Here is a 54,408-nt window from a genome sequence, read left to right on the forward strand (position 1 = left end):
TGAGATTTTTTTTACACAAACTGCAGTTGGAGAAGGGAGACTTTCAGAGCACTGTCTGAAAAGAATCTTGCATTTTATAAAGAGAAGACTATATATGAAATACCAACATGGTCAGCTGAAATTGGCTTCAGACATTGTTGACTGAGGTCAAATTGCATAAAACCAGCAGCTGTCTAGACGTTCCCTTAAGCATCACCCTGACCAGGAGCACACCACAATACTAACACATTCACTCTTCCACACCTTGAGACGGAGGCCCCACACCCTCTTTACGGAGCGGTACAGTGAGGAGATGACCTCCTCTGTGGCCTCCTGTGTCACAGCAGCTAGAGGGGAAGAGGCTCAGCCAACTGGTGGAGATACAGGTTCTCCATGAAAAGTGAGTAGGATAGACTTCAAACAGTGCTACCACTGATACAATGCACATTTCAAAAGATTACACAAGGTGTGACACGGCCTTTTTTTTCCTTCTTTCCTTTGTTACACTTGTGCACTCCTGCTGTAACTTCTTCTGGCGCCTAAGGAGACAGAGCTGCTGCAGGGTAGGGAGACTGGCAAGTGTTGGGGAACCATGGAGTGAGGCACCCTGGTAACTGGAAGAAGGGGCAGGGTATAGGCACCCTGACACGGGTCACAGCAGAGGTGGCTTGAGCATCATGTTATCCCAGAGAGCAGGATGTACCGCTACCACATGGGTCAAACATGCAAGAGCACAGCAAACTGGAGGTTCCCTGAGGGCTTGGACTTGCCAGTACTGCATAAGCCTACCATTAGTGCCATTAGCCCTGCATTTCGCTCATTTGCTCAGGCTCTTGCTATGCTTCCCTTTCCTGTTTGAAGAGGCTTGTTTAATTTTGCTAACGACTCTGAATGAAGATAAGGCCCGTGTGTGTAATAACAGACTAAAATTAAACTTCAAACAAATTATCTGTTAGGATTTAGGAAAATCTTATCTGGGGAGGAATTAATCCTTGCTGCTTGTTTTGGGGCTTTAGCAGGCCACTGGGGGTTTGAAAAAGAACACTTTTTCAGTCTGGTGCATACACGGTGACTGGAGCAATGTGCATAATTCTGTAGATACGCTAAAAAGAACCAAAAAAACCCACACAACCAAAAAGACACCTAAACATCTGAAGTGTAGCCTCAACTGACTGCAAACCAAATGCAGCAGCTGTACATCATCAGCTGTCACTGTCAGAGCCCTGGTCTCCTTGTGACTAATGTCCCTACTTCCTTTGTCATTGCTTATCAGGACAATTCTGTAAGCTGCCTCTTAAGCCCTGGTGCTCCACGCTGCGTGGTTTGGAAGGTAGCCATTGTGCCCTCCCAGTGACGTGAGGCTGCTCTGAGAAGAAGATGCTGCTCAATCCAGCCTATTAATCAAATTAACAGAGAGGGGGCAGGAAGAGCCTGTGGGGGTTACTTTGCCAAAAAATGATCGCGTGGCTCAGAGTGCTGTTGGGAATGGAACTAGAGGTGGGGTTGGGGGAGGCTGGGCAGAGTCAGGCCCATTCGAATGCTACCACCTCATGGCTGTCTGAGGGATTTAGTCCCCAGAACAATTTCAGACTACAGTTCTGCTTCACTAACCTGCAAGTAGTACCCATGATAAAGACAGAGACAGGAAGACCTCTAGAAACACTTTCTTACCCTCTCACCACAGAGATACCCCAGATTTCCATCAGTGAGAGATTCCTGGTGAAGGTCTTTCATCTTCATCTCTTCCATCCATTTTTTCTTTCTTTCAGCTTAGCCGTCACACCAGCCATAGGGTGAAGGAGCAGTAGGAACAAGAGAGAAAAGGAGCTTTAACAGCCAGGAGGAGATAAATAGGTACTCTCTGGAAGCATAAGCTAGACCAATATTCAGGAAAATCATGTGTTAAAGTCTCCAACGTTTTCTGTTTTGTGGTTTTCTTAAGCATATATTTCTTCAGGTCTGGAGGCATAAATTATGCAGGGTTCAGAGTCAAAAGCCCTCTCAGGACTGCACAGCAGTATAAGAGAAACTGGCCAAACACATTGTCTCCAGTTTCCATTATCCTCAACCACACAATAGGATAAGATGCAAGTCTTGACTGGAAATATTAGGTGCCTGAACTCTGCAGAGGTTTCTACTGCATCCATTGCGTATCCCACTGGTGTCTTGGGAATGTTTGACTGCATCGCTATGCTAGCAGATTATTGTGGTTCAGGGTACTCAGAGCAATCTAAGAAGTAATAGAATGGGCTAAACCTGCATCCTGAAACCCCAGAAGACTGAATGCACCCACTGTGGGTGTACAGAGCATCAAACTGCATTCCCTGAAGCTGTTTACAAATAAAGATATCTTGCCCGAGGGAAGAAAATGCAGTCAGAAGTTCAGAACACAGCAAGAGGGCACATTCAAGTAAAAAACCAAAACATCCTTTCCCTGTCTTTGATAGTTGGTTTAGGTTCCTTCCCACACAGGTAGATAATAGCTCTTTGGCCACCCTGCCTCTCCTTCCACTCTTCTCTCCTTGCAATTTGCAGCAGCAGTCCTTTGGTATTTGCAGGTCTGTTTCCCATCCCAAGGGTTCCAAGCCATTGCTCGGCCTACCATAACGATGCAATTTATCGGGAAGTTAAGCAGATGAGAACTCACTGCAGTCCAGCTCTGCTGCCTTCCCCAGCCAGCACCATCTCTCACTGCAGACGTACAGGTCTGCATCATTGCTCCATCCTGTCTCTGAGCATGGATTGCATCAAGGAGAGGAGCAGAGAAGGCTCAGTTCAGTGTGTGGTCTTCCTGGTCATACGCCACCTCTCTTTCCACTCCCTGAGTTGCTCATGACCCCAATTTGCTTATCATAAATCTCAGGTATCAACAGAGGAATTAAGGGTAGGTGGAATATGCAAGGAAAGATCTTTGAAATAACCTTTTCCCTTTCATCATGAAGAGTCAGAAGCAAAAAAGGAGGGCCCCTCTTCACCTCTGAAGCTTCTAGCAAGGACACCAAATTCACAGCCACTGAAGCACAGTGGCACACCTCTAGCAGTGCACAGTGCAATGATACCCAGCCCAACAGACCCATGCATGGTGAGGAGAAGTGAGGATCTACCAGCCCAGAAGCACTGTGTTGGTGCAGTACTCTGCCTCAGCCATGCGCCCCTGTTGGATGGGCAAACCTCCATCCCCTCCCATTCCTCCTGGTCCCCACTGTGCTGCAATCACATGGTTCAGACATTGTGCTCTTAGCGTTTCTCTTACCTACCTAGCCATCTGCTGATAAGTAAACCAAACACAACTCGCACACCGGCTGAAGTTGTTCCTTCATGCTGTTTCTTGAAAGGAATCTAGCAACCTGCTGGTAATCACTACCTGCACGGTCTTTCTCAGTATGCAGCCAAGCAGGACAAGGCAGAAATCCCTGGAGACACGCAGTCTTTTTTCAGTCCAGCCTTTAACTGGGCAGAGAGGTCACTACTGAGCAATCTCTAGTCCATGCAAAACGAGTATGTTATCTTGGCAATACTTCAAATGTCTGACTGACCTGAAGAGCGAAAGACTAGAGACAAGAGGTTAAGTAGTTTGGTGTGCTAAGCACATGGTGCAATAGCTCTTTTTCACCTTTCTTGAATTTCTGTCTCCCATACAGCTCTTGACAATAAATGTCAAATATTTTATTGTGGTAGATATTACTAGCAGAAGGCAAATGTATTTCCAGAGGATTTAATTTGTTGTCATGGGAGGCAATGCAAATCACTTGGGGTTAAACACAAAGAGACAAAAGAAAACTCTTGTTAAGGTGAATAGTCTCATTGCTTTACATTCAGTTTTAGAGGGTTCATGAATATCCTTGTTGTCCATAACCTTGCACATTATTGAAAAAGATCTTTCATTTGCTTCTACTCTTTGCAATTTCCTTCAATATTCTATTTCCTTGCATCTCCAGAAACTGAGCTGTTTTTCATGTGCTTGACAAACCATCAACATCTGCATGTGAAAGATTTCAGAGAGAAGAAACATTAAAAAAAAAAAAGAAGGTAGAAACCTTTCCTAATCATTTTTCCCTTGATTTTCATACACTTGTGTAATAGGATGTATCCAGTGGTGGATTTTCTGAAAATATATTTAAACTGAGCAAATTCATATTTGATTTGTTGACGCTAGAGAACAAACTCAGTGAAAGAAGTAGTCTGTCTTCCTGAGAAGCTGCCTCAGACTGAAGCTGTGTACTCCTCACAGGAGTTTATTTGTATCTTCATAGAGGAACCAGTTAGAAGACTGGTCTTCATTTGAGAACATGAAAGAAAAATACAGAACTATGCAGGTATGATACCTAATGGAGGTAGCACCCATAACTGGAAGCTCACCAGCCAGCACACCAAGGTGGCACATTCAAGTACCTACTCAAGGTGATGCTGCAAAAAAGAGGGGAGTGCTGAAAGGTGCTGTGAGCACCCAGGCACGCTTTCTGCTTTCCCACAGAAAAAGGTTTGTAACTCCATGCCACGCGTTAGTTTCTTGGGGGCAACAATTGCCATGTTTTACCAAAAAAGGGGATGCCCAAACCCCATCCTTACAAACTGGAGCAAACTTCCTCCAGTCTCTTTTGCTGAATTGCTCATGTAAATTAGGTGCTTCTGACTGAAATTTGCTTTGTACAAAACAAACTGCAGGAGCAGTTGCCATGCACCGTGCCCTCTCCAGGTGGGAGGAGCCGCTCCCTGAGGAGCTCCCATCCCATTTTCTGTTGCTCAGAGGGATTCAGATTCATTGCTTACAACACACTGTCTTTTGCCCAAAGACCCACACACCCTTGGATGCTGCCTGTGCCCAGCAATCACCTATCATTTCCAAGGAATGAAGAGGGTTGCTTATCTATCATTTCCAAGCGTAGGCTCTGGGGAGCACCAGGACTGGGATACCAGACCCTATCTCCCTGCAGGATAGGGGAGAGTTGAGCTTTCCTACCACCCAAGCTCTTACAATTAAAAAAGGGTCCAATAAGCATTCTCCTTAGCCCACCCACGGGGAGACCCTGGCAGCAACCTATTTCAGATCAGAGAGTTTGCAGAAGACTATTTTGCCATTGTTGTTATGACTCTAGATAGGTTTTCTGGTGTTTACCTCAATGTCACAGTATTCAGGGATAACTACAGACAGTTGATCTTCTTGGATTGAAAGGGAAGATCCCAAGCTAGCTGTCAGTGTAGACAAGCGAAGGTGAAGTACAGCAGGGAAGAAGCCCATGGATGAGCCTGAGATGTTTTTAGTGAAGACAAACTTAATGCCTTGGGCTGCAGTTGGGAGCAAGAGGAGTGACTCACACTCTTCCCTAAATGATACCACTGCGTGGGGCATGCATCAGGCATTAGCAAGCTCCCAGTTATTCCAGAAGTTAGTGTGCTGTGCCAACTCATTACTTCCTAAATAGCTTCACTGTCAGTGCTAAGTGGTGACTTAACTGACTGCTGACATTCACTACAAGGTCACTAAGCTAAGTCTATACTTAGGAACACTTTGGTGCTGCAAACGACACAGAAGTGATTTCATCTATACACATTTTGATGAGGATAAGAGGAACAGAGAATGGCTGGATTTTCTATGCAAGTGGTTATATGCAGTATGTTTCTTTGCCCTCCTTCCATAGGGAGGACTTAAATATGAGGGAAAGAAATTAACAAAAGGAAAAACTTTTTCATCGTGAGGGAGACAAAGCCCTGACACAGGTTGCCCAGAGAGGCTGGGGAGTCTCCATCCTTAGAGATCAAAAGCCTTCTGGACATGATCCTGAGTAACTGACTCTAGGTGATCCTGCTTGAGCAGCTGGGTTGGACCAGGTGACCTCTGGAGGTCCCCTCCCACCTCAGCTGTTCTGTGACTTTTTCTATTTTGGCTGAGGTCATGATCTAACAGCTTTCTGATACCTGAATGCCTTGCCTCTGCTGATCCTATCACAGGCATGACCAACATGGGCAAAGGTGGTAGAAAACACAATTAATATTCAACTCACTAAATAAAACCTGGAAGAGGAGTCTCAGGGAAGAAAACACCAAGGACAACACCAATAAGTAATTGAATAACCGCTGGAAAAGTGAACACTCCTGCATTATTTTCCTAAGGAATCTAGCATGCCTCCACTGATGACTGCAGCAGACATGCAGCATTCCTCACTATAAAGTGTTCTTCTTGACTTGCACAGCTTGCTACAGTCCACATACTGCAAATGGATTCTTCCATTCTGGTGCTCATGGAAAAGGACCTCCCCAAAAGGCCCAGTGCCTGTGGTAGATGACAAAGACATGCCTACAGCTCCACCTGGCAGCCTGGAGCTTTCAGCATCTTCAGGAACTCCCAGATTCTAAGAGTTAATTCTCAGCCCCCTACCCCTACAGCTGTCAGCACATCAGCAAGTAACCTATTCCCAAGTGCATTCCCCTCCTGCCCCTTGCTACTAAATCTCCAGGCATTTTAGAAATACTTCCTACAACCCCTGCATGCCAAGCAACATAGAGGCTACCAGTACCATGTTCAAAGTCCTGGTCACAAAATATCCCAGAGTGGAGCAGGACACCGAAGTTAATATCTTTTGTAAAAGAGGCTTTTTAGTTCATTACATTCATGGATAGGTAGTTTAGCATTTCTGTCTGCACCTGCTATGAGGAAGCTCTTCTCCTTACTGAGAAAAAGGGTCCTGGAGCTGCCTGATGCCAAGCTACAAGAACCTCTTTGCTCTCCTCTATCCACCAAACCAGAGGGCCAGGATTTGCACCAGTTAGCCCTCATTGATAGTCCCTCAAAAATATCAAAAGGAAAATTATCCTCAACTGCCCTGCACATGTTGACGTAAGTCTCCTGACAACAATAAAGATAAATATCTCAGCTGTCACTTAAGGGAAAATGGCATACAGTTCTTCAAGTCTGGCGAGTCAGACATCATAACCTCCCAGCGATTAGGACAGAGGCAAATAAATGGGGGGCAAAGGGGAAAGAAAAAAGCTGAAGGGAGATAAACTCTCTATTACCTTCCATGTTACCCCCAAACCTGTCTTGATCCATATCTGAGAAAAGCAAAGGAACCAATCGCTATTTGCTGCTAGCTGGGCAGCACAGGACTGGGAAGTGCATCTGCACACACGGAGACTCCATTTCAAGCCAAAGGTGGCGAGAAGACATTACAGTGCCAGTTCGCTTCCTATTTCATTTTACTCTCTTGGCTTAGGTCAGGTACATCCTTAACGCACGCTGGGGTAAACCACATGGGAGCTGTGGAGCTCTCACAGTGCTGGGGTGGGCTGGCTCAGGCACATCAGCTGCCTGCACCTCTGTACTTGCAGTGTCGCGTGGGGTGGGACTGGGATTCAGCATGGACATGAGCACAGCCCTCCCCACACAGTTGTCACCCATAATTCCCTTATCACATTTCAGCCCAAAAAGTAGTGATTTTTCCCCCCCCCCTTCCTACCTGCACCCATTTTCAGCCAGCAGCATACTCCAAGCTCATCCAGCCTGTGTTGTGATACGGAAGGAGAGCTGTGTGGGATTTTATAGGATGAGCTCCAAATACAAGGTTTCACTTTTTAAAAATAATAAAATCAGGTGGTAGCTATTCCTATGATAGAGGTAGATGCTATAAGTTGGTGGGGAGTAACTGCGGGACTCTGTAGTTACTCACTTCATTAAGTCTTAATTGTAACGATCTCAAGGTGCAACCCCAGCACTGTAATCAGATCCCGAGGTGACAGAGACACAGATAATGGTAATGAGCCTTCCTCAAAAATGAAAGGCCTGCAGTTTTCTCCCCAGATGCTAATGGTACAAAGCAGAGTCAGAAAACGCTGTCAGCAGGAACCAGGAGGAGTTGGGGATCCATCGAGACCCCTGGGCTACAGAGTTTGCAAACAAATAGTAGGCAGATGCCATTAACCAGAGTTGCAGATTTAACTTCTGTTTCCCCTTTCTATTTCTAGCTTGTTCTCAGAAGCTTCCCAAGTAAACCTGCACTATCCTGGCCTCACCGGTGCTTCACTTTCTGTAAAACTGGCAAAACCATTTACTATACCATTAAGACCAGAGAAGAAAGAACTGGAAGAGAGAAATTCATCAACATGCAGAGAGCAGTGCTGCTCCCTCCTTTCATGTGCCAGCCCAGGCTCCATCCCCACTGACCCCACCAGCAGCAGGTGGAGAGTATTTTCTTGACCCATCGGCCTTTCATTCATGGGAATAAAATGGAGAATTAATTGTCAGGACACACCTGCAGCTGGAGGATGAGTCAGCCCCAAAGGGCTGCTGAGTCAGAAGAACTGAAACAGCCATTGAACTTGGAAAATGAGCATTCTTGTACAATCCAGTGCTAATGTCCAAGCAGGAAATAGAAATGAACTTTGGAATAGAAGTCAACAATTGCAAATGAATAAAAATGGCAGCAATGCTACCAGAAGCCCTTCATTCTGGTGATGTCATGGTTCCCAAATGCCCTTCAGAAATGCAAATTGCCTACAATGTAATAAAAAGGGCATTTTCTAGAGTGTGCAGAGCTTGCATAGTTTAATTAAGCATAAACTAGGGTGACTCTGGAATGGAAAATGATGTGGATTGCGTTCTCTGAGTGACCTTGGAAAGCCACTTAGATACTTAACTCCACACAGCAATTAAGTAAACTCACACTTTACATACTGTCACTCCTATTCTTTTCCTTTATTTAGAAACTTATTTTTTTGGTTCTCCCCAATTCCCTGATCTCACATTGAATTATCTCTGTGCTTAGAAAATGCGATTTGTTTCCCTCGAGGTGACTAAAGCATTTGTCTACAGCCTCATCATCTCTAGTTTTCTAATCTCTACTTCAATGTTACTTTTATTAAACTTCTGTCACCTGCTTCCCTTGGTTTCTGCTAAACTTCATCCAGACCACCTCACTGACATGACAAAACTGGAATGATATAGCAAAACTGGAACAAAGAGATGCCTATGGAAATTTCTCATCCAATCTTCCCAAGACCAACGTAGTGGCCTCCTGTGACAAAGTGACTACAAAATGGGCAAGAGCAGCAATGGGTGTCACTTATCTGGACTTCTGTAAGGCCTTTGACACGGTCCCTCACAACATCCTTTTGTCTAAATTGAAGAGAGATTGATTTGATGGATGGACTGCCTATTGGATAAGGAATTGGTTGGATGGTTACATCCAGAGGGTAATGATCAACAGCTCAATGACTTGATGAAGATCAGTGGCAACTGGTGTCCCTCAGGGGTCTGTATTGAGACCAGTACTGTTTAATACCTTCAACAATGACATACAGTGAGATCAAGCGCATCCCCAGCAAGTTTGTAGATGACACCAAGCTGTGTGGTGTGGCTGACATGCCTGAGGGATAGGATGCCATCCAGAAGGACCTGGACAAGCTCAATAAGTGGGCCCATGTGAACCTCAGGAGGTTCAACAAGGCCAAGTGCAAGGTCCTGCACCTGTGTCAGGACAACCCCTGGTATCAATACAGGCTGGGGGATGAAGGGATTGAGAGCAGCCTTGAGGGGAAGTACTTGGGGGTACTGGTGGATGAAAAGCAGAACGTGAGCTGGCAATGTGTGCTTGCAGCCCCAAAAGTCAGTGATATCCTGGCTATGATATCTAGCTCAAACATGAGCTTCAAATTCACACCATTTCTCCACCTACCCTCCCACAGTTTCTCTATCCTTGCTAGATGAATGGTTTTTTCCACCTGTTAGCCACCTTCTTCAAATCTTCCACTGAAATTTTCTGTTTCTCCTTGAAAGTCACAGCAAGATACCAAGAGAAAAGCATTCCCAAAGAGCAATGCAGGGATGGTCACTCCTCTGCAGATTGCAAGGGGAATGCAGAGCAGGGTCTTTTTGAAAAGTCAAGCTGAAGGCAAAGGTGTAAGGAACAGCTGCAAGAGTCCCACTCACCCTCCCTAAGCCCCATTCACTCCTGGCCTACAGACCTGAGCTGCTACCACTACTCCCTCTTTGCAGCAATGCTCACAGCCAGGAATTACTGGGACTTTTTTTTCACACCCCAACCCAGAAGAAATGGAGCCAAGCTGCTAACACTGGGGTTTTTTTCCCCAGTATCTGGAAACTAGCCCCTTAAGCCCTTTTGCATTCCCCATACAGTCCAGCCTTCTTTTTGAGAAACTCTAAGTTAAATGATCTAACAGGCTTCAAAATCTGATAAAATCAGCTGGTCACCTGGTATGAGATCCTCCACAAAAAAAAAAGACACCGATACTGTGAAAGCATTTAAAATGAAGGCTACAAAGACATAATCTGTCACAGCACAAACAAACTAGCCAGCTGCAACAAGGCTTTTACCATCCCGTACCAGGGTAACTTCAGTAAGTAGTTCCCATGTCTTGCCCCAGCACAGCCACCATCCCCCCACAAGGTTTCAAAAGTTCATCTACTGTCCGTGCTGTTTCTTCATCCTCTTCAGGCCAGTCCACCCTGCTTCTTGCCTCTGCTGCATCTGGACTCTCTCTTCATCCAGGGCTCCTCTTCCAGGCAGCCTCTCCTCATCCAGGGCCCCTGCTTCTCCCAGGGCCTCTCCTACACCCAGGGCACTCACTCTCCTCCCTCTGCTTCTTCTGGGTCTCTCTTCATCCAGAGCTCCTCTTCCATACACCTCAGAGCTATTTAACTACTTAGCAGGAGCCAGCCACAGCTGCACCTTATCCACGTCAGCCAACCCACCGCCCCTGAAGCCAGCCCACAGCTGTATATTCAATGTTAATTAACCCAGCTTCATGCCTCTAATTCCTCTGCAATAATCCACCTGCCAGTACCACTCAGCCCATAAGCCGTTGCCATTCTAGCCACAGAGCTGCATGATGGTTTGCAGAGGTGTTTTGCAACACCTTGCATGGGAGGAAAGTTGCTGGAAGATTAGGTCCATGGAAGATTCTCCACGTTTGCACTAGGCAAATTCTGTTATTTTTGGGTCTGAGTGGATGGTTTGGAGCCATACGCGTACATTGTGGGTAGCTGCATACATTGCATGTTGGACATAGTTCCTTACAAAGCCACGCACAGCAAAATCAATCTGAACCTAACATCACGGCTCTGGGTGAGGAAAATATTGAAGGGAAGCATCAGGAGTTGCACAGTGCCCACCCTGGAATAATTCACAGAGAGGTGTGATGCACTTTGACAGGGAGGCAAGGGGTAGATACATTTTTTTACAGTCTGCGGGTGGGGTCGAAAGAGGTGATATGGGTCTTCGTAGAATGGTTTGGGTTGGAAGGGGCCTTTAAAGGTCATCTGGTCCAACTCCCCCCTGCCATAAGCAGGGACATCTTCAACTAGATCTGGTTGCTCAGAGCCCCGTCCAGCCTGGCCTTGAACGTTCCCAGGGATGGGGCATCTACCACCTCTCTGGGCAACCTGTTCCAGTGTTTCACCACCCTCATTGTAAAAACTTTCTTCCTTGCATCTAGTCTGTATCTTCCCTCTTTTAGCTTAAAACCATTACCCCTTGTCCTATCGCAACCGGCGCTACTATGTCCCCATCTTTCTGACAAGCCTTCTTGAGTATTTAAATGCTGCAATAAGGTCTCCCTGGACCCTTCTCTTCTCCAGGCTGAACAGCCCTAAGTCTCTCAGCTTTTCCTCACAGGAGAGGTGCTCCAGCCCTCTGATCATTTCTGTGGCCCTCTGGGGACCCGCCCCAACAAGTCCATGTCTTTCCTGTGCTGAGGGCTCAAGCTGAATGCAGCCACGATACCACGCCACAAGGGCTGCCGACTCATAAAAAGGTGGAATACCCAAAAGGAAAGCAATGGTCCCAGACCAACTGCACCCCGTTATGGTACAGCAGACATCTCTTTGATTGCACGAGCCTGTAATTAGTTACAGAGAATCGCACTGTTTCTGAAGAAAGAAAACAAGAGGAATTATCCCCAGCATTAGTGACTGGCAGGATCAGTGGATAATGCTCAAGGATTTCTTTAAGTAAAATGTATTCACTGTTGATAGATTTATATTTATTTTTGCAATCTCAGAGTAAATGCCAATGATTCAGTAAAATTTAACAAATCTTAAGAGACCTCACAGCAAAGATCTGAAAGTCTAGGGATTCATTTTTGGGCTTGATTCTTATCCACTCTGCATGTAATAAACCCACTTCAGTATCTTTTGAAAATTATTTATGAAGACCTCTTGGTTTTGTGGTAAGAAAGAAAGGAAGGAAACAACCGAGTTCCCCGTTAACCGGGAATCGTAGTAATAGCTGCATTACATCCTCGTAACACTAGATGGGGTGTAAGGAAAGAGTGAAGGGGAAAGCCAGGGAAGAGCAAAACCTTGGAGGTCCGAGCTACCTCAGGCACAGAAACTGAATTTAATGAGGCCGAGCACAGCTTCCTCCACGTTTTCAAAAGCCAAAACCGATCATGAACGGACAAGGACCCGTTTGCACACCTTGTACATCCCTCTGGCAGTGTGGATCTTCACAGCATGGATAATTTAACATGCACAACGCACCACTATTAATCTCATTAACTACATTTTATTCATACATTGAAAGAGTACACACGTGTCAGTAGCATAGACTGCATCAGCTCCTCTTTACTAAAAAAGCTCAATGTATATACAGCCTTAAAATGCTCCCACTGTAGCTATCACATTGTATTAAATCTATGCTTATATAAACTACTGTTCTTTACATAGTTGTATATATTTTAGAATACATTAAAAATTACCAGGTGGCATGTTCTGTTATCCTTTCTCGCTGTCCTGATGGTCTTAACAATTGCAATAAATTATGGCTATGCATGGTTTATTTAGTATTCAAAACAATTTCCATTACACAATATAGGCTACGGAGACAAAACCATTGTTGCATTTGGAAAGGCTTTTCCTTGGGAAAGAGCAGAACAAGGCTTTTTGAGACCCTGCCTTTGTTTAATCCTGTGAAATGTACGATAACCTTTTCTTCTTCAAGTGGTGCTCTTTGCCTGCCCTCTTAGCTGCTCTGACCTCCTGTGCACTAACTCAGCAGGACAGGCTGGCGTCCGACTCCAGGCGCCTCCTGAAGCCAGGAGGGATGCAAAGTTGGGCTTTCTGACCACCCAACACAGCTACTCGGCAGGAGCAGCAGCCTGCCTGCAGAATTCATTTCCCTCACTTTCTTCTTCTGGTCCTGTGTGAACGAGCTAGACTCCTGTGGATCACTTTATCCTCTTTATTAAGCCTGCCTCTGCAGAGACCATTTAAATTTAATTCAACTTGATAGCCAAGTCTCAAAATCCCCTTCGCTCTCGAAACAGTACAATCTCCTGGTATGCGATACACAAGCTCTTTCCCACCATCCTCTTGCTTCCCTTCAAGAAAAAAATGCCAAGATCCAATTTCTCTAAACCAGCTTTTAGCTCTGAGTGGTGCCCCTTGCTGAGGGAACAGTACTCACAGCCCTGAAAGAAAGTCCTGGTGCACTGAGAAATGCCCCTCCTCATCAGAAAATCTGCCTCTATTTAAACATGCACTCTTAGCAGAGAAATAATACAAAATGCCTTCCCACAACACAGGTTAAAGAAACATTGCTTGCCAGCCATACCTGCTTTAAAAAGTAAACTGGGAACGTGGCATGAAAGTGTGTTCACTGTCAGACACATGAGTAATCTCTTCATTTTGTCGGATTTGTTAGCTTAATCCTGGGAGAGGCAATGCTAAAACCTGCTGCAGAGGGTTGGTTTGCATCTACTGGTCTGATTGAAGCACCAGGACTGACACCACACTGGGATCTGGAGGGCAGCGCTCAATAGTTCAGGCAGCTGGATGGGCGAAGTTGCCAACGTGATTAAAAATAAAACCAGAATGAGCATGTCCATAGAAAAAAAAAAACCCTAACACATAATTTAAAAACTGAATAAAATTAGTTATGTCTCTGACAGACCAGTAATTTTATTTCATAGCAGTGAGGCAAAAGTTAGGGAAGGCTGTGATGTGTCAGGTCACTGGTAGGTTAGGGCTCCTCACAGGAGTCCTTGTGCGTAATCCTCCTGCAGCTTGGATGTTGGAAAGCCTATGTGAACATCTCTGTTTGTGATAATAGGCCATGTTTCACATGTCCAGGGCAAAAATGTGAAGCTCGCTCAGCACACAGAAGGTGAGATAGCCCTGAGTATGAACGAATAAAGGACAATTTCCTTTGCTCTGCCCGCTTTACGCAAAGCCTCCCTATTATGCAATGCAGCAGTGCAGCAGCAAGACATAATAAAACAACCCTCATATGCTAAGTGGTATGAAAATGTAAAGAAACATGTTGTGTAAGTGAACAATTGGGGGCTCTGATACACAATTTTGTTGAGTAAGGACGGTGGAGCGCCTTTACAGGAAAATGGCGCCTTGCTCTTATCCTGACAAGAGACTCTGTGTGCCAGGACTGCCCTGTTTAGGCTGACTGAATGCTTTAGCCTGTAGCCACCCAAAACACCAACACAGCACGGTCTGTTCACGTCATCCTGCTTACCCTTCAGTGGATTGGCAACCTGGCAAAAGTCCGGAGCCAGCAAGAGGAAATCCTTCCTGGAGGCAGGGTTAGCTCTAACCTGAAGCAGCTCCAGCTGCCTTCGTTTCAAAAGACTCAGCGATACTGGAGTCATATTTAGATCTCAGCCAGAAGCAGGATTTCCCAAAAACAGCTTGTGATGACCCAAACCTGAATTTATGGCTCGTGAGCTGTACTGAGAAAGGAACACTGGAGAATAGATCATCTCATTGCGTACAGAGGAGCTACAGCATGGAGGACATGAATATAGTGTTTGTTTCAGGCTAAGCTTAAGCTGTGCCTTCTAGAGTGAGAAATCACAACAGATTTACTTGTTTAAAGTAAAGACCCCAGAATCTACTGGGATCATCAGGAAAACAATGAACTAGGGCAAAATGGAGGGGATTTCTGGGACACCTATTAAACCAGAAAGTGGATGGAATTTGTAGTTGATTCATTCACGGCACCATGCAGACCTCTGTTATTTGCTCCAGAAGTGACATACTCTTCTTTTCCTGCCTACCCAGTTACTGTGGGATGGGCTACTTGTTATGCACAGTTTGTTGCTGAAATAGTGAATAATGGAAGAAAAATGGCAATAGGTTTTTACTTTCCCTTTAACCTACAATGAATTAAAATGATGCCCCAGACCTATTATAAACCACAAAGGCAGATTTTGAAGACAGACCTCAAGAAACAAAAATAAAGTGTATTCTGGAACATTACTGTTTACTTTCACAATTCATTGGCCACTGTGAAGAACTGGCTCTAGTCTTAAAATCATTACTAACACGTTAGTTTAAGAGTCAAGATCATTTCTATGCTTTGTATGGCTTACTCTTCACTTTATGAGATATTCAATTCAGGGTAGTTTTCTGCATAAAATTTAGGTTATTCTTTTAGATGTCAACATTTATCCTAATGCACTGCACTCTCCTCTGAATGACTGCAGATTGCAATGTATCTTTGAAAAAGGATAGAACGGACATGTCATGCAGTAACCAAGTAAATGCAATCCCTGATTAATATGCAAGTTTTAAAAGTTCAGAAAATGTCATCATACTCCATAGGTGCACCCTGTTTTTAGAAAGGTCTCTTTTTGTTTTGTTTGTGTATAAATGTCATTCTACACAAATTTCACTCCAGCAGCTTTTCATAAACTCAAGTCAATGATGATATGTTCAAATATTTGAGTGTTTCCTTTAAAACTAGAGGCAAAAAAAAAATCTCTTCGATCCGTTGACACAGCTGTGAAAGACCGTGGTGCTTGCACATAGATTTCTTTAAATAATCTGAAGATCTTCTTTTCACCATCCCACTGGTAAATCTGGGAGAAGGTATAGTCACTTCCCAAGGCTAGGTAGTAATTGTTCTTGAAGGAGAAAGGCTGCAGCGTCATGGCTCCTCGGGATGGAAGAGCCTGTATCTCCACAAACTGTTTGCTATTCCATTTCATAACTCTGGAGTCACCGATGAATCTCGTGAGTGTGATGTATAGGCTATCTTGCATCCTGAAACTCTTCACAGCCAAGACATCTTCCATGTTGGGGATTTCACTGTGTGGGACAAACTTTTTGGAAACTTTGTTCCACTGGAGTATAATGGGAACCTGGGAACGGCTAGAGAGGATTAAATGTGACTTCCCATCTATATCAAGAAACTCGGCATCGGTGTCCCTGAACCACTCATGAAGGGACTGGTATGAGTAAAATCCTTTGTTATTCCACTTGTACACTGTTGACAAACCTGCTTTAGAGCTATCTGCTATGACAAAAAACATTTCACTGTCTATCTCAAAAAGTTCTATATCATTTGGCTTGGAAATGCGAGATACTTCGATATCCTGGAATTTGACAAACTTCGTCCAGCTTTCATCATACTTGTAAATGTGTGAGCCACCAAAGAGCTGTGCCACCACCACAAAGACTTGGTCACCAACAAGAATGGCTTTACATCCCACTATGGACTGACCTATAGCCCAAAGGAAAAAAAAAAAAAGCAGCATATATATATATATTAGCACAGTACAAAGCACCCTTAGAGCTACAGAAAGATTACCAAAATCACCCCTCCCCTTTTTTAAAGTCACACCATCTCCTAATTTTGCCTTCTGCTACATGCCATCAGAGCTTCTTTTCATGATTTTTTCTCCCCAATAACTGGAAAGATGACTTCAAATGTTGGAAATGTCACAGCCCTCAAATTGTGCAAGTATGATGCACCCTAAAATGCTCATTCCTTTTCATCCACCCTAAAATGCTCATTCCTTTTTATCCAAAATAATTTTTCTTCCTTTCTTTGTTCAAACACATGCCCCCTAATATCCAAAACAATTATTTAAGCAAAATTTTATTATTGCAAAATATCAAGAGTTGTCATCTCATGACTCAGTAGGCAGCTGAAATTCTCTTATTCCTTGAATATCCATCTTTCCAGCTTAACTAGAAGAATGAAATATAGTCTATTTCTCTTGGTGCAAGAGGGCCAGAGTCAGCTTTTTCTGCTGTAAATAGAAATATCAATGCATCTTGTGGATATATCACCTGACAGCAGGATGAAAAAGATAAATCTAATTATGTTGTTTCTGTTAAGTATTCCTGAGATTATGTTAAACTAGAAATATTTAGGAATATTGCAGTTGTCAGATTAGAACAGATCAGGTTATGGCCCATTCTGAGAATGTCAAGTCACTATACACTACACGTCAGGAAAGTAACAATTAGACTGTTTGCAAAAGGTTTTGTTGGAAGAAGAGAAGAGAAGAATTCCTCTCTGAAGTGCACCGTTGAAGCAGAACCATAACCACACAGATTCCCCTGTGCGTGCTTGGTCACAGTCACTACAGGAGACTTGCTCCGGCACCTCTGCTCGTCCCCTACCCGTAGCTGTTTCACAGCCAGCCTGGGATGATCTACCACCCTCCCAGTGCAGGAGGTGGGGGATTCATCTCAAGTACCATAAGGTATCTGTCTGCAGCGTAGACATGAACGCTCGAGTTGATCATCCAGGCTCTTTCTGGACTAACTTAGTCAAGAAGCGCTCCAGAAAAGATTTCACCCAGCCTGGATGTCTCCTTTTGCAGAGGACAGCAATGCCTGTTCTCTGCGTGTTGACTGCAAAGGCAATCTCGACAACTAGCTCAGCTCTGTAAGCCCATGTTGTAAAGGGCTAAACTCAGATACCCGAATGCCAAGCACACAGTTAGCAATAAAACTCCCCACAGAGCACATAGCTAGCTCCTGAGCTCGACAAAACACTTTTTAGGCTCCACAAGAGGCTCTTTATGTGCCTGTGTCCCCTGGCAAAATCTCTCAGTTACATTCAAGAGTCCAGAGCTCAAGCTCAGGCCCACAGGAACATTGGGCAGTTGTTCGAGAAACGAGCCTGGGCACGTAGGCAGGGTGTGGAGCTAGCACACCAGTCCCCAGCAGAAGTGTCTCCTGATCACGTCATTCACAGGAAGGTGAAATACGTCCAGAAGACAGCTGCCTTTGGAAATGACCCAAACTCTACATTTCATTTCCAGAGCTTTTCTAGAGCTCTGTTAGCTCTCTTTGGGCCACTGACTTCTCAGTTTACATCCACTGGTACATATTCCCCCCTAATCAACCAAAATACAATGAAAGCTAAAAAAGCAAAACTTTTCATTTCCAGAATTTCCTGATGGAGGAGTAGCATCTTGTAAACTTCCATCAGTGACACACATAGCTGATCTGAGGAGGTAGGTGCCTGCTGCCTTTGCAGGCTTCAACACCAGATGACAACACAGCATATTCTTTGTTTCCCAAAATGCAAGGTGAAAAATAATCTTTATCACACGTAACAAGGAACAGGAGGGAAGGTTGCTCTGTGGATAAATTTAGCTCCTGAGTCTTCAGAACCAGTAGCTTGAAGTATCTGGGAAATTGGGCAGTGTATAGCAGCAATAAAGACTCTGTCCCTGCTGTAGTGGTATAACTGAGCACCACGAGTGTCAGTTTGGGACAGAACAGTCGTTAGCATTAGAAAATCACCTGGCATCCACATGGGCTTTTTGTTTGATGAGCAACCTGGCCAGGATGCTAATTCAGCATGTTTGCAAATGGAAAGCAAACATGAAAGCTTTACAGCACATGACTTTAGGTAACAACCACGGTTTAAGTATCTCTATGTCACCTTAAGCTGTGAAACACGCTTTCCTGGCCAGCCTACCCTAGAAGCATCCTCCAGACCTATTTCCTATTACATGCAGTAGAGTATTTTTGTATTCTATTTCGCAGGCACTTCGGCAAGAGTAAGGGCTCCTTCAACATATACTTCAACTCACAGTGTGATTCAGGCAGTGAGTGCTAAGCTGGGCCATGGCGTGACAATCACAGCAAGTGTTTGTGCCTTCAAAACAATTTTCAAGATCAGACAAAAAAAGCCTAGATTGTGTCCTACAGCCAGGTTAAATGTGTGTGCATTAACAAGATGCACCGCTCCATGAAGTTACTCATGTCCAAACATTACACACTTCGATCTACCAAATTCAACACAGATTCAGGACAGAAACCATCAGCTGGTCCCATCTATGAATATCATCTTTGTGAAACGCCAACACTTCATCAATGCCTGGAATCCCAGTGTTCATATACCTGTGATATTGTCATAACTCCTGAAATTCATTTCAATGTGATCCCACTCCAGCACCATGCAGTTCTCCATGCTGGGCTGAGCAATGGCAACGAACACATCATTCTTGGAGTTGAACGTATCCACTGAAACTGACTGGTAGGGCAAAATCTGGTGAACAACAAAATCTAGAAACATACATTTACAACAGTTAGGATACATCCTGGCTGGAAATGCAGAGTAAGTGGTCTGCGGCTCATTACAATGATTTACACTGAAAAATGAGTGAAACATCCTGGATTTTGTATATAACACTACCATGGAAGTGTAGGCGCTCACACTAGGCATGCAGCAACAGGGGAAAGCGTCTCCTGCTTTAGGCGTCATAAACCGTCCTCTGGAAATAGAGTTGCCAAGGAGATCAAATAGGTTAACAGTGGCAGAAATCAGGTTTTCCAGCTAGGCTGGCTGGTATCAATGAAATCAGGCTATTGAGAGAGAAGTCTCTTTCCCCACAGCTGGAAGTTGCTTTCCCGTCAAGTGAAATGGCCTTGCTAGAATCACTTTCAAGCTGAGAGACAGCAACTTCCAGCTGAAGTCCAATAGCTTCTTAAGTCATGCAAATTTAATCACTAGCAATTTGTGTTATGCTAAACCAGGCAGAAAGTGAAATGATATCTGAAGTTTGCCTGGGGATAACCCCATTTCAGCTAGACCATAGACAAAATGGTGTAATCAAAACCTCAGTTAACATAACGTTTTACGGGGCATTGTAAAGTAGTTTAGGCGTAAAATACAACCAACCTGCAAACTACTATCCAGTGGAAAACTTATCCTAGACACTAAGACTGAGGAGTTGAAGCAACCTGTAAAGACTAGGAGTGTAACTCCAAAATTCAAGATTTTGCCTTAAAATCTAAGTGGCTTTGTAGATTAAACTCTAAAATTCACCCTGGGTGAAGTCAGCAGTCAGCAAAGAGCCAATCTGGGGCAAAGCAAGGAGGCTTGGGTCTGAATTTGATCTGTGGCCTGGCAGCTGGGCAAGGTCATTATTATCAGGAAAAGAAACTGGTATAGCAGAGCTGACAAAGAAAAGCCAGTGCCTGGATCTAGAATGTGGCAGAAGGGCCTGCGCTGAAGTGATGTATGGATACAGACATATAGAAAAGGAAATGCATCTTCTGCCGTGATGGCGTTTCTCTGCAGAACCACACACCGCTCTGTTTCAAGCTCCATTTGCTACATGCCTTCATCACGCACTCCTACGTTGGAAGGGCCTGGGCATCCAGGGATTTTGATGAAATGGTAATTAAGTCCTCACTCGAGTCCCTCATTTTGGTGCATTATGAAATAATTGTTTTTTGAATGAAGAACTCTCTGTCTCTGCATGCTTGAAAGCCTTGCCCTTGAGGAGTTACACTTCCGGAGAATAAAGATAGATGACTACCATTAAACAAACAGAGCAGATTCTACAGCTGCGAAAGAAATGACAGTCTCCATTCTTTGAAGGACTATTACAAATAGAGTTTGGGCTTGATTCATAAATGCTGGTAGGAGAACAAGAAAGTTATCTTTATTCTCACTGGGAAAATAAAAGGACTGGAGAAAACTGACACCGAAGTATGCAGAAAGTAATAGTCAAGTCATAAATCATCAAAGGTAGCTAAGAATGGGAGAATAGCAGATACAGTCATAGAAAATCAAAGTATTTTTTAAATCTTGAGAAGAAAACCCGAAAAAACTAATCCTGAAAAAGACGTATCCTGAAATCTGAACAGTTGTAAAACACTTTGAGGGAATCTGTGAATTAAACCAAACCAGTCTGTGTGTTAATACCCACTGCTCATTCAGAAATGATTCAGTGTTAACACAGCTATTTTTACTGGTACCTGTCACTGGGCTCTTTATGTCACTGCATGAGTGAAATTGGGTAACAAAAGCAGTCATAATCAGTAAAAAGCAATAAACACTGGTTTTAGCACCAGTCAGAAATACCAGACTAATGCAGAAGAGGGTTACAAAGTAAGGAGGTGCTGCCACATCAGGCTTGCCAAAAATCTACATCTTAGGGACTCCATTTAGTTTTACAGGCAGGTCCACATGCCTTGCTTTAATGCTAGAAGGGCTTGTACAGTAAATACTGCGCTGGGGGGTGGGGGTTTCCCAACATCTTCCCAACAGGAGAAGGATGAGGATGTGGCCCTCGCTTTGCCCGTCAGCAGCACGGCTGTCCTGCTCTCCCTCTCGCCCTGATGCACAGCTTTGCTCTCCCAGCCCCAGGACACAGGGGTTTAACCTGCTTTCTGCCAGCCGAGGGCTGGGGTGGTCCTCCCAGCCTCCAGCCACCGCGCCGCCTCCACTCCCTCTGCAGCTGGATTGGCATCAGCCATGATGGGTGAGGGACCCAGCACCTTGGTGGTTGGGCTGATTTCCCTTCCAGCAGCCCCTGCTCTGGCTGATCCCAGCACACAGGAGCGCTGATGCTAGCACAGCAGAGGGGCATCACATGGGGAACACTGCAGGACACTAAAGGGAGCGATGATCTGCTTGGGCAGCAGCTCCTAAACTGCATCCTACGACTGGGTTCTCCTCTCCTCACATCCCGTCTTCCCTGCAGTGGAGATTTCTGCTCCAGGTGAGGCTACCCGGGAGCTGGAAGCGCTATGAGGGAGTGTTACCCATCCCTTCCCATCTCCCACCACAGCAGCACAGGTAATCTCCTGCACAGGAGCACCTTCCTTCCAGGCAGCAGGGAAAGAGAAGACCATCTCTTCAAGGCAGCCCCAGCTGGGTAAAGAAAGGGGAAACCAAGATTCCAGAGCTCGGTAGGATGATCCCTGCCAGCACGTCTGGGCAAAGCAAGGTCTAGGCATGCACACAGCCTGTTTCCAGCAACTGTGGGAGCACGATGCCCGTTTTCCAGTCTCCTGAAAGTAATGACAGGTTCCCCTGACGTGCTTACAGCCACAGCACAGCCCCCTCACACACTGTTGCGGGAGAAAGACAAGAAACGAAGTGAAACAGCTTAACGTGCTTCCATGATGCAAGCTGTGAGGAAATGGAAAAGAGAGAAGCTATCACAAAGAGTTAAAAGTGCAGATCACCAGCACTATGAATTGCTTTCTCTGTGAAGAAGCAATAGGACTACTTTGTTCTTTGGCTCTTTTTTTTTTTTAATTTGGCAGCACCCTCTTTCCATCTCTCCTCCTGTTACCATAGTAGCAGTTCGCTGGAGCCACTGAGATGCACATTTTACCCAACAAACTGCTTTGTTGCCACATTCTACATCCAAGTTATGCTCAACACAGAGTACCAGAGACCAGAAGTGACGGAAAGCCTGATCCTGCCTGGCAAAGGAGGGAAATATGATACTAAAGACTGACATGAATGAAAGAGGCTTGAGAGGCTGCCTGTCGCCGAGCAGGAAAGGGGAATACACCTACAGGGGATGTTGCTGTACTGCAGAGTATGGTACAAGCCCGAGTCTGTGACTAATCAGTCCTCAAGGAATGCATGTGGGCATATTTACACTCCCTTTGGATCTGGGGAGGCAATGGCAGAGAAGAAAAAATCAGCTGTGGCCTGACACCGCAGACCACCAAGGCCACCAGCAGGCTACAGCTTCAGCAAGGTAGCTTCCAGTTCAGTGCAGGGGACGTGAAGCTGTCTCAGAGGTGACACACTCCTGAAGATTTGCATTTCTGCTCTACTTATCCCTGTTTTTTCTTATGGCTCGTTTCTGCATGCAGTCTGTCCCTCTCGGACACTTTGTAAGGACGCCAGAGCTCCACGTATTCTGCATCCTCCACTTCCACCAAGCACTGGAGCTCTGAGAAGCCTGCTGCTCCTACCCCCAGGCCAGACGGGTTAGGCACACAGCCCTCCCTCACAGCAGCCAGAGAATAACTGCTTTGAAAACACCCTTTACAGTCTGAAGAATGTATTACAGCTATGTGCTGTGCTGGGAGAGCACTTCTCTGATGGCATCTGAGCAAATATTTAGCTGGGCAATCCTTGCACCACCTAACACCTTAGCATGTGGAATTAGATTTATGCTTGATGTAATTTTGCTTACAGCAGACAAAGGGACTAACATTACAGGTGAATTTTGCTTGTTGCAAATGTACAGATAGGTTTCTATTGAGATGTCATCTAAGAGATGACAGAGGGCAGGTAGGTCAGTATAGGTCTGAGGACCAGGTAAATAAGGCTTGGTCTTGCACAGTTAGTGCTATGCAATTTCTTAAACCAGACTGAAATAAAAAAATGTCTGCTTTTACTTTGTATTTTTGCATCTGGGTGATTTGGCAGACACAGGAACATAACTTTGGTACTGTTCTAAGCTACATTGCTCTCCTGCTTTGACATCCTTTTATGTAGCAGATTATCGCACTTTACCTCTGCTGCTCTTCTGACAGATTTTTAAATTCTGAGTTCATTCTTTTTCCCTTTACATATTGCCCTTCAGTTACCTTTCATACCTTGTCCTGAAACTTCATTTCACATTAATAGTAATCAACTTTTCTATTGTCTTTTAATAATGATGACTGACTTAACGACAGATGAGAACCCGAATGCCTCTGATATTACTGTATAGAAAAAAGGCAGAGTGCTGATATCACATACATGAAAGATGAAAAAGAATACTCGTAGCTGATATTCTCAGTTATATGATGTGACTACATTCGAAGACAGGTAACTACGGCTGTTCAGTCACAAAGTATAAGCATAACCACAACCACATGCAAGTTTCTCTTCACTTCCTTCAGCATGCTTTACATTACCTAAAATAAAAATCAAGATCCTAAACAAGACAGTAGTCAGAACATTATTGGACATTTCTAATTTAATGGAGTTCCATGAAGAACTGCTGGCAGTATTGCTGCCACATTTGATGCTATTAAATCGTGGCCTATTGAATAAAAATAACAGATATAGCCACATCATTTGAACTTCTTTTCATTGCTTTCTGTGAAATGCAGAGATTTTTGGAAGCTCATCTGCCATAACTATATGGCCTTATTCCAGATAATAGAAAGCATTCTGTGATGAAAATTAAGTCACAAAGTGAGTCATAATCAAGTCTTTTGGAATATGAATACTCAGAGCTCTTCTCCCATTATCACTTAATCCAAATAAAAACTCGGTACTTACTTCGGCTTCCAAATGTAATTTTCCCATTTTATGCTTGTTCTAGTACTCAGAAGTGCTTTGTATGTAACCCTTTCCTCCCCCCAGGTCATGCTTATAGAAGCGAAAGGGTATATTCTAAACTTCTGATATTTAACCATTTGTAGTGTGCTTAGAAATATACATTCTGAATACCTGTAGTGGTGCATTCATAATCAAAACTTGTCACATCATTTAACTTCTTATCCTGATATTCTGCTGGACCAATACACAGGACATCAGAAACAGTGGAATTTGTCATCTTTAACCACAAAAACAACCACTTGGCTTTGCAGTCACACTCAAATTTATTTCCCCTTAAATCTCTAAAAAAACACACAGAAATAAACATATTTGAAAAGGTTGATAGCAATATGAATACTACAGAACTGTTATCACCCTGACATGCTGAATTTAAAAATATCTCAGTAGCCTTTAATCGTTTTTGAACTGAGAACAAGGAAGTTTCTTAAGTTTTATTGGGAGTCTCTTACTAGGGACTCTCCTTCACCGAGTGCTGTCCTTGGAAAAACTGTTTCAATCTAGGAAATACGCTCACACGTAGTCGTAGTAATAGAGCACTGTGATTCACGTCTGAAGTCACTCACGCTTATAAGTTTTCATAGGATTAGGACTGTAACATAATAAATTCTGACAGTCTGGTTGTCTGCTGCAACCCCCATTCCCACCATTTACCGCTGACACAGATAAATCCCATTCCTTCCCTGAACTACTCCAGTACCGCTGGTTGACAGAGTGGCCTTGCTGGTACTGTTTCTGCATTACATTAAAATACAGATGTAAGGCTTCTATTTTTCAAGTCATTGCTGATGTGGAGTCAATTTGACCTCCCCCTACTAATGTATGTGCGATTTCAACACTGTACCTGTTCTTCGATCCCTTGGCAATCTTTGTGGCTTACAATTACACTTTGCTGTTTGGAAGAGCCAGGCCAAAAATAGGGGAAGCTGACTAGCAGCTCAGTTACATCAAGAAAACACTGACAGTATGTCAGCAATGTGCTACAACTGCACAAAACCAAGAAAAAAGCATTTTGGGTTTTTTTAATGAATGCCTTTTACTAAGATAATCTCAGGGAATACATGCAACAACAACAGGAAAAAACGTTCAGAGAAACTGTAGCTCTAAAACTCATTGTCTCCCTTTCCCTAAAAAACAATTCATAGGAAACATCAGAAAGAAGTACAATAACACAAGCTATGTACAGCATCACAAGAAGCAACAGGGATTTGAGAAACAGTTCTTTTAGAGGAGGCTGCCAAGTAAACAATTTTAAAAAGAGAAAAGCTAGAACAACAAAACACACATTTCTTTTCTGTGCAGATACCAGATACGGCACCTCACAAACCCAGAACGTAAAACTCAGAGTAACAGAGTGACAGAAGCAGGCAGTCAATAGAAAGATTCTCATTACTTACAGCTCAATTAAAGAATCTAAATCACTGAAGACATCCCTTGGCAGAGCTTTGAGATGGTTATTGGCCAAAGAACTAGAAAAGAAAATCAGAGCTTAGTATCAATGCTTATCTCTTGTCTGGCTGATTCTTACTAAGTCTGAGCTCACCTACAGGTCAGTAATTATCTAGTACTGTCCAGCCACTGGCATTGGTAATAGTTACAGGCACATACAAATTATTCTCATTCAGGAATGGAGATTGCCTGAAGCTCACATAAAGGTAAAAGATACAAAGTTTTTTACTGCCCAGGTGCAAATGTAGCACACAGTGCAATCGCTGAGCATGCCGAAAAGAAACAGGAATGTTAATCACGAGTATGCAGTGTGGTGGTGCTACCAGTGCAGCACCTGTGCGTGACAGCCGCACCCCGGCACCAGCCGCGAGCGTGCCCAGGCAGCCGAACACACCGCGGTGCTGCCCAAGCAGGAATTTTTTTAAGGCCAGTTTTTAATTTGTGGAGGGCACATTGCTGACAGCAGGGGGAAGCTGATGCACAGAGGGAAAGGGAGGTTTTGTGCGTAGCAGAAAAACCAGCAGTCCCCCAGAAGTGTTTTGTTCAAGTACAAATTACTCTGCTAAGTGTTAAATAACTTACAGGTGAGTCAGGTCTCGAAGGCCACGAAATGCATTTCTTGAAATTGTTTCCATTTTGTTTCCTTCAATGAATCTGGGGGGGGGGGGGGGGGGGGGGGGTGGAAAGTATAAAATACTTTAATTAACATTATTATTAGCATCACCAGTGCTTTAACTTATGGTCCCCAAATTCAGCAGGTTTCTGGGCAGCCCCTTTAGACTTAAAGGTGGGGAAATCTCGGTGGAGCTGCTCACGTTCCCTTTTCCCCTCTCCTCGGGTGGACTGCACAGAACAAGGCGAGTACCAGGCAGCACAAGCGAAAGCATATGACACAAACATCCAGCAGAAGAGGAATAAAATGAACAAAGCAAAAATGTCATTCCTCTGTCAGTTAAGTCTGCTCAGCATGTTTCGCATGTGGCAAGAGACCTGCGTAGGAGAGGATTCTGAGATGGACTTGCAAAGGACCTCCTTTCCTCTCACAAACCACCTGTGTTTTAAAACTATGGGGCAGCACAGCGATGCCAGGGATGCCCAGGCTGCAGGCGGGCTCTCTGAGGGGCAGCTGCCGTGGCTGCACATGCAGTGCCACCTCCACACCCCGGAGCCATGACTCGAACCACAGACATCCCAAGTCTGCATAAATGGCAAGGCCACTGCCTTCTTCTCGGTGCCACAGTTCAGATCTCTCCAGCTGGGATGCCACCTCTGCAGGGTGATGGCTGCACACAGGCCATGGCCTTGTGCGCTGGGGGAATGACGACAGGCACATATCAATTCCAAGAGCATGCTGCTCTTCCTGACTCCATGTCAGCATTTAAAGAAAGAGCTGATATTTGAGCATCTTGACCCCTGAGCACTCGAGGATGCATCCGTAAACACACCATCAGCCCTGTAAAGTGATTGCAGCCAGGTGGCCATCAAGATATTGCATGGTACAGCTGTACTTGGATGATGACAACTGCATGCTGACTTTATAAAAGGTTTTATGAGATAAAAGTGTCTCCTTTCCTCCTACGCATCCTTGTTTGCCTTCCAGGGAAAGAGAGGAAAAATGCTATGAGCCACAGTCTTTTCCCGAGAACCAAGATGGGGATGCAGGAGACAAGTGCTCTTGGTTCTGCAGTTTAGACACAGCCAAAATCCTTCAGGAAGTGGCTGGGACCCTGGCTACATGCAAAGGGTGTGGATGAGAAAGTGCTGTGCCTACATGGAAGACGTTAGAAGAGCGTTCGGTGTTACAAGGCTGTGTGAGGACACAAATTCAATCCACAGAGCAGAGAGCTAAACTGCCTCTTGAGACCCTCACCAGCACCTGGCATCCCTGCACAGCACCAGCTCACCGGTCCGTGCAAATAAACATGGCTTCACTGCACACGCTGCAGGAAGGCGATGCAAATTTGGGCTGGGACTTGTAATTTGCTGGATTCCTGAGTCACCAAACCTGGCCTCAAAGGGATGCTACCCTGGGAACACCACTCTGTTCACCAGCAGAGCTCCCATCTTCATCAGACCTGTCTTACCTAACCTCTGCACACAGGGCCAGCTAGTTTAAGGGTGCATCGAATGCCATTATCAGTGCTGCAAGCGCAGCAGGACACAGCTGGAGATGTAGATATATATGTATCTGCTGTGGGTGCTTCCCAGCTGCTTTTCATCCAGAGACTTTGCTTTGTACACAAAGGAACTTGTCATTCTTGTTTGTCAGTGAGGTTCTCTTATTCTCCATCAGGTCTGATCACTGGTAGCTGAGACACGAGTTATTGAAGCTTTAAGAGTGTTACTAGCTACATGGCCAAAAAAACACGCCAGAGAAAGGCCACTCACACCCGGTTCCCAAAAGCGGGAGGTGCGATTTGCTGGGAAGAGGAAGAACTCTGTGGACTTGGCAGGGAGGGTGACCACAACCATTAACCGAGACTACTTGTCCAGCTGCAGCTAAAGGAAATTGAAACTGTAAGGCTTTACTGGTCCACATCCTGTTCCCTGGCTTGCACCTGGCAACCAGGGATTTCCCCTTTGACCAGCTGAGGAGGGGCAGGACTTTTTCCTTTCGGACAGGGATCTGGCTGCAGTCATTAGTGCAACCATTACAACTGCATGTACTGCTGGGATGAGCTCATCAGCATTTGAAAGCAAGTCATTAATGAAAAAACATTAACATGGTTTTCTTTCTTTTCATAAATGTATTGCAAATTAATTTTTTTCTTCTAGACACTCAGAAAACAGAATTATTATATATCTCGCTATCTCTGAAAAATCCATATGTAGCTGAATCATGGATTTTAGCATATCCATTTACCATTATCCTCTGGTTTTTTGTCTGCAAATTCCATTGTTGGCTGCTCCACACATATCAGACTATTAATCCTGAATATATCCCACCTTAATACCTGTTTGCCTGCAAGACTTTAGCGAGAGTCAGTTCCATAAGCATTGTTCTTCCTTTAGAAAAAGACAGAAATGTTTTCCACAGCTGCCTTTCAGCACAGGAAAGTGGGTGGAAAGAAGAAATTTTTTTCAGATCGTATTCAGAGTTTCAAACATACCAGCTCACGTCCAGCAACAGAGAAATGGCAGTTCTTCAGAGTATGAAGTGAGGACAACCTGGTACCAGGGCTAGTAATTTTTTTAAAGAAAAAAAGTAAACTAAAAAAAAATAATCAAAAAAGATAGATTTGGAAATTAAGGTAATGTAAAAATCAACTGCGTAAAGGAGAGTTAAATAAATGTAAATTATACTATAAATAACTGTAATAATATATATGGTGTATTAATATATTTTCATATATTTATTATTATTTGTAATATAATAATAAATGCCATGGGCATTAAAGGGATATCAGAAAAAAGGTTAAGTTGGAGAAGAAAGTTGGGGGAAGAGAGCTGGTCTGGTAATCAGGGTTGTTCTGGACAGCACACGGACACTCTGCAACTCCTCTTCAGGCCGCCAGCAATCCAGGAGCGGCTCCCCCACCTCTTCCTGAGGTTCAAAGCCCATCGACAGCAATGGCACTGTGCTGGAAAGCCCAGACACGCTCTTGCTAAGCAATGCCTTTTCGGTGTACTGTAACTGCACAGAGCCACCTTGCATTCATAGCGTATTTCAAAAATCCACTGCAACCTCTGAAAAATGGTGAGCCACCGTAAAGAACATTTGCACAACAGTGGAACATAAATCCTTCATCTCCCCTGCTCCTGGTAACCACAGTGAAGACTAAGACTTCACAGCAGGAATCTTGGCAACTTATCAAAACATCTTGATTTATAAAGGACAGGGAAAGACATAAAACACCAAACTTACAGGTATTCTAGATGGAAGAGACCAGCGAAGGCATCATCTCGTATAACAGTGAAGGAGTTGGAGTTCAGCAAGCTGAAAATGGAGAGCAGGCATTAGGAAAGCACATTAAAACCTGACAAGCTGGATTATGCTTGTTGTGTTTATTGCCCATGACCAAACTAATCTTACTGACTTAAGCCCATATTGCCCGACCAATGCAGCACACATAAAAGACCGTGGCATGGTCTATAAAAAAAAATATATCAAAGACATAATGTGATGCTAATTAATGTCCACTACTCCCCAGGAAAAATGCTCGCCATGCCATTCACTTTGGTTAAATGCAAGCTGGCCCTTGACTCTCTGGTCCCCTGAGCAGGACAAGCCACCTTTAGAGGGTGAGTGTAGACCTCAGTTGCCCACCACCCCTCCAGCCACACCGACAATTTTCAAGAAATCATCGCAGCACCACTCCTGAGTTCCCAAGCGCCAGCTCCCATTTTATGCAGTCGCAGCACTGCCTCAGCACTCACTCATTCTGCGCTCCCAGGGGGATGCTCCGAGACTGACCCACAGACAGGCTACAGCCCCCAGCGTGGGGAGGACAAAACACAGGTCACACAGCCAGTTTGTCAGCTGGAAACACAGACCTGCCCAAAGTGCTAGAGAGAGAAAGTCCTGCTGTCCTTGCAAAGCAAAGTCCTGTGTCTGCAGGCAGCAAGGAAGAGCGGTGGTGCTGACTGCTCCAGGCACCACTGCCTTGGCCTCCCATGTGAACTTCAGGGACAAAACACTTTAGAGCTGCACTGGAGCAGCTGTCACCTGAGCCAGGACAAGGCAGTCAGGGTCAGAAGGATGCCACAGAGGCTTTGCCAGCCAAGTTCCTTCTTTGCTGTATCAAAGCACAACCGTGGATGATCTCCAATGATGATGTTCAAAGGGACAGAGAGTGATCTCCTTTTAAGAAAACAGCAACACTTTTTATTTGGTCTAAAAATCAAACACTACTCAAATCATTTTTGGAAAATTCAGAATTTTCTGCTATGACTGAATATGCCTCTACTAATCGCTTTATTACAGTAACTTATTAATCCTCTTTCTATATGGTTTTAGGCATTTTACTAAAATTAATTTAGAAGACTAACGAACATGAAATGCAAACCTTCCCTGTGATCCTCGGTTATTATGCTAATACTAGACAAATGCTCCTTAAATTATCCCAAAGAAATCTGACAAAGATGCAGACTGCCATCAAAAATAAATCCTTGCGTTACTATTTTACCATGGCTACTGCCACAGAACACATAGTCCTGAGGTACGTATGCACGTATCTCTTTTGTCATTTAATTATTCCTTTTTCTCGTGTTTGATGGGAAATATCGCAAATTACACTCAGCAACAAAACCCGTCAGGGCCCAAGGTAGTGGCGGTGGTGGTGACACTGCCCTCTGGCTCCCACAGCTGATTTACTGCATAAAGTGAGATGGGCAACTTGTGACTTTCTCAACAACTGATCTCTATCCCACCACCCCACACCCCCCAACTTCTCCTTCTGGAAATCTATTACTACAGCTGAGGAAAAGGGATAACCTTCAGCTACTCTTCCTCCCCCTTCCCAGTAGCGCTATCCAAAACAAGCCAGATTCCCCCCCGTCTCTAATTCCCCATCGACATTTTCTCTCAACCCACCCTTGGACTCACCCCCTCCTTTCCCAGCTGGCACAGGTCTGCTGTTTGACCCCATTCACTGGTGGTCAAAGCCCCCCTGCCCAGGGCTCTGTGCTGGCCCCCAAGTCCCACAAAAACCTGGGTTTGGGACCAGTGCCATGCAAAAGAAGGTGAAAGCCTCCAGCCCTTGCTTCGCCCACTTCTCCCCAGCATTTTCCATGGGGTGCTGCTCCTCCCAAGCGAGACAGGCCTTGGAGTCAGAAGGGGTGGCGATGCCTGAGGAGAAGAGGCTGGCCATCCGGCTACTAGATGCTTTCAGGGACTACCTCTCGCTAAGACCAATTTTAACACCTAGCTCTCTGGCAAGTGCTTACCCTGGGTTTCTGGCACGCCTCACATCTTTTTGCTGATTTTTTCTTTGCAGTGTGTCTTTGCCTGGGAGTAAGCGGGTCCTTACAGGGGGAGGTGGGAATTGCCCGCTCGGCACGGGGCGTCACCGGCAGGCCGTGCTGGGCTAGGCAGGGCACAGCAGCACCTTGGCTTTGCTGTAGGCTACTGGAGAAACCAGCATCCAGGCTCCCCAGGGGGGTCACGGGGCACTCTGTGCCTTCCCAGCTGCTGCCCCCCCGGACAGCTAAATCAAAGCAAGTTTGGGTAAGCTGCGCAAGCTGCCGGCACACACCTCACCATGCCACGGGCACGACCCCACGGCCTGCCCGAGGTGGGAGCGCCCAGAGCCCATGCTCTCTCTTGGGAGGCCCACCAGGTCGGCAGCCATCTGCGGGGCTGCCCTCCGAGCTGGATGCTGAAGCACGGAGGGTCGCTGCGGACACCACCAGCACTTCAGGCACGGGGGCTTTCTCCCAGGTGTGTCCCCGCAGCCTCTGCGACGTCCCAGAGCCAGCGCGAGCCTCCCGGGCACGCAGCGAGCAGGAGTGGGAGCCACCACAGGACTCCGGGGATGGCTGGGTGGGTGGGTGAGCAACCCGGCCCTAAACTTATTAAAGCTGAAATTAAAAAAAGAAACCCACGACAGGGGCTTAGGGCACCGGAAAACATTTTGTCCTCCTTCAGTAACTAAATACGTGCTTATGAAGTGGTTTGCGAGCGGGAAACGCATCCCTCGGGCGGCAAGCGGCGGCCACCTCGGGCGGCTGCGCAAGCCGGGGGTTCACCCGCTCCCTGCCTGGCTGCCAGGCGCCCGGGACCCCTGCGGAGGAAGGGGCGAGCGCTACCTGGGCGCCGCCTTCCCCGGTGCCATACTTACAGCAGCTGCAGGGAGGGCAGGTGGGAAAACATCCTGTCCTTGACTTCGGAGAAGGTCCCGTTTACCAGGCTCCTGGAAAAAGAGCAGCCACCCGTCAGGCGGGCCGGCGCCGCGCCCCCCGCCGCCCCCCGGCGCGGCGCGCCCCGCACTCACAGGGAGCCCAGGCCGGCGGGCAGGCTGCGCGGCGCGCCCGCCGCCCCCACGCACAGCGCCGACTCCCGCCAGCAGCTGCAGGGCGGCGCGCAGCGCGCTGGCCTCCGCGGGGCGGCGGGCGGCAGCAGCAGCAGCAGCAGCAGCGGCAGCAGCGCGGTGGCGGCGCAGGGCGCCAGCAGCCGCAGCGGGCCCGCCATGCCGGCCCCGCCGCCGCTGCCCGCCGGCCGGCGGCCGCTCCCCGCCGCCTCCCGCGCCCTGACATCAGCGCGGCGCCGCCCCGCCGCTGCGCTGCGCTGCGCTGCGGGGCCGGGCCGGGCCGGGCCGGTCCCGCCGCCGCGGCCGGCCGGGCGGTGCGAGGGGCGGTGCGAGGCGGGGGCTTGGCCCTGCCGGGGGCAGAGCCCGGGGTGCCCCCGCTCCCGGCGCCCCGGGGGTGCCGGTCCGGGGGCTGCTGGTTTTCTGGGATGTTCCCGCAAGAGAGCTGCGGGTCAGAGGAGCCGCTCGGCGTCAGGACGGCTGCTCGTGCCGCGGGGTCGGAATTCACGTTAAACACAAAGCGGTACAGCTGCTCAGGGCAGCCTGCGCCGCCGCCTAGTGCGGTGTCCGGCGTGAGTTACCTCCCTGCCGGCTAGCCTGAATTTCGTTAGGAAAGGCTCACGCTTTTTAAGTAAGGCAGTCTTTCTAGCGTGAAACTGTACGAACTTTCTTAAGGGAGATAGATGTATATACATTGTATATACATACATATATGTATATACATATACAATGTGTAATACATTGCACACTGCATAGTCATGCTTACTAAAGGACCCCAGCTCGTTGCAAGGACGAGGATGGCAGCCCCCACCCTGAAGCAAAAGGGATACCCCTTGGGCTACTGAGGTGACACCAGCATCCTCACCCCCCACCCCCCACCCACCCCCCCCCGACACTGCTGTGCAACCCGCTATCATCTGGCAGCACAATAACTGTAGCCAGACCACTCCAGGGACACCCAGAGCAAGAAAGAAGCAGATGGATGATGACGCCACAGAATTATAGTTGCTTTGCAGTAGTCTGTGCGCGTGTTAATAAATGATAGATCAAATCATGTTGTATCTGAACACTTGAAAGGGATCAGAGCTGTGTGTAAAACCACACTCGGGGTGACCCAATTTGAATGGGACGATGCCCCATGCACGTGAACAAAAGCATTGCTCTTGTAACTCTGTCTCTTGTCTCTGAGCCTCTCCTCTTGGTCGGCACGGGCCAGTTGCAAAATTTTCATGAGAGCTCCCACTGCTGCAACTTGTGCCTGCTGCCTCTCACCACTGACTGCACAGCTCCCACATAGCCTCCCGCGAGGCAGCCAAAGACAGCAGTAAGCCTCCTCTTCTTCGTGCTGAGCAGACCCAGATTTCATCATCTCCACCCATACATAATCAGTCCAGCAGGCAAAAATTCACAAAGTGTGAGCAACACCCAAGTTAACGGGTTAATTCCTTTGTCATCTGATCAGGTAGAAATAAGACAGAGAAATTACTTGAGGTCGGTGTTATTCCCAGTCGTCTTTGCTTGGTTTTATCTTTTCAGTGATTTTAATGATTCATGTAATACCACTCTTCACAGGAGCTGTTACGCACTGCATCTGCATCTTAATTCAACAGCCACAATAATCCCAGGATGTTTATTTCATTGGCAAGCAGGCAGAAATTGTTGTGAACCCTGAGCCCTGTTGGATTTTCCTGTCATTCTCTTCCAGCTGGGTACTTTATCCTGAGGTCACTGTAAGCCCCCCAAAATAAATACAAGAACACCACCAGAAATCAAAAACTTTTGATACTGCCTTTCACAGCACCCTTCTGGAGAAAATATCCAGCACACAGCTAGACAATTCCTTAAGATGCCGGGTGAGAAATTGGCTGATGGGTCTGGCTCAAAGCATTATGGCAAATATGCTTCAGGCTGGCAGCCGGTCACGGGTGGGGTTCCCCGGGGCTCAACTTGTGCTCAGCACACTGTCAGGAAACACAGTTTCAAGGTCCGGTATTGCTGCAAGGTTTTAAATGTCTTAGATGCTGTATTGGTATGTAAAGCACCTTCTCTAAAAGATACACACCTATTTCATCCCAAAGAGTTTAGGACCCCAATTCCACAACTCAGTTCTGCAGCTTTCACTGGTGCTAAGCTCTTCCATGCAGACCTCTAAACATCCCACGACACTCCAAAAGGGGAGCTTATTTACCTGCTGTCACTGCTCACAATTAATTTTGCTGACAGGGTGTTTTTCTGATTTAACTGATTTAAATGGGTTTTATTTGTCAATCATTTCCCCCTCCCTGGGGAAGAGGAAGGGGGATTTTCTCCTGTTCTCCCCACCTGGGGTGTTTTCTGCAGCTTCGCCTGCAGCAGACCTGCTCCACTCAGTGAGGGGCTGCCAGGTACAGACCGCTCTCTCTGGAGGTCTTGGAGGTCAGAGGAGGATGAGGTGGAAGGAGAGGCAGGTGCAGTGGGGCTGGGGTACTGCACAGGAGGGAGCTGGCACGGAGAGCGAGGGCTTTGACAGAGGCTGAGGAGAGAGCCTGGAGTGCCAGCAGGATGCAGCAGACGGCCCTGTCTTGCTGAAATTAAAAATGAATGATTGCCTTGGAATAGTCACATGACAGAAAACAGGTGTGTGAGGGGGTTAGAAATATAAATATGCATATACATACGCACATATAAATTTCCTTAAAAGAACATAAAAAACCTGCTTGTTTTAAAAAGCCGTGTCTATTGTATCCATACAGTAGCCCTGTATAGAAACAAAATCCTCTCTCTTCTTTGAGAAGAAAAAAGTTGTTGAAATAGAGCACCAAAGAATGAGAAATAACACTGAAATGTGCATTCTGTTGCCTTCCTTCAAATTCCAGTTCATGGGCTTAGGTGATTTTTTATGTAGACTTGCAGGTGCATCCATTTAAGTCATGCCACAAATAAATGCAGTCAGCTGCATATGAATGATTGCGCTATCAGATACCCATAGATAAAATGGCATTTCAAACCAGTAACACAAGCATAGGAGCACTCAGACAGTATGTCAACGGGCATGATATCAAAATCTGAACCGATACATGAGGTGCAAAGGATATGCCATGTCTTTCAGCAGTCACCCTAACCAAGTGTGCCAGGAAACATGCAGGTCCCCTGGGACACCACCACATGTACCCCAGTGCAGACGTGTACAGTGCTGCACGCGATCCTCCCAGTGGATGTTAAGTGGAGGATATTCCGATTCCCAGGTAAGTACAGCTCAGACATCTTGTCACTTTGATGTACGATGTTATCACAGTCATTTCTGCGAACAGGACGACTCTTTCTCTTTTCCAAAATCTCAGGTATTTATCTTGGATTGCAAAGAGAAACAGAATCAGACAAACATTTAGAAGCACATAAATATTAAAATAAATACCCTGATGTGAAAGTTATCAGCTCTGTTTCTTCAAGAACAGGAAGGTATTTTTCACATGTTCTCATTTTCATGTCTCAATCCCTGCTTTATTGAGTAAATACTAACATAAATGCTTTCACTGTATTTTTTCCTGTAGCTTGACAGAAGTGGACAGTAATGGACAAAGAGATGATCAGCTCACCCCATACAAAATGGGAAGTATAGAAGGGAAGAACACTTCAACCTTTTGTCTGAGGAAATTTAATTGCTAGGTTAATTTGCAAATAAAAATTAGTTTTGTTGGATCATGACCGACCACCTGCCCAAAGTAAGAAATTTGAAAAAAAACCTGTGGGTGAAAGGAAAGTATGTCAGTGGAAGTGTTCCCGCTATGAGGACTCTTAATTGCTTGTGACCCTGCTGTGGAAGAAGGTATGGGAAAATTTATGCTCTGAGCAATATTCATCTTGCTGAGTGTTTTCCTTTCTTTCTTCACTCATGGTTGATGTGACCTTTTTGGACTCCAACTGCTAGAGGAGATGTACTGCAACATGCAGAGTACATTATTATTATCTTGAACGTTCTCCAGCTTTCATACCAAATGTTTAGTCTGCTTGGTCAGGATTAAATGTCCTTTGCTTTTGACTTCTGAAGATTTCTGGTCCAGATCGCGCACCTGGTATATTACTGCAGTTTTCTTTTAAAGAAGCACAAAGGGGATTTTCTTTGCTGAACTGCAGCACTGCAAGGTAGGCTTTTATAAAAACTATCTTAGAAAAATATTCTCAGACATCAAACAAAAGTACAGATTGCCAAATCCCACTTTGGAAGAGCTGGCAAGTCCTCTGCAATGACACCCTGCGCACCAGCCCTGGCTTCTTACACCCGAGGTGTGCTGCGCACCATGTGTGGTGGGGGTGGTTATTCATATCACACCAGAATAAGAGGACTTGGTCAAACGTGTTGTCCTTGCTTTCATGTTTACCAAAAGCCCCCTAAACAGGGATTCACAGTGGCTCCAAACCCCCAGATCTAGAAAGGACTTACACAACCCAGAAAGGTTTTCACATGTGGCTTCACCTATGGTCCTACCCTGCAATAAGTCTTCTTGAGAAAAGGTATTAACAGTATATTAGCATCACATATAGAACAAAAGCTTAATAGACAGAACAATCCATATGCCTTTCTCTTTCGTCACTTGTGAAGGTCTAAGACACCAAAGGAGCTGCAAGGTGTTGTTTGAAGAGCAAAGTGAACAGCATCTGACCTCAGGCTGTACATGCACGTCCCCCTGCACCTCCCCTCCCTGCAGCATCCTCACCCACCTGGGATCTGTGCTTCCCCACTACCCCAGTTTCAGCAATCTCATGCAACAGTCGTTCTCCTTCCCAACAGCCCCATGTGGCATATGAAGGCACGGACCCCATGTGAGATCTTTTATTTCATACACGAGTGCTGATTACATGCAATCACTCATCCACCCAAGTTCTGCCTTGGAATATGCCTACATGCAGCAGAGCACCTTTGCAGCCAGTTCACACTCCACTGAGCTCTTTGTTGTCCTCCATGCCCATCTCAGGAGGTCTCTTCTTCCCTGATACTTAAGATGTGGGAGGCTTTGTGCACACCCCTCATTAGGAGGCTTTGGCCATGCCCCTCGCTGCAGACAGGTGTGCACAGAATTAATTTGCAGGTGACCTCAGAGAGCCAGATTTAGTGCTAGTTGCTTCCTCACTACATTGTAGGCATAATCACTCTGCAGCCTGGCACCCAGATAACGAACAAAGGCTTTGCTCAGAAAGGGCCCTTACAGCTCTGTGCCCCATCGCTGTGCCTGCCCACTGAGCAGGAAATTGGACGTGCCTCCATCTGGCGCCGTGCTCTGGGTGTGCCCAGCCCAGCTGCCACCAAGTGCTGGGCACTGCAAAGGGTGAGCAGAACGAGGAGCGGCTGAGCGCCCCTTGCCTGCCCCTCAGCTCTTCTTCCCACTGCCTGTCAGTGGGAACTCAGCATCTCTGCATCCTCCGTCCTCCTCTCCAAACTGGTTCAAACTGAACGAGCTCAAAGTTATCAAAGGGTTCTGGCGAGCAGACGCAAATGCAAACAGATAGTGCAATAACAGAAGTCTCATTTCTTTAGGACACCAGGCAAAAGAAAAAGCCCACAGGCAGGATGACAATTCTATGAGAAAAAGAGATTTTCATATTTGCAGGATGACTGCATTTCAGTGTTTCACTATGTGAAATTTGGTGTGCTATTTGACCACCTAACCTCCCAAAAAATCAAGAAGGAATTTTATTTTTTCTCATTCCACCTTAAACTGGGAAAAAAGTATTTCTAAATTAGACTTGTAAATTAAAGAAAACTTCATCCTTTATATTCTTAAGGACAGAATATCTGTAGTATTGGCTACATAAGAAATGGTCCATCTGTGAGTGGATTATGTGCTTTGAAATGAATGAAACAGAATTACTGTATTTTTTTTCCATGTATGGTCAAAACTCAGATAACCTGCAGCCCCTTAAAAGCATGGGCACTTGAAAATAGATCCTGAGATAACCCATAATTTCAGATAACCCACAAAAAGAGACAGGGAGGCTGTGGGAGAAGGAAAGCAGGCTTTGTGGGAGTCATGGCAGGGGGCTATTAAGCTACAGAAGGCTTGGTTTTGCCTCGTATATGCCTGTTTACTGACAAATTGTACAATCGACTAATAAATTTTAATGCCATTTAATCAGCTGCGGTTCCCTGACCATTTCACCCCAATTCCACTTACTGATTTCATGTGCACTGAACTACTTCAAACCTTGCCATTCAGCCCCATACAGCACCCTTACGGAACAAACAGTCGCTGTGTTTTAGGAGAGGATCAATTCTCTGCAGTCCCAATTTCCCTGAAAATGACCCCAAACTGGCTTCCACACTTTCAAAATGAAGTTCATGTCCATCACACAACAGACATTGCTCAGCTTGGAGGTTGTAACCACCAGGTTGCAAACAGCAGTCAGACTTAATCTGGTACAGCTTTATTTATGCTAGAAAGTGCTATGGTATTTTCTGAATTTCAGGAAAGTCAAAGCCCATTTTCTCAGCAACAGGTGGAACCGTCCAAGATTAACCGAGTAGATGCAGAGCCGCTTGGGTGTATTGACACCATAGCATTTGGTGCCAGATTTGCTAGATTTTACTCATCTTTCTCCTAATTTCTATGCAGTTTCCATCTGTTGTGCAGCCTGGGCATACTAAATGTTGCTGGAAGTGTGAAGGGGCAGTGCTGACTAAGGCGTAAGGGGCCTTGTCAAGCTCTGCTGGCTTCTTTCTTTCCCTCGTAAGTCTATCCTGCTCCATTTCCACTGCAGTACTTATGCACTGAAATACTTGTAGAAGGTTCTACTCCCTTACCAGCTCTTTCTTCATAAAGCAGCTACCTGCAGGTGGGTTTCTTATCACTGGATGCCACGTGGAGAGCATCAGGATGGAAGGAGGCTCCTCCATTGCTGCTTATACTCATTTCACTGTGAGTGTCCCTCCCTTCATTTTCTCTTATCCCAGTCCCATGAAAATTATGTGTGGTAACCACTGTGCTACAGCATGTAAGTAGTATTTTTACTAAGTCTGTTCTGTGTTTAATGATGTTAAATTATGGTAAAATATGCTTTGTATTGATAAAATGTATTTATATTTTAGTACAAACTAATCCAGTGCACTGAAAAGCTATCTGAATGTATGACAGCAAAGAAGGCAGGTTTAAAACTGCATGTATTAAGTAGGTGCAAATCATGATATGGAGACCACCAGCTTACAGTAATCATAACGTCATTTTGCCTAACTTGGCACACTGTACCATGGACTACAATTTAATTTAAGCAAGGGATAAAATTGTCAAGTCCATCTATATTACATTTGTCAACCAGCTGAAGAAGACTCATTTAAATTCACTTGCAATAGTACAAACACTCCTGTGTAACAAGATCAGGCATAACCATGCATATAGTTTAGCAGTTGAAGAAGTGGCACATGCATGGGAAGGTCTGAGGACCTCAGTGCTTACCTGGCCATTCCCCTCTGAGAGCAAGTCCTTGCTCAGGCTTTGGGTGAGCAAAAGCTAAAACTGACCTGGCTGATGACTTAAGGCGTGTAACTCCAAGTGCATTTTTCCCACCCCTCCTCTGCCCATGGCCGATTACCCAGCTCGGGGAAAGCTTGCTGCAGTTGTTCAAAAAGTCTTTTAAAAGCCGTCCAGGTTTTTCACCTAAAATGTTCTTGACGAAATTTGAGTTTTTCCTCTTGCCTCTACTAGGCTGTCCCCTCACCAGCGAAGGGAGCCTTCCCTCTTGGTTCACCCCACTGCCAAAATGCACCAGGAGTTACCTCGACCTACCTACTCCTCCCTTTGCTGCAGCAGACCTTAGCCAGCCCAGCCCTGGTGCTGGCCAGCAGCCACCATCATGGCAGGCCCCTGCGCTGAGAGGTGGTGTGGGAGGAAGAGGAGGAGGAGGAGGAGACAGCTTGCAGGGGGTGAGGACTGGGTCAGGGGTCTCCAGAGAACTCAGCCCATGGGTCTCCATGGGACCTGACAGGCTGCATCCAAGGCTGGTCACAGCACTGGCTGCTGTTCTTGTATGGCCACCATCTTCCTCTGAAGGGGCTTGGGCAGCCAGAGAGGCCCTCAGTAACTGGAGGAAGGCAAATCTTGCACCTCTTCCTGGAAAAGGCCGAAAGCATAACCTGGGGAACACACACTAGTCAGCCTAACTTTGGTCCCTGCGAAAATCACGAAGCGAGTCCTCCAGGAACACTTTTCTTGAATGGATTATATTTACCTTAACTTTAGCAAGGTTTTTGACACTGTCTCCTGCAATATTCCTACATCTAAGTGAGGACATTATGATCCGGATGGGTGGATAACTAGTGTGTGAAAACTGCTTGGATGGCTGGGCTCAGACAGTAGCAGTAAATGGATCATGCTCTACCGGGTGGCCAGTGACAAGTGGAGTACAGCAGGGACATGTCCTGGGACCTGTCCGATTTAACATCTTTACCGATGATTCCAGGAGCACACTCTCATCTGGCTTACGGATGACACCAAACAGGGGGAACATTCAATACACGGGAGGGACGTCTGCCATGCAATGGGCCCTGACACACTGAAGGAATGGGCCAGGAGGAATCTCCTGAAATTCAGCAAGGATGAATACCACGTCCTGCACTTTGGAAGAAAGAGTCCCCTGCAACAACACAACTGAGGCACAGCTGGCTGGGGAGCAGCTCTGCTGGGTGGACCAGGGGATGCCGGTGGGTGCAAGCTGGGCATGAGCCAGCCGCATGCCCTGGCAGTAGAGGTGGCCACGAGCAACCAGGGCCATACTTTACAGAGGCATGCCCAGGAGGTCCAAGGGAGTTAACTAGATCCCTTTACTCAGCAGTGGTGAGACCACATCTGCAATCCTGTGTCCAGTTTTGCCCCTCTCAAATCAAAGAAAGAGGATGATGAGCTGGGGTGGGTTCAGCCAAGGGCCCCCAGCCTGGCTGGGGTCTGGAGCGCTTCCCTGTGAGGACAGGCTGAAGGAACTGAGCTTGTCCAACCTGGAGAAGAGGTGGCCTTGGAGGCATCTAACTGCAGTCCCCCAGCATCTACGGGGAGGTCATGGAGGAGGCAGGGCCAGGGTCTTCACTCACAGAGGTGCATGGTAGGAGAATCGGAGACAACAGATGATGAAACAAGAGAGGGTCAGACTGGATATATGGAACAAGGTTTTCCCCAGGAGGGCAGTCAGACAGTGGGACAGCTGCCCTCAGAAGCTGTGCAGCCTCTGTTGTTGCAGTTGGGGGAACAACTGTATCAAGCCCTGAGAAACCTGGCCTAGCCTCAGAGCTGGCCCTGCTCTGAGCAGGGGTTGGACTGGTGACCTCCTGAGCTCCCTGCAACCTGAATCATCCTGTGATCATGTGAGTCTGTGGTAACAGAGCCTTGTTTATAGACGCCATAAACAAGAAGCCCGGCTGTAGGTGGTGTCACTGAGATCAGGAAATGTAACTTTGAATTTTTTTGCCTTCCCTATATTTGAACTCTCACTAAAAATGATGGATTATTTCAGGGTGGGGTTTTTTTTCGCATCACCCAGATATATTCATATACATGCATATCCGTATATATAGAAACAGAGAGTGTCTGTGCATTTTCCTCTGTGTATTTATCCACTAAATGCGTGTTTTATAATCCTCAGTGTTTTGCAAGGCTACAGGGTAATCTGCTTCATTCAGTAGTTACTCTTGCTAAGGAAATGCACAACAGTCACAAATGCTCCGCAGTTTGTTGCTGGGTAAACTGTAGCTCATTTGTATTCAGCACCCTGCATAAAAGTGATAAGAAGCCAAATACTCCTAGGAAACAGCACAAATGAAATACAGCACGCAGGAGGCAAAGTATTTATAGAAACAAAATATCAGCATTTTCCACACATTTACACAAAGCAATTTCAGTCTTTTCATAGGAAAAAAAGAACATCTCTGGCACTCATTTACTCATTTCCCTGCAGTCACATATTCTGGCCAAAAAGCACTGACTACATAGAAAACCTTCAGGTCACAGCAAATTAAAGATCAATGACAACCTAAAATAGATGCTGTCATATTTTCACTCCTAACATGTCTTTGTAATAAGAGCATTGTTTTAGTAAGTAAATAACGTGACATTTCTGCTTGAATGGGATTTTAGCATCGCGGCTGAATCCTGCCTGCACATCCCCAGCCTACTATGAGAGAAAGAATTATATCTGCATTTAACTCCTTGGGACCTCTGGATTGATTAGCTGAAGGCTGTTAAGTGCAAGACAGAGGCTTGCTGACCAGAGAAGCAGCTAACCACATCTTCCTTCACGTGTGTGTGTATCAGCCATGGCCTCTGTTCTGGATGGCGAAGCCTTGTGTTCAGGCACGATGCCCACCTGCACCCCTGGGGACAAGCCCCGCGCCCCACAGCAGGTGCCAGACCTGCCCTGGCTAAGGGTGCTCCTGGTGATTTGGCCAAAATGCTTCAGCCTTGCTCAAGAGAATCGAGGAGAGGACTGTGGCAGCCTTTTGAAGGACTAAACGTATGCACCCCACTCACGTCAAACTGGCTACACTGACAGAGGGAGAAGCGGGTCGGGCCAAGCCAGTGTCTGGCGTTGCTGCTGGCACTTGCCCACCCACCCTTTCCCCGTGCCACCGAGTACAGCACCTGTGCCACTGCCTCTGCCACCCAGCTGGCAAAGCAGCCTGCCCTCCGTCTTTGAATGAATAGGTAGGAACAGAGAACTATTTTTAGAGTGTAGGTGCTTGATTCTTAAATCTAACAGTGACATTTTAAGACTCTGATTTTGTTATGTGTACTCAGCCCTCCTTGTGCGTGTGGCTCATATAATCTTATGAGTAGCGTTAAGCCTATGCAATAACACTTATGGACTGGAGCAAAAATATGGTTGTTCAGTCATCCCACGGTAAAGTAATAGAATATATAACAATTTTTGCAGGAAGCTTAGAAAATAAGCACATATGCAGCTAATTCCAAGTATTATTCCCATATGGCTAAGATGTGAGTAAAGGTTGGGAGATACCATCAGCTGTTCCTTCTGCTGTGATCCCTTGGCTTAAGTCATGATTTCCTATTTGTGGATCTTGGGGGCAGGGATTTGGGAATGAATGAAAAATGTATGATAAAATCCCAGCTGAAGTGTGAATTTATCTTTTATTGGTCTGTTATTGCTGGAGCTTTTATTAGGAACATTGAAAAACAGGAAGAACAAGAGAACACATTGGAACCATCTAATACAAAATAAGGAAAGAAAACGGAATAAAAGAAAGCACCTGAACTGGGAAACAGCAGAAAGACATAAAACTATGTTTTTGCTGCCATAGCCTAGAACTGAGTTAAAAATATTTTAGACGGAAAATTTCTTATCTATTAGTAGAAAAGACATTAAATTTAATGGCACTAAGCAATCTTTTGCAAGTCTCTATTTTTACCTTTGTTCTTTTCAATCTCTACCGAGGGTAAGTAAGTGACTAAACACGCAGTGATCAGTACATGCCAGTGATTTACGAACAACAAAGGGAAGGCTTGGGCAGCACTGGAGGCTGTGTGTGCAGCAGGAGCCATGAGGTGCTGTTGGTTGCATGTAGTATGACAAGGGATTTTCTTGAATCTATTTTCTGTCTCTATCTATACACACAGTGTTTGCAGGTAAAGCAAAGACACTTAAAAACTGTATTCCTGCAGCACAGGTTTCTCGCTCTACAGGACAGCAACCGGCAAATCTGTTCCTACCTGGCAGAGGAGTGATGGTATGCCAGCCCTAGACAAGCCTGATAGAATGGAATAAACTGAGGAAAAAGGGATGCAGTTATAAAATATTTAAAAACCTGATCCTGAAGCAGCTGCAAAAGAGCAAATCCAAGACTTTCTGGCCAAAAATGTGGAGGCCTTGCAAGTTGCTCTGCTTAGGAGATATTGATGCAATGCTGTTTCTTACAAAATTTCTGAGCCCTGTTCCTTCGGGCATTGGAGGGATTAAGAAAACAAAGACAGTTTCTGTGCTTCTACCAAGTCTCTTCCAGGCAGCATATTTCCAGACCTGCCTCTCTGGGCTTTTTCTCAGGATCACGCTTATTTAGGGCAGGTCTGACTTTCTGCTCAGTTCTGTTTTTCTCTTCCCTTGCATCTATAGTCAAGGGTCAGAAAAGTTCCTCTTCCCAGATGATTCGGTTTCTTCAGTGAATTTACATGTCATGTATTGTGTCTGCTGCTGATACTAAGTGAAAGATGGTTGCTTCATACTTTTATAACACAGCTAGATTAGTATGAAACCTATTGGAGACAAAGATGAATATTCAAGCTCAGGACACCTATTTCACCCTTCAAGACACTTACTGATTTACTGAGGTCTTTAAAATTAATGCGGACACTCCATTATGTTTTAGATCACATGATTAACCTGATCCAGTTTCTCCAGAGCTGTAACGAGGATGTCAATGTTTCCAATTTGTGTACCCAAACAACATCTCTTTTCCTCATATCAGATTTCTATTTCCCTTGCTAGGATCCTTGTTTACACTTCAATACCCATAATTCATAAGCATGCGACAAAAAAAAATACTGTGAAGTCTCTTACAGGGTCAGCAAGATCTTATCTAGAGCAATGCACACATGTTAGAAGCTGCAGTTTAGGAGTTGTACCTTTCACTTAAAAGAAAAAAAGACAGGCTGGGAAAGTAAGCCAATAGCTCCCTGTACAAGGTCTAGGTGCAGAACACTGAAACCTCAGTAAGGTATCAGATGGACCTTGAAGGCCACATGAGGGAGGGCACAAGACTCTTCCCTCCCACAGGCAGGAGGATGGATTACTAGCAACAACTAACTCCGAGTAGGCTGGTGGAAAAAAAAGAAAACCTGATGTAGATGTGCAAGATTAGATGATTGAGACATCCCTTTTTGTGCCTTGTCTGAAGTCAAACATGCTGAATAGCTTGAGAATTTGGGCATCACCTACAGAACATGGTTTTCAATAGTGAAGTGGCCTCCTCTTGGAAGGCTTGGCTGTTGCCTGACTCTGATGGGTCCTAAGTTCAAATGGTGCCCGTGCCTAAAACTGCCGAAGACTTAGGGCTCCAGATCAGGCATACTTCAACTCAAAGGGTAAGCAAACACAACTTTAACAGTTGGACTTGATGATCAAAAAGGTCTTTCCCAACCTAAATGCTTCTATGATTCTATGAAAGGAGATGCAGAAACAGGGCATTTATTTGCCTCTGTCCCCATTAAATCCTTGAGCCACTACATTTTCTTAGACCCCCTTAACATACTATAGGATCAAGGCCTTCATGAAATGCAGTTCTAGCCAGTATAAGCACCACCTCCCACCTTCCTGCATCAGCTTTCTGATCAGCGTTCATCAGGAAATGACAAATCTAGTCTCAGTTTTGCCCCAGGGGATTCTCTAAGTCTTGAGAGAAAGAGTCTTAGCCTGAGGCTTAGAGTCTCATTCCTCTGGAGGAGGAGGAGGGAGGTACTTCATCCTTCCAGGTGTGCCAAGGAGAAAAAAAAAATCCCCTCAATGCTCATTACACTGTGCAGAAGCAACAAATAGGTTGACGTCCTGTGGCCTCATAACGCAGGAAAGAAGGGCCCGTGCTCCAAGGGTGCCACTGCCCTTCAAGTGAGCGGTGCAGGTGCCCCGGCTGTGGCCCATGGCTGGGCAGTCCAGCGAGGCACTCTGGTCGTTCAGACATGCCATGGGGCTCAGACTCTCTACGCTTTTTAGGTCAAAAGGACTTCTGGCAGCTGCCTTTATAAACAGTCTGGGGACGGTGGCTGCCATTCAAAGGGGCCAGGGAGCACAGCCATCTGAGGTACTCATGTCTTTTTCTGTTTCTGACAGCTAGGAAATCAGCCTCTGGGGAGGCAGTCTCATACCAGCAGTGTTCTGGCCTAGATATACCCTCCAGCAAGAATCAAGAGGGAGCTGAGGGACGTGGACTGGCCATACTGTACCACAGGGGTGCTGGAGACGGCAGCTTTCCTCCTCTTACGAGTTATACCCCGCTCCAGATCCAGGCTCGCAGACACAACCCAGAAGTACCCCAGTTAGCATATCCTCAGTGTTCAAGGCCATCGCTTTCTATAGGCAGCACCGGGAAAAAAGAGGCTTAACAAAGCTATTACAAGTGCAAATGCATATACGCCCTGAATATCAGCTACAAAAGGAGGTAGCTGGTCTCTGGTGTGGAGGCTGGGTTCACGCGGTCCTTCTCTGGTCCAGCAGTCACTGGTATTTCTTGGCTACTGCAGAGGGCTCAGGACAACGTCACCTGCAATGCTGACAGCTGAACAGTGACGAGCCTTGTCCTCCCCTCCGCTGCAAATCTAACACCATGACTTGCAGTAGAAGAACTAGCACTACAGCATCTGCTAGCTGGAATAACAGCATATTGCTATGAACCAGACAGTCACTGAAAACAAAAAACACCTATCACTTCGAATTCTGAATCAATGAGCTAAAATAATATCCTTGCTTAAGATAAAAGAATGAAGCCACCAGAGTTATTCTATACCATTTGACCAACTTTACTTTATACGACCTTTTCCTTTCTTTACATTTTCCCTTTTGCTTTCAGAAGCAGAATTTTTAAAAAGTTGTATTAAAGATGAGTTTGAGTGAAAATGATTTATTTGTTTTGGAGCAACGTTAAGACCCATTTCCAGAAAGAATGGAAAAATACAGTCAAGATCAAAAAACTATGAACAAAGACAAACGTAAGTTCTTCGGGAGTGCAGCCAGAGCTCTGGGTGCAGGAATCCCAGAAGTTCCTGCTTGACAGGTGGCTGCAACCAGCTGGAGCATGGGGAAAACCCAGACACTAGCATGTAAGAGCAACTGAGGGTCATTGCAGCAAAGAAGGAATATGAAAAGATTCAGATTAATCTGTTGGGAATTGCATATTGTTCAGTAATAGGCTTTAAGGAAGAACTGCCAGGAAGATGAGGCAGGCAGAATTTGCTGGAGGAACAAATAGGAAGAATCTTGTGTGGAATGTGGAAATAGTTGGCACCACCTATCGGTGACCATTTTAGATGGGAAAACGCAGGCAATATTCCCAAGTACGCTTATGCAGATAAAAGAGAAATGCCATTGCTACTTTGATGTTTGTTTTTATAATGGACACTTGAAATATTTATAAAGATGGGATCCTTAGTTACACCTTTTGTGACATAGTTTAGGTTGATTCTTAATAATGCCCTGAGTACTTGGAAAATACATAGGTTTGACCTGAAAAAGATGAGATTAGGCTAGCTTTATATCTGCCCTCATTTCAATTAAAATAAAAGAAAATCCACTGAAAAGCCTTTCCCATGTCTCTCACAGTTATTAGTATTTAAAAATACATGCAAAAACCTCCATATGCACTAACAAGCAGCAGAGTGGAAAAGACTATAAGATAAATATCTGTAATAAAGAACTCAGTGCCTTCTCTCCAAAGCCTGTCTAATCAATCAAAATGCATTTTGCTCTGCATATTTGCCTATTATATTTGCTGACCTGTGTGAGTAAAGCTTACAAATAGTGACAGTCTTGTGCTTTTCAGGAAGGAAGATTTCAAGTAGGGGGCCATCCATCATAGCACTGGCACTCTTGGGAGCTCTTTGGAAGCAAGCTAGGGCTTCTTGGGTTGGGCTGGGGGCTTTTACTTAGCACTTGTCATTGTTACAAGAATGGTTACTGAATGGGTACCAACAATGAAGGGGTTTCTAGAATGGCACACATGACTTGGACGTGGAGCAATACAGTTGCTGCCCTAGTAAGCCTACAATTTGAATGCATTAATTTGTCTGTTCCCTGTGCCCGTCTTCTTTTATTTGCCTTTTTTTTGTTGTTGTTGTTGTTTGTTTGTTTGGGTTGGTTGTTTTGGGGGGATTTTTTTCCTTTTATTGTTAGCCTGTTAGCTAGGAACCTCCACTCAGAGGAACCAGACTTGCCCACAGTTCAGACAGGTTAAACATTAGTGGGAAGAGCCTATGTGGAGAGATTTGATTAAGGTCCACCAGGAGCTGCAGTTATTGCCCAGGCTGATGCCAAGTACCAGTGAGAGCCTCAGCTTCCCCTGAAGTTCATTTGCTAGTTGTCAACAGCCGGTAGGATCAGGCCCCACTCCTGCAAGCTCTATTAACGTGTAATTGGATTTGTTCAAAGGCATTCCCAAACAGCACTGCTTTATCTCATGCCTTGGTTATCTTTCTTGCATTTAACAGTTGGTTAAATAAAGGGCACAGGTGAGTTCTGCTGGGACCCGTCTGTGCTTGGCCCAGCTGTGCGGCAGTGATCAATAACCTGCTGGTGTTCCAGCCCTCACACCAGCGCAGGCTGGCCTGCAACGTGGAGTGCACCGCTTATCTCTCTGTCTACCCCATGTGTGTAATGCTTGGAAGGAAAAGCGACTTAATTCTGCTATGTTCGACATCTCCGAATGCAGTTGTTATTTCTATTAGCTATTAAAATTACCTGAATTTCACAAAAATCTGGAAAACATATTTGTGTACTGAAAGCATCCATGCAAAATGTGAAATCGTAAGGGAAATTTTATATAGGTATGGATTACGTGTGGCTTAGGAGATCATGATTTAAGGCACCTATTTTTTACCAAGAGAACAGTTTAAATTATTAGAATTTTTTTAATAAAACATGTCTTAGAAATGTCAGGGTTTAATTTTTGCCTTTAAGTATTCTTGTATGCCTTCTATTTATTTTATTGTCGAGATTTTGCAGTAAAATTGAAAGCAGAGCTCATCAATGCCCTAAGTTTGGACAGAAATTACAGCCTTATTGGAAAACAAATCAAATATTTGTGTATCAATGCAGCGTATGCTGCTGCTGCAGTTCAGCACTCTCTGTTAAAATGCAAAGAAAACAATCTACTCTGAGATAGAATCAGAAAGAGATTTTACATTTCCAACTAACTGATACTGCTGAAACTTTTGCTTTCAAAATCTTATTTTAGATACACTGTTTTCTGGGAAGCTAAAAGTAACAGTGTATATATATATGTGTGTGTGTATATATATATATATATAAAGTTTTATAATATGCCCAGAGTTTTATTGCATGTGGGTAAGTTATTTGCTTAACTTTAAGCAAGCTGTATTAAACTTTCCTAAAACCATAGACTTCAAAGGTAGGATTGGCAGTGTGCAAGAGGCTATGTAATTATCATTGCTGAGATACTTCAAATACTTAAGAGAAATATCTGTTGACAGGCCTGAAAACTGGCATTTTCTGGCAGTGTATATGCAGTGAACTGAGAGCTATAGAAATGGTGATGGCTCAGTGTCACTTCCCTACTCCTCCACTGTACCTCTAGAAGGAAATCAGAGGTCTTTGTATTTTCTAAGCTCCTTTTATCTTAGGCCCTTTGAAATTATCAAAGGAGCTAGCTAGTCAAAACCACGAGCCTGGGAAGCGGGAGCTGCTGATTTTACCCCTGTATATGCCGTAACATGGCATTTGGTCTCGTGAATCTTACAGAAAACCTTATTCAGGCAAAAATATATTTTTCCTTGTTTAAGTAGAAAACAGTTAAAAAATGGAAGAGCTTACGTAATCTGCACCTTAAAGAGAGAGACACAAGGACAGGGACAGCATATGTCCCGAGCTGCCTGTCTTGGGCACCAGACTTTGACCTGCTACTTTAGACTTCCTGAGGCAGAACCAAGGGGCGTAACCAGCGTCAACCAGCACAGCTACACGAAAGGCAATTGGCACTCGGGGGTGATCCTTCTGTCTTTACTTTCTTACCTATAAAATGGGGAGGATACTGAGGTGGGTTGACCTTGGCTGGATGCCAGGTGTCCACCAAGCCGCTCTATCACTCCTCTCCTCAGCAGGATGGAGCAGGGGAGAAACTAAGATGAAATGGGTCAAGATAAATGCAGTTTAATGAAGCAATAGAAAAGCCGCATGTGCGGAAGCAAAAGCAAACGCAAACAAAAGATGTTATTCTCTGCTTCCCATCAGCGGCGATGGTTGGCCACTTCCTGGGAAGCAGGGCTTCAGTATGCATAGTGGCTGCTCTGGAAGACAAATGTCATAAATAATGAATGTCCCCCACCGCCTTCCTCCTCCTTTCTCTTAGCTTTTATTGCTGAGCAGACATCATGTGGTATGGAATATCCCTTTGGTCACTTTGGGTCAGCTGTCCTGGCTGTGTCCCCTCCCAAGATCTTGCCCACCCCCAGCCTGCCGGTGGGGGGGAAATGTAGAGGCAGCCTGGGTGCTGTGCCAGCGCTGCTCAGCAGCAGCCAAGGCACTGGTGTGTGATCACCACCTTCCTAGCTACCCATACAAGCACAGCACTGAGGGCTGCTGTGGGGATCAGCCAGACCCAATACAGATACTTACTTGGCTCCATGTCACAGAATGATGGAGAAATCCATGCTTTCCATGTCAGCCTTTGTAGACCTCAGGCAGAACTAAAAAATACATGCAAATGTTATACAACCAAGATCATAAAATAAAAAATTAAATTTAATTTTTCATTGAAAAGATTTAAGTCTTTTTTGTACATGTAAAGGTTTCTCTGAGATCACCTTTTCCTCTTTTTCTGCCAGCTGCTAGTTTCTACTGGTCTTTTTGGGAAGGCCTTGAAGTAAGTCCCTCATGACGTGTGTGCTCTTAGTCTGGAGCAGTGACACGATCAATCTTCTGAGCCACCACCATCCCCTGCACTTTCATGACACAGTGCTTACACTGCTATATTTTACTGATGAAATGAGGTCATCCAAGACTCACAGACACCTAAATACAAATGCCTGCTACTGTAGAATAAGGCAGAAAAACAGCAGCAACCTCGACCCCAGTGTGACTGGAGAGCAAAGCAGCCTGAAGAGCCCTGTCATGCAGGACATACGAGCAGGATATACTTGTGCATGGGGCCACATAGCAAGATCTGTATGTAGCGCAGGATTTCTGCCAAGGAAATTCATTTCTCTACATCCAGGGGTGAGGAAGAGAGAGGAGAGCTGCAGGACTGCCCTGTACATGTAAATATCAGCACTGCTGTGGAGGAGCCACAAAACTGGAGCAAACAGTGGGGAGGGGACCTTCTCATTTAGTAAACTCATGCCTGCTCAATAAAGAAGCAAAAGCAAATAGAAAACCCCTGGAGTCCCACCTGCACAAAGGGCTAGGTTAAGGCTTGGAGTGGGGCTAGCTCCTACAGAAGCTCTGGAGTTACAACTCCTTTACTCCACACTGAGTTTCAGACCCATTTAGTTCTTCTCCAAGCAATTCCAATCAGCATTTTACGGACACCAGCTGCAGCCGTGGCACTGCCAGCTGCGGTCACGCTGGCCTGGGAGGCAGTACCTCCTGCATCTTCTCTGCGGACAGGCCCACCTTGTCCGAAGGCAGGATGCAACAGACGGTGAGATGCAGAAGGTGGGTGCAGCCGCAGAAATACAAAGCGGCAGCATGCAGAAAAACAAACCCATAAGGTAAAAGGCAGAAGGAGAACACATGGCCCCTGTAAGAAAAGAGGCAGGGGGTGACAGCAACCTGGTAAACTAACAAAGGAGGAGGGAGGGGGAACTGTTGGAAGGGTGAGAAGATTTATCATTAAAAAAATACCTTGCTCTTCCTGATGTGTTTATTTTAGGAATGCATTGTGCGTGTGCAGCTTATCTCTGTAGCTCAGAGAAGAGTATAGATCAGTTCTCTGCTGTCACCTCGACTGACAGACAGCTGCTGCTGCAGCAGAGTGACAGCTGAAAAGCTGCGCGATTGATTCCAATACCGTCTTGCTCCATTGCAGCTAACGAGAGGCTTGTGTTCATTCTGCTTTTATTGAAGTGATTTCTTCTAATTGCCTATTTAACACCTTAAAAAATACCGGGAGATACAGGTCAGTGCTCCAGTAAGCTGATGTTCAGCAATGTTTTCCAGGTACAAATGAAGATTTGCTTAGGCTCAACACAAAGGCTGCAGAGAAAAAAAAATTAATGATCTTATCAGGTAAAGCAGGTGTTGTGGTCGCACCACCAAGGTCACTAGCATTAACAAAACACTCTGAAAACAGAACTGTGGCATGTTCCCAGCAAGGTGCTGGAGTGTTGTAGAGATAATGTGCTCAGCCTCGAGGGGAAAAAAATATGATGCGCTAACACTCACTAACAGCTGTTAATGGCAGAGTATTGTGGACAGGAGAAGGATGTTTGACCTACCAGTCCTTTGGAGGGAGATGTAAACAACTGGCTTGATTCCCCGCTGCCTTGCCCCTGCTATGGCCTTCTATGCTTGTGCCAAGTAAATGCAGCATATATGCTAAACACTCTCACATCAAAAGAGCTGAGTTTTAACACCGCTTGCATGGATGTAAAAATCTACAGGAAGTGCAAGGTAGGGGAAAATTAGGGCCTAGAAATGCAGGAAGACAGGCTTATGTGAGAACAAAGCGAACAGTGAGACTCATAAATGCAGTTATATAGCGACTAAATGAAAACAGCGTCTTTTAACTCTGCGAAGCAGTGCCCCAGGAGCCTTGTGAGTCACAGCTACTTGCTTCCATGACAAACACACGTTGTTACTGCCTCTTCTTCCTGAGCCCGCTGCAGATCCGCTGCATCTAGAAAAGAGAAAACACAACTCCCTTTGGGATCAGCAGACCAAACAACCCAAGGCCAGCTGCACAGTTCACTTCTGCCTCGTTTACACCTGCAGAAGGGCCACTGCAGCCTCTGCCTCGCTTGGCGGTGCAATGGCATTTCATTATTCGGAGCACAAGGGTTACCATCACTGGAGCTGAAACGCTCTTAGCCCCACTCCACTCCATTAGCAAATCCACACATGCCTTACAGCCTTGCTGAAGGTGGCAGTAGTATTTCACTCACCACAACTTTTAATACTGATAAGGGTGCATGAGCAATAATGAAGCATGTGTGCTGCCCATCTCAGTGCAAGAAGAGCGTAAAAACTATTTACCTGTATATGAGCCCGTGGATCCAGAGTTCACTGCATGCAGTCACAACAAGGCACTGGGAAGAGTATATGTAGCCTACAAAGACCTCCAGCAGCCACAACACATTCTTTCTGAAGACACAGAGCCCCTGAGAAATACCTCGCTTCAACAGGGCTGGGTGCCAGTGAGGCTGGAACTCCTAAGCATGCCTTCAGAGAGCGGAGAGGAACTGCGAGGCCTGACAAAACCATCTACTGCTAGAAGACTGACATGGTGTGCATCTTTTCTGAAACCTGAAGTGCTGCCCTGACACAAATTCAACATTCAGCTGAAATTTATAGAAACAAAACCAAAGAGAAAACCAGAGCGTGACAGTTTGTGCCATCTGCATGGAATATGAGCTTGAGTTTTAATAGCATCAGTTATATCATTATTAAAAAATATTTTTGTATTCAAACCCATTTACTGATTATAAACCCTTCAACAAAAAGAGCTAGCAGCATGTGCACTTGCACCTGCTGCCTTTGTGTGCTCCAGTTGACTTCTTGCATATGAAGTTCTGCATCAGTGGGGATGGCAATGCACTGGTAGGCATCCTTCCTCCTCCCTATCCTTTCTCTGATGCACTAGTACAGCAAAGTCTGCTAGAAATAACCCACCCCAAAAAATTACTCAGTGGTGTGAGGGGAGAACAGAGTACTGGAAATGAATACTATTAGAGAGCAGGCTGCTACCGCAGTGAAATGAGAGCTTTACTTTGACAGTCTTCTCTGGTGCTTGCACTGTGCAGCAAGCAGGTCAAGACTACTGTGCACACTCAGACCCTGCTAGAGACTCACTGCCGCCTCAGCTGCAC

General features: G+C 45.5%; 1 protein-coding gene across 1 annotated transcript; it reads right to left on the reverse strand.

Annotated features, from left to right (window-relative positions):
* Positions 1-12,730: 12,730 nt before the first annotated feature.
* LGI2 (leucine rich repeat LGI family member 2) lies at positions 12,731-32,859 on the reverse strand. Its single transcript, XM_037390559.1, has 8 exons — positions 32,663-32,859; positions 32,510-32,581; positions 29,596-29,667; positions 26,313-26,384; positions 25,679-25,750; positions 24,396-24,565; positions 19,094-19,258; positions 12,731-16,448 (listed from the first exon to the last, which is right to left on the reverse strand). The coding sequence occupies exons 1-8, from the start codon at positions 32,857-32,859 to the stop codon at positions 15,631-15,633; spliced, it is 1,638 nt and encodes a 545-aa protein (XP_037246456.1). The 3' UTR covers positions 12,731-15,630.
* Positions 32,860-54,408: the final 21,549 nt, after the last annotated feature.

The sequence above is a fragment of the Falco rusticolus genome, chromosome 1 (assembly GCF_015220075.1).
Source record: "Falco rusticolus isolate bFalRus1 chromosome 1, bFalRus1.pri, whole genome shotgun sequence".
Taxonomy (NCBI): Eukaryota; Metazoa; Chordata; class Aves; order Falconiformes; family Falconidae; genus Falco; species Falco rusticolus.

Excerpts from the sequence above, each read along its gene's own strand:
- LGI2 (XM_037390559.1), bottom strand. The coding sequence starts at position 32,859 with ATGGCGGGCCCGCTGCGGCTGCTGGCGCCCTGCGCCGCCACCGCGCTG. Across the intron at positions 32,582-32,662 it reads CCCGCCGGCCTGGGCTCCCT|GAGCCTGGTAAACGGGACCT; the intron begins GTGAGTGCGGGG and ends CTCTTTTTCCAG. Across the intron at positions 16,449-19,093 it reads GAGTTATGACAATATCACAG|GTCAGTCCATAGTGGGATGT; the intron begins GTATATGAACAC and ends TTTGGGCTATAG.